This window comes from Taudactylus pleione, unplaced genomic scaffold (assembly GCF_031769625.1).
Source record: "Taudactylus pleione unplaced genomic scaffold, aTauple2 ptg000425l, whole genome shotgun sequence".
In the NCBI taxonomy this organism is placed as follows: Eukaryota; Metazoa; Chordata; class Amphibia; order Anura; family Myobatrachidae; genus Taudactylus; species Taudactylus pleione.
In genome coordinates this window covers 2,188,784-2,260,872 of record NW_028284827.1, presented here as the reverse complement: position 1 = coordinate 2,260,872, position 72,089 = coordinate 2,188,784, and the positions used below count along the sequence as shown (strand labels likewise).

General features: G+C 44.2%; 1 long non-coding RNA gene across 1 annotated transcript; it reads left to right on the top strand.

Moving 5' to 3' along the window:
- Positions 1-14,105: 14,105 nt before the first annotated feature.
- On the top strand, positions 14,106-35,293 carry LOC148506108 (uncharacterized). The gene is made up of 3 exons (XR_015869815.1): positions 14,106-14,274; positions 17,650-17,804; positions 34,837-35,293. It is a non-coding gene; the product is annotated as an uncharacterized LOC148506108 (long non-coding RNA).
- The last annotated feature ends 36,796 nt before the right edge of the window (positions 35,294-72,089 follow it).

Genomic DNA, 72,089 nt, shown 5'->3' with positions numbered 1-72,089 from the left:
AGTTACTGGCTCTGACTGATGTAATAAGTTACAGTTACTAGTGCTGACTGATGTAATATGTTACAGTTACTAGTCCTGACTGATGTAATATGTTACAGTTACTAGCGCTGACTGATGTAATATGTTACAGTTACTAGCGCTGACTGATGTAAGAATTTCAGTTACTAGCGCTGACTGATGTAAGAAGTTACAGTTACTAGCGCTGACTGATGTAAGAAGTTACAGTTACTAGCGCTGACTGATGTAATATGTTACAGTTACTAGCGCTGAATGATGTAATATGTTACAGTTACTAGCGCTGACTGATGTAATATGTTACAGTTACTAGCGCTAACTGATGTAAGATGTTAGTTGCTAGCGCTGACTGATGTAATATGTTACAGTTACTAGCACTGACTGATGTAATTAGTTACAGTTACTAGTCCTGACTGATGTAATAAGTTACAGTTACTAGCGCTGACTGAGGTAATAAGTTACAGTTACTAGCGCTGACTGATGTAAGAAGTTAGTTACTAGTGCTGACTGATGTAATATGTTACAGTTACTAGTGCTGACTGATGTAATATGTTACAGTTACTGGTGCTGACTGATGTAATATGTTACAGTTACTAGCTCTGACTGATGTAATAAGTTACAGTTACTGGCGCTGACTGATGTAAGAAGTTACAGTTGTTAGCGCTGACTGAGGTAATTAGTTACAGTTACTAGCCCTGACTGATGTAATATGTTATAGTTACTAGCGCTGACTGATGTAATATGTTACAGTTACTAGTCCTGACTGATGTAATATGTTACAGTTACTAGCGCTGACTGATGTAATAAGTTACAGTTACTAGCACTGACTGATGTAATATGTTACAGTTACTAGTCCTGACTGATGTAAGAAGTTACAGTTACTAGTCCTGACTGATGTAATTTGTTACAGTTACTAGCGCTGACTGATGTAATTAGTTACAGTTACTAGTCCTGACTGATGTAATAAGTTACAGTTACCAGCGCTGACTGAGGTAATAAGTTACAGTTACTAGCCCTGACTGATGTAAGAAGTTACAGTTACTAGTGCTGACTGATGTAATAAGTTACAGTTACTAGCGCTGACTGAGGTAATAAGTTACAGTTACTAGTCCTGACTGATGTAAGAAGTTACAGTTACTAGTGCTGACTGATGTAATTAGTTACAGTTACTAGCCCTGACTGATGTAATATGTTATAGTTACTAGCGCTGACTGATGTAATATGTTACAGTTACTAGCGCTGACTGATGTAATATGTTACAGTTACTAGCGCTGACTGATGTAATATGTTACAGTTACTAGTCCTGACTGATGTAATATGTTACAGTTACTAGCGCTGACTGATGTAATAAGTTACAGTTACTAGCGCTGACTGATGTAATATGTTACAGTTACTAGCGCTGACTGATGTAATTAGTTACAGTTACTAGTCCTGACTGAGGTAATAAGTTACAGTTACTAGCGCTGACTGATGTAATTAGTTACAGTTACTAGCCCTGACTGATGTAATATGTTACAGTTACTAGTCCTGACTGATGTAATATGTTATAGTTACTAGCGCTGACTGATGTAATATGTTACAGTTACTAGCGCTGACTGATGTAATAAGTTACAGTTACTAGCGCTGACTGATGTAATATGTTACAGTTACTAGTGCTGACTGATGTAAGAAGTTACAGTTACTAGTCCTGACTGATGTAATATGTTACAGTTACTAGCGCTGACTGATGTAATATGTTACAGTTACTAGCTCTGACTGATGTAATATGTTACAGTTACTAGCGCTGACTGATGTAATAAGTTACAGTTACTAGCGCTGACTGATGTAAGAAGTTACAGTTACTAGTCCTGACTGATGTAATATGTTACAGTTCCTAGTCCTGACCGAGGTAATATGTTACAGTTACTACAGTAGTCCTGACTGAGGTAATAAGTTACTTTAACTAGAGATGACTGATGTAAGAAGTTACAGTTACTAGCCGTGACTGATGTAAGAAGTTACAGTTACTAGCGCTGACTGATGTAATATGTTACAGTTACTAACGCTGACTGATGTAATATGTTACAGTTACTAGCGCTGACTGATGTAATAAGTTAGTTACTATCGCTGACTGATGTAATATGTTACAGTTACTAACGCTGACTGATATAATAAGTAACAGTTACTAGCGCTGACTGATGTAATATGTTACAGTTACTAACGCTAACTGATGTAAGAAGTTACAGTTACTAGCGCTGACTGATGTAATAAGTTACAGTTACTAGCGCTGACTGATGTAATATGTTACAGTTCCTAGCGCTGACTGATTTAATAAGTTACAGTTACTAGCGCTGACTGATGTAATATGTTACAGTTACTAGTCCTGACCGAGGTAATAAGATACAGTTACTAGCGCTGACTGATGTAATATGTTACAGTTCCTAGTCCTGACTGATGTAAGAAGTTACAGTTACTAGCGCTGACTGATGTAATATGTTACAGTTAGTAGCGCTGACTGATGTAAGAAGTTACAGTTAGTAGCGCTGACTGATGTAATATGTTACAGTTACTAGCGCTGACTGATGTAAGAAGTTACAGTTACTGGCTCTGACTGATGTAATAAGTTACAGTTACTAGTGCTGACTGATGTAATATGTTACAGTTACTAGTCCTGACTTATGTAATATGTTACAGTTACTAGCGCTGACTGATGTAATATGTTACAGTTACTAGCGCTGACTGATGTAAGAATTTCAGTTACTAGCGCTGACTGATGTAAGAAGTTACAGTTACTAGCGCTGACTGATGTAATATGTTACAGTTACTAGCGCTGAATGATGTAATATGTTACAGTTACTAGCGCTGACTGATGTAATATGTTACAGTTACTAGCGCTAACTGATGTAAGATGTTAGTTGCTAGCGCTGACTGATGTAATATGTTACAGTTACTAGCACTGACTGATGTAATTAGTTACAGTTACTAGTCCTGACTGATGTAATAAGTTACAGTTACTAGCGCTGACTGATGTAATTAGTTACAGTTACTAGTCCTGACTGATGTAATAAGTTACAGTTACTAGCGCTGACTGAGGTAATAAGTTACAGTTACTAGCGCTGACTGATGTAAGAAGTTAGTTACTAGTGCTGACTGATGTAATATGTTACAGTTACTAGTGCTGACTGATGTAATATGTTACAGTTACTGGTGCTGACTGATGTAATATGTTACAGTTACTAGCTCTGACTGATGTAAAAAGTTACAGTTACTGGCGCTGACTGATGTAAGAAGTTACAGTTGTTAGCGCTGACTGAGGTAATTAGTTACAGTTACTAGCCCTGACTGATGTAATATGTTATAGTTACTAGCGCTGACTGATGTAATATGTTACAGTTACTAGTCCTGACTGATGTAATATGTTACAGTTACTAGCGCTGACTGATGTAATAAGTTACAGTTACTAGCACTGACTGATGTAATATGTTACAGTTACTAGTCCTGACTGATGTAAGAAGTTACAGTTACTAGTCCTGACTGATGTAATTTGTTACAGTTACTAGCGCTGACTGATGTAATTAGTTACAGTTACTAGTCCTGACTGATGTAATAAGTTACAGTTACCAGCGCTGACTGAGGTAATAAGTTACAGTTACTAGCCCTGACTGATGTAAGAAGTTACAGTTACTAGTGCTGACTGATGTAATAAGTTACAGTTACTAGCGCTGTCTGAGGTAATAAGTTACAGTTACTAGTCCTGACTGATGTAAGAAGTTACAGTTACTAGTGCTGACTGATGTAATTAGTTACAGTTACTAGCCCTGACTGATGTAATATGTTATAGTTACTAGCGCTGACTGATGTAATATGTTACAGTTACTAGCGCTGACTGATGTAATATGTTACAGTTACTAGCGCTGACTGATGTAATATGTTACAGTTACTAGTCCTGACTGATGTAATATGTTACAGTTACTAGCGCTGACTGATGTAGTAAGTTACAGTTACTAGCGCTGACTGATGTAATATGTTACAGTTACTAGCGCTGACTGATGTAATTAGTTACAGTTACTAGTCCTGACTGAGGTAATAAGTTACAGTTACTAGCGCTGACTGATGTAATTAGTTACAGTTACTAGCCCTGACTGATGTAATATGTTACAGTTACTAGTCCTGACTGATGTAATATGTTATAGTTACTAGCGCTGACTGATGTAATATGTTACAGTTGCTAGCGCTGACTGATGTAATAAGTTACAGTTACTAGCGCTGACTGATGTAATATGTTACAGTTACTAGTGCTGACTGATGTAAGAAGTTACAGTTACTAGTCCTGACTGATGTAATATGTTACAGTTACTAGCGCTGACTGATGTAATATGTTACAGTTACTAGCTCTGACTGATGTAATATGTTACAGTTACTAGCGCTGACTGATGTAATAAGTTACAGTTACTAGCGCTGACTGATGTAAGAAGTTACAGTTACTAGTCCTGACTGATGTAATATGTTACAGTTCCTAGTCCTGACCGAGGTAATATGTTACAGTTACTACAGTAGTCCTGACTGAGGTAATAAGTTACTTTAACTAGAGATGACTGATGTAAGAAGTTACAGTTCCTAGTCCTGACTGATGTAAGAAGATGCAGTGCTTAGTCCTGACTGATGTAAGAAGATGCAGTGCCTAGTCCTGACTGATGTAAGAAGATGCAGTGCCTAGTCCTGACTGATGTAAGAAGATGCAGTGCTTAGTCCTGACTGATGTAAGAAGATGCAGTGCTTAGTCCTGACTGATGTAAGAAGATGCAGTGCTTAGTCCTCACTGATGTAAGATGTTTAGTATTGAGACAATTATTCATACATTTTTATTAGTAGACCTAGTAGACCTAAGATAATGCTTTATATATATTTTTCAATGGGTTGTTTTTGCTCTTCATAGAATTTGATGTTCAGCTGCTGTCAGAGGGATTGTTCCTGCGCTCTGGTGCTAATACTATCAGTACTTCCCAGGTTCATAAAGGGCATCAGCGCTAGTAACCCACACACTCTTCTGTCCTGTGTAGGCTGGTGGTCCATGTACAGTACACTCCGGGCCCCCAGGGGAAAAGCACACAGGGGGTCAGGCTGGCCATAGCAGTATTGAGTCTGTAGTTATACTTTATTTTAAATTTTCAGCCTGAACTTCACAAATTGATTTTCTGCTATAAGCCAATAAACAGAATTTGCTCATTGTCTTACTGTATATGCATTGGGAAAATGGATAAAAATGACTGAAAGTATAAATGCATTATTATTTAATTTTCCATGTTCTGCAATGTTGCCAATTACATACATTTTACTGGCTGTGTGCATTAATACCTGAAAAATTGATTATTATCAAGATACAAAATGCATTTTTCACATTTTACAGTACAATTGTGTGAACAGCACCATTGACTCTTCCTTGTTGCATTTGTACTGCATTTGTAGGAGTGGGCCGGTGGGAATGATCCCCCTATATATTACGTCACTCTGAAAGCTTGAGATGGAAGATGCAGATTATAATGGGGGGCCTGTTACCCCCCTCTGAGTGCAGATATATAGTCACAGCCCGCACTATTACCTCCTGTCTCTGGGAGTAACAACCTGCAGTTTTTGTGCTGTTGGGAATTTCAGCCTTTGTGCATTAATGGAACCAATTATCCGTGTTATTAAACTAATTTATACAGGAACTGGCACAGAAACAGTAACGGTGAAAGTCACTTACCCAATAATACAGTCTTTTAATAATAATTTCCTTCCAAAGTGCTTGTTCCTCACTATATTAAAGTTATTATGTATATATTTATTCACTATAAAATATTAGTTTACAAAACATTTCCTGTTATCACCTTATTGCGCTTATTTAACACAATCAGTAAAAGCACGAGGTGTACGCGGAGAATCGTAAGTCTTCCGGCACTAATGTATCCGGTAAGACTACAGGGTACCGTGCGATTACAAGCTAATGAGCCCCATCATGGGTAAAATATGGGGGAGGCATAATATACTGAAGCCATAAAGCAGATGTATGGATGCAAAATCATTATAGAAGTCAATGAAGATCTAATTGGATGACCCACATTTCATGAGCACATTGACAGCAACCTCTAATCTAAGGGGCTTATTTTTTTGCACGGATAAACACACTATCATTATTAACAGATATAATGGCTTTGAAATCTCTTTGATAATGGCATATTAATGGTTGCTAAATTAGTTTGTCCCTATTTTTCCTCTCACTTGGCAGCCTAAATGCCATTTCTCATCTTGGTCAATAAAGTATAGTGTGTTTCCCAATAGGGGGCAAACAAGCAATTTACTACCTTACAGTATATGCATTTATATATGATGGGCAAGAGAGACTGGTAAGGTGACCAACGCCCTGGTCTCTGAAGTGGTACACTTAGCTTATTGACCACACATCGTTTCCAGAGAGTTATGCTTCTTTTATGTGGAGTTAATAAGTCCCTAAAGATCCTTCCACTAATGCAGCTTTAACTCAGGGTTGTCCTGTGCTGATCAATGTCCTTTCTCACTGTTGCGCCAAATAGCCCCTCTTGGCGCCAGATCCCGTGCGACTCAGGCCAAGCCAAAAAATGTGCAATTTATTTGCATAAATAAACTACTAGGAGCAGCAAAACTACATGGCTCGCTCACGCTGATCAATTTGATGTGCGGCATTTGTACACCTGTTTTTGCGGCAAAGAGCTCGGTTCAGAGTTGTATACGCGTTTGTACAGTCTTTCGACGCAGATTCTGTGCAAAACTATGCTAATGCCTACAGGAGGCGTATGAAGGAAGAATACGCCACCTGCCGACATCTCGGATCCAATGCCTACGCCCGAAGGCGCAAAATCAGATCAACATCACGACTATCGGCCTATAAATCAGTCAGATAGTTATAGATCGGTCTTGATCAGAGCAACCTTACAAGGTCCTGCGCCTAGGTCTCTATGCTAATGCCGCGACCGCTTGCAGCGGTGCTAATCTGTCTTGGTGCGTCTTTGGACGCACTATCGCTGCACCATCTAAGCTTGCACTAACCGTATGGCAGGTGCAATTTCTGGCGTCCTGTGTCAGCGCCACTATTTCTTCTAGATGTAATCGCTGCCAGTCACACGCCTGCATCTGCCTAGTCACATCCCCGGTTACCTCACCGGAACGCTCACTGAAATCCACGGCTCTTGCGTCCAAATCCGTTCTGCGTCTCCCAGAGGTAACCATCGGGTAGCATGCGCTGTGCGAATCAGACACTTGCGCATTACTTCCAAACATCTCCCAACTGCGAGAATACCATCATTGCGTGCAGTTACTGTGCACTATTGATTCAGGCTGTATGTGTTCTCCATAAAATAATATTTTTAATATCTGTTTGTAGAGACAAATGAAAATGAAAGAGAGAATATATGTATTTATAATTTTAAAAATGAATAAGCAAGGACAATTGACATTAATTTTGTCCAGCAATAAAATCCAATTAGTTTTATTAATTATTATTATTATTTAGAACTGTATGCTGCTGGTGGAGAGCTTTTAGTGAAAGGCATGATCGCTTCTGGAATTGGTGCATAGGGCGGAATAGGACAGAGCAAAATTCAACCACGATGTTTGGAGTATGGGGTCTCTCTAAGATGTTTGTGTATTTTTTTTTCCATTTTATATGGTAAGGCTATGATGAGGTTATGTGTTTGTAGCCTATCTATACTTACCGACTTTTAGGCTATTTAAATTGAGCGCTCGCTCTTTGCAGTCTGTTGACGCCTCTATGTCTGAGCGAGCGAACGAAACATGCGCTCGCTATTTTGTCAAGACGCCCCCTGGCCGCTCGCATCCTACATCATCTCCGCTATTTATTAGATTAATCGGGTACATCGAAAGGCGTCTGAACTGCTCGCAGTGCTTGTGGTAGGTTTTACTTCCCGCAATCACTGCGAGCCATTCAGGCTAAAAGACAATCAAGTGATGTGGTCAATCACACTCCCTTACTAATTATGCACTCTCATTAAATGCCCGTTTTCACCGTTTGGCACGCCTGCGTTCGGATCACCACTCCATCGTTTTCAAGCACCTTCCCTTGTTACCACCCACAAACGCCTCATCCTGTCACTCAAATTAGCAGGTCTTCGCTGTTTTGCGAGCGCACAATGTCCGACCGCAATGACTGGTTGGCGCATGCGCATTACGACCCATACGCATGCGCAGATGTGCGAACATCGCTCGGAGCGAACGAGTGGCCGCTTACGAGCGGCTCTGAATCAGGCCCTCTGTACACAGACGCTCCGCACCTTGCTAGAATGAGTGACAGGATGTGCCGTTTGTGGGTGGTGACAGGGGGTAACAGGGGGTGGTCGATGGTAATGGGGGTGTGGTAGTGTGAACGCAGGCGTGTCTGTGCATTGGAACGCCATTTCAGAGGCGTGCATAATTAAGATGCAGCGTCAGCATACACATCACATGGCTGAATTACACACAGCAGCACTCGCAGTGCTTGCGGTAGGTTATGGTCAGCCGCAAGTGCTGCGTATGGGTCCGATGTTACTCGATGTTACCGATTGTGTAATACACTTCCTGGAGATGACGTATGTTACTAAGGGAAAGTGGGCGTCTTGTGTCAGGCTGGTGGGCGTCTAAATACATTGCGCGATCGCACAGCAAGACATAGTGGGCGTGCTAATGTCTTGCTAGCGATCGCGGGATTTGCATACTTTGGCTGCTGATGGCTGCGTGTGAACACATCTAGCGAGCAGGTCTGCATCAGGCCCTCAGTGCGAATCACGTCATCACCCCCCGGACTATCCACTTTTGCACAGTAATTGGGCAGTCAAGGTGGTGTGTGTTTGAATCATTGTTATTAGTCAATAGAGGAGATTGTATAATATATTCTGATCATTTAACTTAAATTGACAGAATAATGTGCTAGAGAGAGATTCCACAGGGTGCACAGCTTATTATTACTGCAATTACTGCCCCATGCAGCTGTCACTGGAGTGGGGACACCTATAGGAAGCTCCATTCTCAAATACCACTGTGTGGTCATGCCTAGGAACACCTCATTACTTTACATAGCAAAGCAGTGACTTTTTGTTTAACTCATACCTGCCAATAAGAAAATGAGAGGAGATGGGTGGTGACAGAAGCCAATAAGAAAAGGAGAGGGGAGGGACAAAGAGATGATCACAGGGTAGAGAGGGGAGGGAATTAAAGAGGAGAGAAGTGGATGTAATCACTCTTGCAGGTAAGGGGAGGTGACAGAAGATGATCAAGCGGAGGGAGGGCCATAGAGGAGACAATCTGAGCAGCTTGAGGGAGCCTGAAATGCTCCACTGGAACCACCCTCGCTACTCTCATGCAAGCAGTTGTTCCTGGGGGGGCTGCGATGAAGTGATCCGCGGCGAAACAGCTTCTAGCTTTCATTTTTCAAACACAGCCTGTAATGTGACAGTTAGGAGCTGATAGGTTGGTGCTTCGTCTCCATCCAGTTTATCTCTCTTCAAGACACAGGGGTCTATTTACTAAGCAGTGTTAGGAGACAGAGTGAAAGTGATAAGAAAGTGATAAGGTACCAGCCAATCAGCTCCCAACTGTCATTTTTCAAACACAGCCTGTGACATGTCAGTTGGGAGCTGATTGGCTGGCACCTTATCACTTTCTTATCACTTTTCACTCTGTCTCCTAACACTGCTTGGTAAATAGAGGCCCTGATTCACAGCTGGACACTCTGACAGAGCGCTCGCTCTGAATCAGGGTCGTCCTTGCTGATTTTTAGAGCGGCCTCATAGCCGCTCGTATAGCTGTGGGTGACCACCCACAGCTATAGCGAGCGGGCAGGAAGATGGTCATGATGGTCAAGACCATCGCGACCATCGGGCTTGTGACGAGACCCTTGTGGTAGGGTCTCGTTGCCGCAAGCCCTAGAGTGCTTTCAGCTCAAACAGAGCTGAAAGCACTCCTACTGACATCACTTGTGATGTCAGTGGAGCCGGCCCCAGACGGTAGGCGTTCCCATGGGAACGGCTCCGTCTGGGCAGCCGCGCCCCCGACACGCCCACCAAAGGGGCGTGCTGTCACTCAACATCAACAGCACGCCCCCTTTGGTACGAGACCCGGAGCGACAGTTTGCCGTCGCTATCCGGGTCTCGCGCATGCGCACGACGGAGCCCAGTGAAGCTAAGCCAAGCCATTGAGGGCCAGGGGTCTAAAGCCAGAGGAGGCAGGGAGAACCACAAACCTCTCAGACTGTGTGACATAAAAGCAGCTAAGCGGCATAAGGAAGCCAGTGGCCATACCTGCAGGAGGCAGGGAGGACCACAAGAAAAAACTTTGTTTGAAAGCCAGGCTGGAGCCTATGATAGACGTTGCAGGAAACCAGAGAGAGACTTTGGACTCTATTAACTGATTAACTGCCCAAGGGTAGTCAGGGGCGAAGGTGAGTCAGTGCCCTAAATAGGGGCTAGGATCTATTGATCTATCTGTCTATCTATCTGTCATGCCTGAGGGTTGGTTTGGGCTAGCACACGCGTGGGAGGAGACTTGGGAGGTGTGAATAAATCTGGGCGGCTTGAGCCAGGACTTCCTCATGTATTGCTGTGAGGAAGTAGAGGAGTTGCAGAGGATGATGGGCCAGAAGGCGAGGACAGAAATAGAATGTCTTTATTAAACAGCAGGTTGGAATGAAAACTGGAGATGATAATAGTAAATGATTGAGCAGAATCAGATTGGGACCGATGATGCTGGTTTGAGAGCTGAATTGGTTTCAGACCGATGTTGATCATTTGAAAATCTTGATGGATTTGAATCCAATGTTGAAGAATTGATGAACTTGATCTGTTTGAGAGCAATGTTCAAGAATTGAAGAACTTAATTGATATGAGTCCGTAATTAATGAATTGATGAACTTCATCGGTTGGGAGCGATGTTGATGAATTGAAAAACCTAATTGATATGAGTCCGATGTTCATGAATTGATGAACTTGATCGGTTAAGACAGATGTTGATGAATTGAGGAACTTGATCGGTTGGGACATATGTTGATGAATTAAAGAACTTAATTAATATGAGTTCAATGTTGGAATCATCGTATGAGAGCTATGGATGGAGGTATCGGCTGGAACCAATGGTGGCTGTAAGAAGAACTCTCAGTGGTAAAAACCAGACTGGTGAGCAAGATGGTATAGGAGACTTGTTTACCAGATCTAGAAACTGGATATAATGGACTGGGGGGCCTGATTCAGTAAGGATCGCCGTTGCTAATACGCACACAATCGGCCGATTGTTGCGTACTGTGCATGCATCGCAGTGCGCATGCGCGAATGAGCCATTGCGATCGGGACTGCGATCGGAGTGATTATGCAGACCCATCGCAGAGTGATTGACAGGAAGTGCCATTTGTGGGTGGTGACAGGAGGGTGGTCGTGGAAATGCAGGCGTGGCAGTGCGTTTGAATGCCGCTGCAGGGGCGTGCATAAATTATCCACTGCGATGCCCTACAGAGTCTGAGGCCTCATAGCGTGCGTGGAAGTTAGCAATTTCTGAGCAAGGTAATGGAGCATACACACGGTCAGATTTGTCAGACTTGTCAGATTTGTCAGATGAACGATTGAACGATTAAACGATTTGAACGATTTGAACGATTTGAACGATTGAACGAGTTTTGGCTGCATTAAAGTCAATGGAATCGTCCAAGTCTGACTGCAAACACATCAGATGTCAGATATCGTTATCTGACAAACGGGAACGCGCATCGTTGATCGTCCATCGTTCAGGCATGTCAGATATGAACGATTTTCCTTCAGATATGAACGACTGAACGATTTTTAAATCGTTATCGTTCATATCTGAAGGAAAAATCTGACCGTGTGTATGCACCATTATGGTGCATACACACGATCAGATTTTTCCTTCAGATATGAACGATAACGATTTAAAAATCGTTCAGTCGTTCATATCTGATGGAAAATCATTCATATCTGACATGCCTGAACGATGGACGATCAACGATGCGCGTTCCCGTTTGTCAGATAACGATATCTGACATCTGATGGGTTTGCAGTCAGACTTGGACGATTCCATTCATTTTAATGTAGTCAAAAATCGTTCAATCGTTCAAATCGTTCAAATCGTTCAAAACTTTGGTAAAATCGTTCAAATCGTTCAGATCGTTTAATCATTCAATCGTTCATCTGACAAATCTGACCGTGTGTACGCTCCATTAGGGTTTGTGCAAGTGTGCATGAGGCTGTAATTGTACTAGATTGTACCAATGTTTTCGCAGTCTTGCTAAGGTAAGGCTTACTTGCCGACATTCAGCTCCCTCCTTCCGGGAGGGAGCTGAATGCCTGCATTCTGTGGGGGGCGTGGCCGGGCTATGATGCCGTTTTGGAAAAAAGGCATTGTGAAGCAGGGGCGGAGCCACGATGACGCAATTCAGCGTGAATCGCGTCATCGGGCCCCCCCGCAGCGGGGTTTTTTACTAGTAGTCTGGGGGGGTAGGTGGCACCCGGGAGGCTTGCCTGCCTTTCCGGGGGGTCGGGAGCGGCACCCGATATTCGGGAGGCTCCTGACCAGATCGGGAGGGTTGGCAAGCCTGAGGTAAGGTAAAGTGGGTGTTCTTGTGTAGTGCTGCGAGGGCATTGCGATCACAATGAATTAGCATACTGTGTGTGTAATCACTATTGCATCAGAGTACCTGGGAGCTCAGCACTGAGCTGTAACGTACTGCAATGAGGGGAATGGAATTTATAGGGCTTGATCCCCAGGGATTGGATGCTGTGATCATCTGGTCTGGTAGCAGAACTCTGAGTGGAGGATGAACATCTATCTATCTATCTATCTATCTATCTATCTATCTATCTATCTAGTTCTCAAACTCGGTCCTCAGGACCCCAAACAGTGCATGTTTCCCATGTCTCCTCATAGAATCACAAGTTAAATAATTAGCTCCATCTGTGGATCTTTCATAATGTGTCGGTGAGTAATGAATACACCTGTGCATCTGCTGGGTGACCTGGAAAACGTGACCTGTGTGGGGTCCTGAGGACCGAGTTTGAGAACCTCTGATCTATCTCATATCTATCTATCTATCTATCTATCTATCTATCTATCTATCTATCTATCTCCTACCTATCTATATCCTATCTATCTCATATCTATCGATCTATCAATCTATCAATCTCTCTCAACCTCATTCAGAGTCTGTCGTTGCGGCCGCTCAGTCGTATGCAACCGATATTTGCTAAACTGCGCATGCGTAAAATTTGCAATGCGCAAACTAGCTGTTACGATCAGAAATTTCTCTCTCCTTGAACACAGCCAGGTCTTTAGTTTGACAGATTGAGCCATTTGTGTGTGGTAACAGGGGAAGGTGCTTGCGAACGGGGGAGTGGAGATCCGAACACAGGCGTGCCTGACTATGCAAACGGCATTTTATGGGAGTGCATAATTAACTAAATAGTGTCATGGCACATGTGACATGGGAGGTTTTTACACTGACTTGATCGTAGTGCTTAAGAGAGGGTATGGTCAACCTTAAGCTCTACGACCAGCTCCGATGGTTCCCGATGGTCTTGATTAATCCTTATATGCCCAGATATGACGTGTATTGTGAACGAGAAAGGGGCGTGTTCTTAATCTTACGGCCGCATCCTCCCCTCGCTCGTCAAGCTAACGATCCCATCTTAACGACGCAACTTGCGAGCGCTTCATTTGCATATCCGGACCCTTTTCCATTACGACCGAGCGGCCGCTGCGACCGACTCTGAATGAGGTCCTCTATCTTTCTGTCTATTTAGCAATCTTATAGCTATCTCTTTATATATTATCTATGTATACATTTCTTTACAGTATTTCATATTCATTAAAAAAATAAAAAATAACATTACATTTTATCGCGGCTTGCGTACTTGTCACTGTCTTATTATCAGTATTGTGCTCACAAACTGATAATCTAATATGACACAGAAACGGACTTTGGAGAGCAAAGAGTTATTCCATTTTCTTCTACACCCGAAACTTTCTCCAGCTGACCTGAGGAAGGGAACATTTTAGACTGCAAATGTCAGTGTCTGATTTGGCTTTATACTGAATGCACACAGGGTTTGTGAGCTGAACTTTGCTTTGCAGCAGAAGATGGGGTTATGCAAGATTTATATCTGTCCTCAAAGTCTGAGCCTCCGTGTCAAACGCTGTCTGTATTATTCTGCTTCCTACCACCATATAGTCCAGAGAGGATGGATTATTTACTGACCAGCGCTGCCTGCATTAAAGGTGGGAAACATTAACACAATGACATTTATGGTTATTGCCAAGTTATAGACCCCAGTCTCCCTAACCTGCATGCGTAGTTCTGGCCTATATGCATTAAACTATGAAGATATTTACAAAAACAACAAGAAGCATTTATGGAAGTAAACTTGTGTGTTATCATGTTACCATGGGGTCTTTGTATTAAGACTTGGGGCCACATGTAATAGGGTGAGAGTTTAGGAAATGTGAGAGTTTAGCAGTAAAACTCTGACACTAATACAATGATCGAGTTGTATTTTCAAAACAGGAAACACCTGGATGAGAGTTTCAGTCTTGAGAGTTCTTTGAGTCTGAAAAACATGTAAGTTTGTATGTTCTGTGACTTTATTACATTGGCTGAGTTTTTACATGTTTTCTCTCACATTTTCTAAACTCTCACCCTATTACAATTTACCCTTGGAGAGAGATAAAGTGGACGGAGATAAAGTACCAACCAATCAGCTCCTCACTTTACAGGCTGTGTTTGAAAAATTACAGTTTGGAGCTGATTGGTTGGTACTTTATCTCTGTCCACTTTCTCTCTCTAAGGCTTTTTTTTTTTTTAATACATAGACCCCCATGTTCCTTATTCCAAAACTACAGTATAGCACAGAAGACTTCTAGATTCATTGGATTGCTAAGGAATCAGACCCCTGGTTTTCACTTAGGTATCCGGTCAGAATGTCGGCATGTTAAATGCATCCACAAATGTTGACACGATCAAAATTTCGGCATGCTTGTACATTATGCATTATACATGTCGACAGTCAGAATGTTGACAGTACATTTTAGTGTTATATAGAGATGTGCGGTTCAGTTTCCACAGAAACCGGTACACATCCACACTTAGGGATTACGAGTTGAATCATGCAGAGGCTCGAGTCTTCCTGTCATGTTTGGATCTCAAAATGAGGAAAAATGTGACCTTCCCAGCACCGGATCTCGCGTGCTTTTGGATTGCATATTAAAGTCCCTCCCTCGTGATTGGGAGACTGAAAGGAGAGGGTGTGGGGACTTGGCTGCAGCAATGAATAAACGCCAACAAGAGAAGTGGACAGAATTATCTATAGAGGGACATTTATTACAGTCTAAAGGGGCACTTTGATAAAAAAATAATATATATATATATATTATACAGCTGTGCCCGTGCGCACACATTGCGCAGCTTTCACCGGGCCGCAACTAGCCGCGGCCAGCGTTCCACTAGTTGCGCCATCCATGCTGCGATGCGCTCGCATCGCAACATAGATGAGCATGACTACATCTGTGTATTTGTGTGTGTGTGTGTGTATATATAATATATATATATATATATATATATATATATATATATGTATGGACTGCAGCACTGTGTTACTAAAACAAAAAAAAGCCTGAAAAAATAAAAAAAACAATTATTAGCACTGTGTTAAAGAGGCACTGTAGAAACACTGGGCCTGATTCAGACCCGGTCGCAAGCGCTGAGCACTCGCAACCGGGTCAATGGTGGCCCAGAGCGCATGCGCATGACGGAGCCGGCTCCGTCGTGCGCATGCGCGAGACCTGGATAGCGACGGGCAAGCCGTCGCTCCGGTTCTCATTCCAAAGGGGGCGTGCTGTTGATGTTGAGTGATAGCACGCCCCCTTTGGTGGGCGGGCTGGGGGGGTGGCTGCCCAGACAGAGGTGTTCCCATGGGAGAGATTTCGGCTCTGTTAGAGCCAAAATCTCTCTGGGGCTTGCGGCAGCGAGACCCTACCACAAGGGTCTCGTCGCAAGCCCGATGGTCGCGATGGTCTTGACCATCGCGACCATCTTCCTGGCCGCTCGCTACAGCTGTGGGTGGTCACCCACAGCTAGGCGAGCGGCCAGGAGGCCGTTCTAAAAAAAAAAAAAAAAAAGACCAGCCCTGATTCATAGCGAGCGCTCTGTCAGAGCGACCAGCTCTGAATCAGGGTCTCTGTGTGCTGCTGCAGCACTGTGAGGCACAAAAAGCACCATAGGAGTGGAATGCAGCACTGTGTTACTTAAAAAGCCTACTGGGGCACTTTTTTATAAAAAAAACAAAAACAAAACGATTATTCTGTCATTAGGGTGCCACCCTTATACTAGGAGCGCTGTGAGGCAGTTTGCTTTGTGTTCAGGCATTCTTAAAAATGTTTAATCTAAAACTTGTGTGTTAAAAAACATAACATCATTATTAGGGTGCCACTTGGCTTATACTAGGGTGGCTGTGAGGCAGTTTATTGTGTGGTCAGGCACAGTTAAACATTTTACAATAAAATGTCTGTGTTAAAAAAATAAAACTTCATTATTAGGGTGCCACCCGTATACTAGGAGCACTGTGAGGAAGTTTTTTGTGTGTTCAGGAATTGTTAAAAAATTTTAATATAAAACTTGTGTGCTAAAAAATATAATGTCTCTACTAGGGTGCCTCCCGGCTTATACTAGGGGCACTGTAAGGCAGTTTGTTTTGTGTTCAGAGCCTTCAGACACAGTTAAAAAAATACAATAAAAAAATAACAGAATTAGCATACCACCAGGCTTATACTAGGGGTGCTGTTGATGGAAGAGCAGGAACAGTCATGATACATCAACATCTACTAAAAGTGGTCCTGGGGAAATAAAGTTTAAGAAATGGCACCTGAAATCTAAACAATATTTCACAATGTTAAAGAAAACATCACCTCTAATAACAAAGGGAAAATATACTGCTGAAAAGCATAAAATTGCCAACATTTCATACACCACAAGCAGTTGCAACAAAAGGCTCAGGTTATGGCCCTCCCTTGCAAGTGGTGGCCCTGCTACTGATGTTTCATACCATAGAATGCCTATTGCAGAAGCTGGGGCCAAACACAGTCAGGTTTCTTCTGAAACTTCACATGTAACACCTTCTCACTTTAAGTCTACATGTGTCACCTTTAAAACAGGCAAATCAGTTCACCAAGACAAAACTAAGACTAAAGAACAAACTCTGTATTCACAAACTTTACAAATCCCTGAGGAGAGTCTAACGGTGTCCATGACTGCTATATGTGAGTCTGATATTTCTGAGACAGTACTCCTAGAGAAGCTTCCTTCCAATATTACCACACCCAATGTAGGAATGAGCACCAGTAAAAGTAAAGAAGGTGACTCAGAAATTGAGGATGCTACTGTGGAAGTGCAACAAGATAAGGGGGAGATTTGTGCATTTGACACTAATGAGGATGTTGATGATGAGGATGGTGTTTGCATAAAAGTAAGTCAGCTACCAGTGGCAGCAGTTCTGCCATTGTCATGCTTGGGCATAAGATCAAAAAAGCTATATCTTTTTTGTAACATTTGTCAAAACATTAATCATCTATGTACCCTCCTCTCTGTTGTGTCATCTGCAGTGAGTTCATGCAAATGATTTGGGAAAATCTACAAAAACCTGTAAAATAATACGAAGCAGTCCAGCATCAGCCAGCAGCAGCATGGATAGATCCAAGCACATGCAATCTCCATGGGCAACACCTTCAATCAACAATCTCCTCAATAATGATCAGAGGTACTGTAGTCATCCTGCATCCAATTTGGAAAAGTCAACCTCCCCTATCCAGGATTCCCCAGAAGAATCTTTGCATGCTAGGGCTGCTTTTGCTGCTGCGGGGGTAAATTTTCACCCCCATAAGGGGACCAAGAAGACTAGTTCAAAAATTGACTGTGAAATAATCCTTTGCAAGAGGAAGAAAGTATGAAAGCAGTCATCCAGTTGCACAGCAGTCACTGAAGATATGATGGCTATGCTAGTATTGGTTCTACGTTCAATGGGCCTGATTCAGAGCCGTTCGCTATTTGTGGTCGCTCGTTTAAAAACAAGGGGTGGCTATTCAAATGATCCGTACGCACATTGCAGTCTGTTCACACCTCTAAGTCTGAACGAGCGAGCAAAACATACGCTCGTTTATTTGTTAAAAACGCCCCCTGGCCGCTCGCATCCTACGTCATGTCCGCTATTTATTAGATTAATCGAGTACATCGACCAGCGTATGAACTGCTCGCTATTCTTGTGGTTGGTGTTTGCTACCACAAATTTGCGAGCAGTTCTGGCTATAAAATAACCCAGTGACGTGGTCAATGACGCTGCTGTTTTAAATATGCACATCCATAAAACGCCCGTTTTGACCTTTAAGCACGCCTGCGTTCGGATCTCCACTCCCCATTTTCAAGCACCTTCCCCTGTTACCACCCACATACGCCTCATTCTGTCACTCAAAATAGCAGGCACTCGCAATATAGCGTACAAACGATTTTCGGCCGCACTGACTGGTTCGCGCATGCGTACTAAAAACCGTACGCATGCGCAGATGTGCAAACATCGCTCGGAACGAGCGTACTGCCGCTAACGAGCGGCTCTGAATGAGGGCCAATATCTGTTATCAATGCATCTGGTTTTAGAACTAGTTCTTGGTCTACAAAATGTTGGCAAGTTCTTGGTCTACAAAAAGTTGGCATGCTACCCACTATCCACTTAACAACAGATTTGTAGACAAGCGGTAATGGTCAAACAAAAGATTACATGACTGTGACAGCCCACTGGGTGGGTGTATCGCCTTCAACAGCAGTAACATCTAACACACAATGCCAGCTCATTCACAGGCAGGCTAGTCTCTGTATCACCGGCTTCACTAAGAGACATAGCATTGTCAAACTGTTAGAAAAACTCTGAGTTGTCATAGCAAAATGGCTTACCCCGTTAAGACTCCCCTCAGGATTTTTGATTTCTGATAATGCATGTAACATTGTCAAAGCATTATAACTGGTTGAATTTGAACATATCCCATGTTTTTCCCACCTAATAAACTTTGTGATTGAAAATATAAAAAAAAAATGAAACCGGTGTACAGGGGATGCTCTCTGTGGCCAGAATAATTTCTGGACATTTTTGATATTCAGCAACTGCATGTAGAAATATGCTGTGGCTGCAAGACTGATTCAGTTTGCCATGCCACCAACTGAAGCACATCAAGCCTTAACTAGGGAAAGGATGGGGAATGTACCTTAGTCCAGCACACTGAAGAATACTCTCTGTTTTATGCAAACTACTGAAACTATTAGAAGTAGTCACTAATGAAGTGAGTTGAGACACTGCCAGCTTGAGTCACATGATTCCCTTAATCAAAATACTGGAAAAGCAGCTAGAGAAACTAAAGGAGATGAAACAAAAGTGGTTCTGCTAAGTATGTTGGACTTGTAGATCAACTTCTTTATTTGCTTCTCCAGGACCAAAGGGTTATCAAGATCTTGCAATTGGACAACATTTTGACAACCATGCGTGATCCTAGGTTTCCAGCTAACACAGATCTTAATAGATGCAAAGAGCTACTTGCCAGCAAGTTGTCAGATCAAATGACACATGACACGACTGCTGCTGCCAGGAAAAAAATTGGCCACAATTATTGAAACCTCTACCGTGATTCAGTTTGATGCACTAAGCATAAATAGGATGGTAGAGGATTATTTTAATGACTATGTACAAATTTTCATGTCACACAGTCCTTTTGATTACTGGAAGGAAAAAAGGGCAATTTGGAGTCCCTTGTACAAACTAGCTTTGGTGTACTTAAGCTGCCCATCCACCAGTGTGTACTTGGAAAGAGTGTTTAGCACAGCTGGGAACCTTGTGAGCAATCGGCATAGGAGGATACTTCCTCAAAATGTGAAAAAACTGATGTTCTTAAAAATGAACTACAAATTCTATGAGATAGACCACTAATTGCAACAAAGTACATAGAATCTTCTGTAATGGTGGATTCCAATGGGGATGAGCTAATTTAGTGTGATGATGATGTTAACACTGATGAGAGTGAGAAGGGTGATAATGATATTTTCCCGGTGTAGAGCTGCTTCAAGCCCATTGGTAGCTTGTTTTGTGGGGGCACAAACAAACTAAGCACTTCAGCAACAAAGTGGCAGTCCCTGTCGCTGAACTGCTGTGCATGTCCATTTTAATATACAACATAAGGGTTGGTGGGAGGGCCAAGGACAATTCCATCTTTTGTTTTCATTATGGGCTGCATTTTTAGGGGGCATTGGTGACAGTCTTTTTTGCAAAGACAAACATATTTAGTGGTTATTGCTCTAATACATTACTAATTTGCAACACATTTTTAACCAGAAATAATATGAACATGGCAAGATAAATTGTATTCTTTTATGGGACTGGGTACAGGATACCGGTGCTCAGAATCCCGGCAGTGAGAATTCCGACGTCGGCATCCAGACTGAGTTAGAATACAGGCACCTGCTGGTAAGTACCCTATCCCTACACCTAACCCTTCTTCCCCACAGCCTAAACCTAACTTGCCCCTAGTCCAGCCCTAGCCCTCCCTCCCCAACTAACCATCCCCATAGTGCCTAACCCATAACCCTAACCCTCCCTCTAACCCCAATACTTACTGTCAGGATGACAGCAGTTGGGATGCCAGTGCCGAGATTCTGACTGGTGTCTGGAATCCGGCATCGATATTCTGACCGCCGGCATCACGACCACCGGGATGTCCACTACATCCCACTTTATGGCTTTTTTTCAGTCGCTGCACAACAAGGCCGCGTCTCAAATGAACAACATCGACCACTCAAATGAGTAAATGATAATAAAAGTATTTAATATACAATCTAAGAAATATCAATACAGTAATGATATCATACGAATAAAATGCAGTCACATAATATAGACAACATAGAGTAGATCTACTATATAAAATCTAATTTATGAATAGCTTTAAATAGGCTTGAAATGGATACAATGATGCTGGAACCAGCTCAGAATAATGTGTATCCTAATGGCAACAATGTACCTACTAATGTCTGTATAAGAGTTACAAAGTATCTAGTGGACTAGAAAGTCAAGCAATATAGGCCAGTGCTTGTAAATGGAGGAGATATAGCTGAAGTCCACTTCTGCCAATACTTAATGACGTGGATATATAGTGATTACTCACGCACTGGAACTGAGGGTATTCCAACAGATTTAGGCCATATATGTAACAAGAAAGGTCACCAACCGTTAGATGGCAGATCTATTTGCTGTAACAAAATACATGCTGTGGCAGCATAGTGGGACAGCTGCTTTTGCCAGTTGTATAATAGCTGTATACATCAGCTCCATGATCCGTCACTCTCCCGACTCTGCTCTGAGTAGCTGCACTTGTGGACCCGGCAGCTTGTTTGCATGATGCACACTATGCTGGTAATAGAGTATGATGTACCAATATCCGGCAGCGTGGTTCCTCCTTATAGCCGTTCTGGAAGCAGTCGATAAATAGCCGCTCAGCGGCTTAGTGTAGCGTGTAAGGATCTTCCAGTGGGGAGTCCAGTTGATGTTGAAAGACATTTGATACGCTTAATTGGTAAGCGTACGTGCTGCACACATATTTATTGGGCACTTATCACCTAAAAATGTTTTAGCAGAGATGCCACACTATCAGGCACTTGTCCTTTCCCCCCCTTGTGTTATCTTAGAAATCCACCATTGAACCAAGTGGCCAAAGTACAAGGACACAGCAGCCACCCATCTTAAGGAGGAGCATGGTGTGAACTGAATATGAATTTTAGACTTGAGATCTAACAAAAAATACACTTAACATATTACAAAAGGCAAAGCCATAATTACACTATCCATTGCACATATATATTGTGATAGGAGCACTGGTAAAGTGGTCAATGGCGGGTACATTTGTCCTAGGTTCCTGTGATGTGTTCTAAAACCCCAAGGAGAAGTCTGTTTGTGAAAAAACAGACTAGAAATGTTGGCTGTAGAGAAAAGCCGGTTTGGGTCCTGCGGGTGTGGATGTGAGGAGAGGGAGAACTCCATCCACAGGCCACTCCAGGTTTTGGACCTTTCAGCCTGGTAACAGGCTCATTAGGGCTTGCAGCTGGTAATGGCTAACATAAGCTGGGTTTGTTTGTGGCTGAGTGGCTCACACCTGGGAGAGCAGGCAGACTAGCCTGTTCAGAGACACTTGGTGATAATCCTTGTAAGCACTGTGCACGTGTTTTGTTGATGGTGAGGGTAATATGCCCTACCATTATTATAGAGGGGGAATCTGCTGTTTAGCTAGTGCCCAGCCGGGCTAGGACTTATGTTTATGTTTTGTTTATGTTCATTTGGCACAATAAAGACTGGCGCTGACCAGTTTGTACGAGAACCCCTGACTTGTATACTGTTTCTATAGCTGCTGTGTGTGTAAAGAGGGAGTCCATCTACCCCAGGAGAGGGACCCCTATCCTGACTGTGTCACTATATATATATATATATATATATATATGACATACAGTATACTGTGTGTGTATATGTGTGTGTGTATATATATATATATATATATATATATAAAAATATTACATTACACACACATACACATATAGCCTGCACCCCTCTCTGCCCAGTGAGTGCTCCAGCCCTCTTCCAGTTTGAGCTAATTTACCCTGAGACTCACTTGTGTCTGGTTGTCTCTGGTCTCAGGTCAGCCAGGCTGGAGTGGGAGTCTCCTGGACCGTCTTGACTCCTGGGCTGTGCTGCAGGGCCAGTGGACTTGTGTCTGTCTTCTAATGCCTGGACTCTGTACTCGATGGCGGCTATATGGAGGCAGAGCCATGAGTTGGCACTTACAGCCCTGCTCTGCAAAGTACTATGGGAGGAGTGACCGCTGCACTGGCCGATCGGAGCTGAGGTCCAATCGCGGCAGCATTGGTGGGTGGGGGGGGGCGGGGGTGGTGGTAGCTGCAGAGCCGTGGAATGTCCCTAGGAATTCCAGAAGCCCTAGACATTTGCTTAGAATCCCTGTGCCTAGGGCCAGCTCTGATATTGAGTCAGGGTTAGGTTTAGGATTAGTCTTAAATATATAAAAATGGTATGCCGACATCTTGCATGTAGACATAGGGGGAAATTCAAATAGCCCCGATAACTTAATGGGGGTGAAAAATGGAGGCAGCCTCGGGCTTTATTACCCAAAACTCAATGAGGCTTCCTTTTAGCACGCGATTCCTTTGTAAACACTCATTAAATTGACGTTTTAATGGGCATTAACAGTAGTTAACGGGTGTTAATTCGCAGAATCAGTGAAATGTTTAGGGATTTGTGGGTTAACATGGTCGCGGCACCCGTTAACCGCTTAGTTATCTGGGAGTTTATTTCACTACCTGTGTAGTGGTGAAAGAGTATCCCTGATAAGTGCTGCTGGCAGCCTCCCTTCCGGGCTAGTTGATTATCCCTGGAGAATCAATTACAGTAGCTCACAGTACAGCGGCTATTAATTCCCCCCATAATGTCCATATCAAAATTCTGACAGTTGACATTCACAACAGGAGCAGCCTCCAACTCCAAATCAGCCCAAGGGGAAATGTATCAAGCCTTGTGCCCGCATTCAATTTGGAGAGCGAAAAGCCGAGATAGGCGAAAAAGTTTCACCGATGACGTCATTTCACCAGGTGGAAAAGTATCACCGTATTCATTTTCAAAGACTTTCCACCTAGGCGGAAAGTCTATGCAATGGACCCAGCGAAAAAATTTTGTCTATGAATAGCAGGCAGAAAAAAGTGCAGAAGTGGGGTTTTGGGGTGCAACGTTGCGGGAACACCCACGTGCAGCCTTAAGACAATCCCACTAAGGTGAACTGCATAATTAAAAAAAAAAAAAAAAACACTTAAGAACACCCCAAAAAAGTACTTTCGTTTTGGGGGTGAAAAAAAAAACAAAGTTGGGGGACAAAGTTAAAAACTAGCAAAATAGACACCAGGGGGGTCCCCAAGTATGCCTCAGGTGTTTTTCTGATTGCAGGTGTTTGCGGCAAGTGGATTTTTCACGATTTTTTAAACTTTACTTTAGCAACTTTTAAATATGCTATCCCCCATTTTCAGGTACCCCAAATTTACTGGGACTAGTTAATTTCACCACAAAAAACTGCTATTCTTCACCACTTATGCAGAGACGCTAATTAGAACCTACTGAGAACATTTAAGTACCTCAAATACCTTCAGCGGGCCTATCCGGGGGTATCCAAACATGTGATATAGGCAAAAAGTCCGGCAGGCGAAAAAGTATTGCAGGTGCGAAACATATTGAATACGGACCTTGGAGAGAGATAAGGTGGAGAAGTTTCCCAAAGCAACCAATCAGCTTCTAACTGTCATTTCAAAGACTGCGCTAGATAGATGACAGTTAGAAGTCGGTCACTGCTTCGGCCGAGCAGGGCCGAAACTAGGATTTTTGTCACCAGGGGCAAGACAGTAATTTGGCGCCCCCCATGTAATTCCCCCTGCAGTAGTGCCCATATTGTAATGCCCCCATAGTAATGCCCATATGTTAATACTCCCATAGTAATGCCCCTGTAGTGCCCAAAATACAGTAATGCCCCTGTAGTGCCCATGCTCCCATATTAATGCCCCTGTAGTGCCCATGCTTTCATAGTAATGCCCCTGTAGTGCCCATGCTCTCATAGTAATGCCCCTGTATTGCCCATGCCCCATAGTAATATCCCTGTAGTGCCCTTACAGTAATGCCCCTGTAGTGCTCATGCCCCCACAGTAATGCCCCTGTGGTAATGCCCCTGTAGTGCCCATGCCCCAATAGTAATGCCCCTGTAGTGCTCATGCCCCATTAGTAATGCCCCTTATTGCCTATGCCCCCATAGTAATGCCCCTGTGGTAATGCCCCTGCCCCCATAATAATGCCCCTGTAGTGCAGCTTATTAAAAAAAAAAATACTTACCTTGAACCCCGCTCCTGCATCCAGTGTCGCGTCCGGTCCACCAGCTGCTCCTTGGAACTATGGGGGAGATGTCATGACGTCTCCCCCATAGTGCCCGTGGGGAGAGCCGGAAGCTGGAGATCGGGAGAGAACTCCAGCCTCCGGCTCCGGCTACACCGCGTCGCTGCAGAGAAGGAGCCGGGCACCCGCTGGTAATAAATATTACCAGCGGACGTCCGGCTTGGAGCCTCTCTGCAGCGCCGGGCTGGAGGTCACTGGCACAAGGTAAAGCGGCTCACCCGGTGCACGTGCACCTCCAGCCCCCCCCTAGTTGCGGCCCTGGGCCGAGCCTGTGTCTTTTGCTGTTGTTGCATCTGCAACTTTATGTCAATGTTAGTATCAGCCCTTCGTGTTGTGTACACGCGTACGTCTGAATGCAGAAGGGCTGGGACACCCACTGTGAGCGGCTGCCGCTGGAACCAGCATCTCTAACTTACTGTACTGTATGTGAACATCAGCATTACGTCCAACTTAGTTTTAGACATAATGGGGTTTATTCTAACAGGCTAATGCAACCTCAGATACATTTGGTGATTTTCTCTTTCCTCTCTGCTCAAATCCTTTCCCCTAGTAATGATGCACTTCTCTGTACTTTGAACCTAGATTGGTGGAAATATTAGATAAAGCCTCGTTTGATCCTATTCCTGCAGAATACATACATAAACAATCGGATCTCTGAGAAATGAGAAACAATTTGAATTTGAATCAGTTGCATTAGAATTCTCAAATCCCAGCGACTTGAAACTTCTGCACGAGATATAATTGGTTCAGACAAACTCCAAAGACAATGTTAAATACGGAATGTCGGCTGTTTTACAATATCCTCGTGCCGTGTGCTTTAACTCTGTGATTTTATGAATCAGAAATGATTGATGTTATCTCGCGGAAAAGAATAACTTTACTTTTCACGTGCCGCAGAAATCGCTTACAGAGTAACTGCGGAAAGAAAAAGAAGAGAATTGGGGAGAAATTAAGTCACCAGCCAAATCCTTAATGTATTTGAGAAAGGGGATTTATAGATAATCTTCTGCCTTTGTAGTCTCTGGGTTCTGCCACCATGTTTGTTGCTATTTTCCCTGTTCTACATACAATGCCTTGCAAAAGTATTCACACCCCTTGGCTTTTTACCTTTTTTTGTTACATTACAAACTGTAATTTTTTATTTTATCTGAATTTTATGTGATGGATCTGCACAAAATAGTCGAATTTGGTGAAGTGAAATGAGAAATACATATATATAAAAAAGAATCTTTATAAATAAAATTCAGAAAATTGGCACGTGCATATGTAATCACCCCCTTTGCTATGAAGCCCCTCAAAAGTTCTGGTGCAACCAATTACCTTCAGAAGTCACATAATTAGTGAAATGAAGTCCACCTGTGTGATATCTAAGTGTCGCATGATCTGTCAGTATAAACTAGAGATGAGTGGGTTCGGTTCCCAGAGAACCAAACCCACCTGAATTTAGCATATCCGAGTCGGATCCAAGCAGGCTCGGAGGTTCTACTCTGTTCTCGAAACCGAGGCAAAACAATTAGAGACGAAAATCTCGCGGTTCGCGAGCTTTCGTCTCTATGATTAATGTAGTATATAAGAGACAACGCGACGGACGCCATTTCACTCCGGCTGTGGAGACTGAACAGGGAGGGTGGGTAGTGTAGGGCTGGGAGAGGTGCTGGTGCTGATCCATTCTGGTCTCTGGTCACTGTGCTGTCACTGTCACTGTGCTGTCTCCTGAGACCTTATCCATTCCGGTCTCTGGGCCTGATTCAGAGCCGCTCGTAAGCGGCCGCTCATTCGTTCCGAGCGATGTTTGCACAACTGCGCATGCGTACGGATCGTAATACGCATGCGCGAACCAGTCAGTGCGGCTGAAAATCGTTAGTTCGCTAAATAGCGAATGCCTGCTATTTTGAGTGACAGGAGGAGGCGTTTGTGGGTGGTAACAGGGGAAGGTGCTTGAAAACGGGGAGTGGAGATCCGAACGCAGGCGTGCTTAAAGGTCAAAACGGGCGTTTTATGGGTGTGCATAATTAATACACCAGCGTCATTGACCACGTCACTGGGTTATTTTATAGCCAGAACTGCTCGCAAGATTGTGGTAGCAAAAACCAACCCCAAGAATAGCGAGCAGTTCATACGCTGGTCGATGTACTCGATTAATCTAATAAATACTGGACATGATGTAGGATGCGAGCGGCCAGGGGGCGTAGTTTTCCAAAAAGCGACCGCATGTTTTGTTCGCTCGTTCAGACCTAGAGGCGTGAACAGACCGCAAAGAGCGAACTGTTCATTTGAATAGCCACCCCTTTTTTCTGAACGAGCGAGCGCAAATAGCGTCCGGCTCTGAATGAGGTCCTCTGGTCACGGTGCTGTCACTCACTATCACTGTGCTGTCTGCTGATCCATTCTGGTCACGGTGCTGTCTGCTGATACATCAGGGCTGTCTGCTGTGTCTTGGGCTTGTGCTGTGTTCATCTCTGGGCCCAAGTTCTGGACTCCAAAAACAAAAAAGTAAAAAAAAAAAAAAAAATCAAAGTGTCTTTATTATATTTTTATGTGTGTGCTCGTGGGTGTTAGGCTGAACCACATTAGTGCACAAGATCCAGCGACTCCAGTCGTGTTCAATCAAAAAACATACCAATACAAGTGTATTATATATTTTTTTTTTCTGTGTGCTCGTGGGTGTTAGGCTGAACCACAGTAGCACACAAGAGCCAGCCAGCAACGCAAGTTGCAACCTTGTGCTGCCCGACTACATTCGTGCTCCAAAAAACACTCTGGGGCCAAGTTCTCCTGGAGCTGACAAAAAATAAAAATCATCATTTGTCGTTTTTTCTAATATTTTTGTGTGCGCGCACGACTGCACGTGTGTGAGTTTTGTAACCGCACCTTGGCTAAACTATTGATGATTGTGACACTGCTTCTAGACTGCAGAAAAAATATGGAGAGCTGTCACATGACAGGAGAGCAAGGCCAAGAACCACATGTTGTAGCTGCCGCCAGCAGCGCAAGGCCATCAACTTCCTCAACCTCTAGGAAGGCCCATGCCCCAGGGCTTAAGTCATGCCATCGATATGGTAAAGCAGGTTTTACTGAAATTAAGAAAAAAAAATTGAAAGGATATTTGCCTTTAGATAAACAAAAAATTGGCAATATGCCATTCACTACACGAAGTGGCAAGGAAAGGATAAGGCCTTGGCCTTTCTTTATGAAGACTGCTGATAGCCCTTCTGCTTGTACTAGTAGTGGTGGTGGTCCAATTAAAAATGTGAAAGTTGTTAAGACAGCTCCGGAAAAACCAACTGTGTGCCCTGAGAAATCGAAATCGAGTGCAAGTGTGTCCGTGGTTGCCATGTGTGAGCCCGAACTAAATACTAGTGTACTGGAGGATCCTCCAAGTTCCAACATTTGTGTGCCCTCTGTAAATGTGGGGAAGGGCAGTCAACATCTTGCACACATAGTCATTGAGGATGCTTCTGTGGAATTGCACATGGAGGAGGAGGATATTTTGGTGGATTACGGCGCTAAGGATGATGAGGATATTGATGATGAGGATGTCCGTTGTGTAAGTAAGGCAACAGCTGTTGCCCATGGTTTGAAAAAGCCAAAGCCCATTGTTGTCATGCCGGCACAAAAGACAAAAAAATCTACTTCTCATGTGTGGAATTATTTCCATCCCGATCCAGACAACAGTTGTCAAGCCATATGTGCCCGTTGCCATGCAAGAGTGAATAGAGGGAGGGACCTAAACCACCTAGGAACCTCCTCCCAGTTACGTCACTTGGAGCGCATTCATCAAAGATCAAAGTGTAAGTCGCCATGTTCCAAAACTCAAAATGTAACAAGTCCAGTGTCACCTACCTGCTCCCTCTCTGTGAGATCGAAGTGCCTTCGATCTCCAACACCAACACCTGCATCATCATCTACATCCTCATTCGTGATCGGAAGTAATTTAAAAAAAACAATTGACTATTAAGCAGTCCTTTGATAGAGGAAGTAAGTATAACAGCAGTCACCCAGTTTCACAGCGGATCACTGACGCCATGACGGCTGTGCTAGTATTAGATGGTGAAATAATAAAAAAATGAGGCTGATAGTGTGGAGGAAGTGCAAAAGGAGGATGAGGGGGAAATTTGTGTCCTATCTGACGCTAATGTGGATGTTACTGATAAGGATGTCATTTGCGTAAATCAGCCACCAGTGGCAGCAATTCTTGCTAATGATAAAAAGAAAGTCAGAAAAGCAATGTCTTGGGTGTGGAATTATTTTTACCTAAATTCTGTTGTGAAGGCGTCTGTTCCATTTGTAAAGCCAAAGTTAGCAGAGGAAGGGACGTTAACCATCTAGGCACCTCCTCCCTGTTACATCATTTGCAGCAAGTTCATGCAATTTGTTTAACAAAATTATAATTTGTAAATTAATAACAAGCAGTCCAGTATCAGCTACCAGCAGATTGGACCAACACATGCAATATCCACCACCAACACCCTCAACATCAACCTCCTCCTTAATAATTGAAGGTAGTCTTTCCACAAAAAGTTCAACCACAAAAGTGTCAGTCCTAGTGGCTAAAGTGCTTCGTTTGTTAAACTGTCCCACATAAGAGTGGGTGGGAGGGACAATTCCATCTTGCACCTCTTTCCTTTACATTTGGCACAATTTGAGGCATTGCCGACTGACATTATTATAGTTTATTAAACTGCCATCCTGTCTGCCACTGCTGTGTGGCAATGTTTCATAGATGTCTGATATTTTTATAAACTGCCGTGCGTTTGTGCCGCTGCTCTATTGCTTACTTTAGCCAGCCAGCTTGCTGCAGCCATTGGCCTATATTGGTGAAAAATTGCGAAATCAATATTGTGAGCTGTGAGGTGGTTAAACATGCCTAGAAATGTCTGAAAATCATTGTTATTAAGGTTAATAATACTGTAGAAAAAAAAATAGGCCCAAATAATGTGGTTTTAGCTGTTTCTATGATTTTTTAAGAAAAAAATCCAGATCCAAAACCTGAAAACAAAACACGGAGGAAAAAATCCAAAACCAGATTCAGATCCAAAACGAGATTCAGATCCAAAACCAAAACACTGGGGTCGGCGCACATCTCTAGTATAAACACACCTTTCTGAAAGGCCCCAGAGGCTGCAACACCACTAAGCAAGAGGCATCACACCATGAAGACCAAGGAGCTCTCCAAACAAGTCAGGGACAAAGTTGTTGAGAAGTACAATTCTGGGTTGGGTTACAAAAAATACCCAAATTTTTGATGATCCCCCGGAGAACATGGTACCACAACAAACCTGCCAAGAGAGGGCCGCCCACCAAATCTCACAGACCGGGCAAGGAGGGCATTAATCAGAGAGGCAGCACAGAGACCAAAGGTAACCCTGAAAGAGCTGCAGAGATCCACAGCAGAGACTGGTGTATCTGTGCATGTGACCACAATAAGCCGTACACTACATAGAGCTGGACTTTATGGAAGAGTGGCCAGAAAAAAAGCCATTACTTAGTGATAAAAATAAGAAGATGCCAAAAGGCATGTGGGCGACTCCCCAAATGTATGGAGGAAGGTGCTCTGGTCAGGTGGGACTAAAATTGAACTTTTTGGCCACCAAGGAAAATGCTATATCTGGCGTAAACCCAACACATCCCATCACCCCAAGAACACCATCCCCACAGTGACACATGGTGGTGGCAGCATCATGCTGTGGGGATGTTTTTCAGCAGCAGGGACTGGGAAACTGATTCAAGTCGAGGGAAAGATGGATGGTGCTAAATACAGGGATATTCTTGAGCAAAACCTGTTCCAGTCTGCCTGTGATATGAGACTGGGACGGAGGTTCACCTTCCAGCAGGACAATGACCCGAAGCATACTGCTAAAGCAAAACTCGAGTGGTTTAAGGGGAAACATTTAAATGTGTTGGAGTGGCCTAGTCAAAACCCAGATTAGGAATCATTGCTGGTCAATGGCCATCCCTACCACATGGTGCATTTTTGTAATGCAAGTCTGTCAAGCTGTCAGTCATTATGTGCCTATTGGCAGTATCCCCTCCACTTTAGTAAAGTATAAACCAGGGGCGTATCTATAATGGGTGCAGGGTGTGCGGGGAACACGGGCCCCTGGGTCCAGGGGGCCCCCGCACCGCACACCCTGCACCCATAATATTACTTACCTCTCCAAAGTCCCACATCTGTGCGGGGGTCCGGCGCTGTAAAACGACTGGAAAATGGCCGCGGCGGCCATTTTCCCATCATTTGCGCTTGCGCAGTCCAGGGAATATGGCCGCCGCGGCCATTTTCCCGGTGACCTGTGCATACATTATCGACTCTGGGCACACTCTAGTGCCCAGAGTCTCTAACTCCGGCGCTGGCCATGCACAGCTCAGTACGCTTTCGGGCGGAAAGGAGGGGGGCCGTGTCGGAGACTGCACACGGGCCCCCTCCTCTGTAGAAACGCCCCTGATATAAACATTACAGTCAAATACATTAGTAATTATAATTCGTAGCTTTACTTCATTTTTAATTGAGGGTTTCAATCAGAAGCAGATTTCCGTTCCTGTATGCCCTGTTCCACTCTCGCCCTAGAACGTCTGATCTCTCTCAGCAGACCTATTGCTATTTCCATACAATTTCGCCGCTCAAGAGCTTATAGCCGTCATGTGGCATTTTTATTGCTTTACACCTACAGATTCATTAATTGCATTATTAAAGCATTTATATTGTATGTATTAGGATGGAAGGACAGTCCCATAATACATCCATTTTTTATAAGGATGTATTTAGATGCTAAAATGTAACACACAATAATTAAAGTGCTACAGCTTTACTTTGTACATCTCTCATGTAAATAACACATACACAATCTATTTTCTGTCATAGAGATAGATGTATGAACGACTTAATTTTTACATAACATCAGGTTATCTTATACACACACATTCCACAGCACATATCCTAACCCACTGCTCCATGCTCCTTCCTCACTATCTACCCCTCTGTGTCGCCCCTGTCTGTCTGCCCTTCCCCTTTAGAATGTAAGCTCTCACGAGCAGGGCCCTCGTCCCTCATGTGCTTCTCCTCCCCCTACTTATAGTATCATTTACTCCTAACTCCCCACAATGGCACCTAACACCTGGTTGCTCATGTCCTGCTGCTTGTGTATGCAGCAATGTGTATAACCATGTCCTTGTCCTGTATTGTTTTATATTACTATTAACTGTTTTTCTTGTGTGCTCATTTATGTACTGTGTAAGGCGCTGCGGAACCTTTGTCGCGTCATATAAATAAAGTATAATAATAATAATAATAATATGCTTGCTTTAAATGTGAATGGAAAAACGCCAGCGTAACAACACAATCAGTAGCGGCTCTAGGCCCGGGCAAGCCGGGTCGTCACCCGGAGCGCCATTGTATCCGGCGGGCGCTGGAAATGCCCACCCTCCCTCCCAGCGCTATAGTGATTATGTAACTTCAGGGGGAGAGAGTGGAGGAGGGAAGGGGCGGCAACACAGGACGGCGCTGAGCGCAGCAAAGCCTAGCGCCGGCCCTGAACACGATGAAAAAAAATATTTTTACAACTTTAATGTGTGCGTTACTTTTCCATCGTAGGGAATATACTTCTCCCCATCAGAGACGCGCAGTACAGTGAATCTGTTGTTTATTTCTAAAATCGAGTCTTAATATGTTTGTTTTGCCACCGTTTCATCAGTGTAATTAGAGGATCACTAATGTTTAGCGCCGCATATTTGTCTGAGTAAAATACAGCACAGATGGAGCTTATACCTTCTCAGAGAACGCACTTCATATCTGGAGCATTTGCACAGAGTGGATAATGCAAATATATACGGCCTCGTAAATCTTTCCCAGCAAACATCTGCGCACTTAACTCCATCTTCAGTCTCGATGTTTGGAGTTGCGAGGGCAATTTACAAACAACGTATTGTCTCTAAGAGAAGAGTCTGCTTAGCGTTTCTCTGCTTTGGTTGATTACTATTGTAAATGATGTTCATCTCTACGGCAGCGAATGAAACGTCACCGTGCAGCTGCGGTTTCTCAGCCCTTCCATAGACATTGTTCTGCACATTCCTTGTGTGTCCGTCAGGGCGATGCATCAGCCGAAAACAAGTACTGCTGCGGAACAGCTGTAGAATTAGTCATCTGCCGCTGGGGACAAAAAAAAAAAACTTCTGTGTTTTTGTTCTATTTTTTTTTTTTTTTCTTTTTTGGCGCTTGCGCCGCTGGAGACATGGAAGCAAAAACTATAATATGTTTGTTACACAACAAATGTACTTTCATGGTTTAACTTCTGGATAAGGACATTGTGGTGAGCGCAACAAATTGCAGGCTATTTTCCAAAAACTCTGAAATCAGGGTGGTGCAGAGCCCCTTTTCTCTAGGGTAAAGGAATACAGGTAAAAAAAAAATTCTCTGAGATATCTGTTTTTTATTGTTTTTAAAGAAAATATGTTTTGAAAAGTCGCCTTTCTTAGTTTCAGCTATCAGGAGCGCTGTATAATGGGGGCCTTGGAATGAGTAGCTGTGCCAATCAATGTTTTTGACCTAACAAGCAAATCTCAGTTGACTTTTCACCGGTTCAGTATGGAGGCATCAAGTTTGTGGGATGCATCATTGCGCAGCGTGCGAATAGGCTGAGTAGACCTGGGACCCAAATTATAGTCATGCAATATTTGATTTAGTGAAATGAAAAGAATCTTATCGTATTATGGTCAGCTGACAAGATGGATGATTACCTTACAGCTTTGCCTTAATCAGCTGCAACTATCTGGCAGTAATATAGGTTGTTGTCTTCGGGTTGAAAAATGTACAGTAATTGACACCAACTGGATCAGTAACAATAATAACTCACCATTAAAATACCTGTATAATTAAAAAAATTTAAAATATGCAAATATATTTTATTTTAAAGCATATTTAAATATTTGTAGTATTGAGGGTAGTATTATAAACAGAGTTGTATAAAGGCCTATCTGTATTATTATTATTAATAATAATAATAATAATAATAATAATACAGATAGGTCATAATAATAATAATAATAATAATAATAATAATAATAATAATAAGGCCTATCTGTATTATTATTATTATTATTATTATTGATACTATTATTATTATTATTATTATTATTATTATTATTATTATTATTAATAAGGCCTTTCTGTATTACTAGGCCTTATTAATAATAATATCTGTATTATTAATAATAGTAATAATAAGAAGAATAACAATAATAATAATAGCTATCTGTATTATTATTATTATTATTATTAATAAGGCCTTTCTGTATTACTAGGCCTTATTAATAATAATATCTGTATTATTAATAATAGTAATAATAAGAAGAATAACAATAATAATAATAGCTATCTGTATTATTATTATTATTATTATTATTAATAATAAGAATATTGTGGCCTATCTGCATCTCTATTTACTAAACATTATTTGCAGTTTATTATCATTATTATTATTATTATTATTATTATTACTACTATTATCATTATCTATATAGAACCCCCATTTTAGGCAGCACTGTAGAGAGATTATTTGTCAGGCACATGAGTCCATGCCCAACAGCTCCACACTGTATGAGTAGGAATTACTGTATATTTTAAATGCAATTCCCCTTTAAATGTTTTGAAAGAATTTGAATGTACCAGGGATGCGCCAACATCACAAACAATGTCATCTTGTCTTTTTTTCCCCCCATAAAATGTAACCTAATTGCTAACTCTCATTTTATTTTCATCATGTTGTATTGTTTTTCACAGAATGTCTTCGGGAACATTAAACAAATGCTTGCGATGGATACAAGATTTGGAAATAGCAAATAATTCTAATAAGCGTCAGTGCAAGCATGACAGAAGCAACCAAGTGACTTTGAACTGATGGCTGACAGACGTTGAATAGCATTTTATTTTAATAAGTTTGTCACAGCTGACAAATAATTCCCCTTCATCTTGCAGTAATATGTTGTAGCTTTGTCTCTCCAATGCTGGTTACAGTAGTCTCTGCGGGAGGCTGCGGAAAGTTAGCATTTATGTACATGATGATACATTTCACTCATGTAAACAAAATCCTTCAGGGCTTCCACTGCTGTCTGCAGCATGTTTGTCAGTTTCCTGCACAATTAGCCAGAGAAAAGCCTCGGAAATGTGTTATTAATAATAGAGACTCTCGTATTTAAGAAGTGGCAGAAGTTGTCAAAATGTCCCATTCTGTTGCTAAATTGGGGTTGTTACAATAAAAATCTATCCTTATCTTACTCGTTGTACCTTCACAGAGGATCAGAAGCTTTGTCAGAATGTTGAGGAGAGAATTATTACTTAGAACTGGTTTTGCATGGAAATGTTACATTGAAACTTTAAATATAAAACCACAACTCAATAGAAATTTAGCATCAAACAGGTGCTGCGAGCATTATGATTATAATGAAATGACAGCAATTGCCATCATCATACAGGGCACTTTTACACATGTAATACATAATGGGGCCCATTTATCAAAATGTATTTGAGGTAAAATCCCCGAAAACAACCGTTTTTGGGGGTTTACCACAAATACTAAGTATCCTGCGTATGTATTAAGGGGATCCCTCCATTACCGCTGGCAGCCACCTCCCCCATAGGTTTCTAAGGGGGAAGCGATGCTCCCAAATGTACCAATATCTGGAATGCAATGCATTCCAGATATTGGCCCCGGCAACTAACGCCATCTAAAGATGGCATTAACCGCTGAAGCCTATGGGCTACACCACGCAAAATTAGCCATCAGAGGGATCCGCCGGAACCCTCCCCGGCTATGGTGGATGTGCATGTGCAGTCCGTGGGACTGCACATGTGCACCACCCCCTGTAGTGGCTGGCCGGTCTCCAGAGACATTGCAGGGACTGGTTCCTTTTGTAGCCTGTGTCCCTGCATGTCCCAGATAATACAGAGATTGCTTTTTGCAGTGCGGTCAGGAGCGTTACTGGCATGCCCTGATTGCATTGCAAAAGCGATCATTGATAAATGGGCCCCTAATGCTTCATTCATTACCAACCCTTATTGCCGGAGGCATATTTTATTTACTATCACAGGGATACTAACGAATCTGCCGGTAGCATTTAACATTACTTACCCCTCCAGCAAGGTTCCATAGTGTCCCCATTGTGTTGCTGGCAGCCTACCGCTATCAAGAAGGGGCTAATGAGCAGAGAGCATTCACGACATACATCTGGACATGCTCATTGTGCTTCTACCTGGCGGTGACTCTGCAAAGCCTGGAAGCCGGAAAGGTTTGTGCTGGGTTCCTAATGCCGGGAATGGGGACTATACCACGAACATCATCAATAGATGTCATAAGCAGTACAGTCAGAGACAGTGGTGAGCTAAGCTTACCACTATGGGGCATATTCAATTGTGTGCGAGAATAGCAAAAATCCTGCCCATGTGGGGTTTTGCCTGCAAGTGCGGGATTTTTGCTGTTCTATCAGGAGCGGGGTTTTTTTACTTTTTGCGCGCCGGGAGGTTTCTTTTTGCGCACCTCCAGAGCACGATCAATTTTTCCTAAAATCCCCAATTTTGGGAAAAAACGTCGGGAAATGCTCTGGGACCCTGGCGGCACCCCTACTTATGACTAACTAAGCAATTGGAAGTTTACATCTCCCAGCAGCCCTTGCCCCTCATAAACATCCCCTGCAGCCTCCCAGCAGCCCCCGGGACTCCTAGCAACCCCCTCTCCAGTGAGAGGATAGAGAGGAGGCTTCTGGGAGCCGCGCAGACCACCGGAGACCCCCGGGCAGGTAAATGCAGAATTATTTATTTATTTTTTATGCGGCACAGGTTTTTCAGAGCTGAAAACCCTGCAACTACTTTTTTTTAAATTGGATACCGCAGTTATCGGGAGTGCGCGTACCCTCGGTAATCCAAAATTGGGTGCAAGGGGCGCAAGGTTTTTTCCTCGCTAAACCTCATGCCCAATTGAATATGCCCCTATGTGTGTGAAATACGGAATGGAGGACATAACCCTATTAACAAGTGTTATTCTTATTAATAATAAATATAATAACAGTAATAATTTTAATCATAACATATATTTATATATTGCCAACATATTATGCAGCGTGATAAAGAGAGGGCTTAAATCCTTTCATCAGTCCCTGACATGGAGGAGTTTGCTATCTAGATTCTCCACATAAACACAAACTAACATTAATAGCATACTGCTGGGCTTCTGGTAGCAATTGGTGGAAACCTACAGAAATGAGTGGAGAACATGTAAACACCACACAGACAATGCTAACCACTGGGCTAGCAGTAATTGAATCTACTTTCAAGACTTTGAGACATCATATTAGTCCATGTGATTGTCGTACGTACACATGTACCAGGGCATGAGACTGTGGGGGTCATTCAGACCCGGTCGTTAGCACCAATGTGCTCGGACCGGGTCGATGGCCCCCCACAGAGCATGCGCACGACGGCGCCGGCGCCGTCTTGCGCATGCGTGAGACCCGCTACGACCGACAGCGCCGGTCGTAGCGGGTCTCGATCCAAAGGGGGCGAGCTGTCGATGTTGATTGACAGCTCGCCCCATTTGGCAGGCAGGCCGGGGGGGTGGCAGCCCAAACGGAGGCGTTCCCATGGGAACGCCTACCGTTTGGGGGCGGCCCCACTGACATCACTAGTGATGTCAGTGGAGAGCTTCCAGCTCAGACAGAGCCAGAAGCTCTCCGGGGCTTACGACAAGGGAGACCCTACCCTAGGGTCTCGTCGTAAGCCCCGATGGTCGCGATGGTCTCTGACCATCGCGACCATCACCGGAGCGGTCGTTAGAGCTGTGGGTGTTAACCCACAGCCTAACGACCGCAACAGAGGCGGGCGGTCAGGATGCCAGTGGCCACCCAGTTTCTGAGCGACCGCTTACATCCTCCGTCCGCCTCTGAATGAGGCCCTGTGTCACAGGTACATCCGTCCCTCTCTCTCTGTGAGAATGATTGTAATATCTCACTTCTTCCTCCGGATGGGTACCAGCTAAATATACCTGTATCAGTCTGAATAAAATTCTAACCAGCAAAAAATATAGGACACAAAATGTATTAACATATTAAAAACACAATAAATAATTGAAAGTAAACAAATTGCAATGTGTACTCATATATTAAATTTCCATACATGTTTATATGGGTATTGGTGATATATCTCTTTTAATCATACAAAAACAAGCTACATTTATCCCACATACAGTTTAGCATTAACTGGAACAGCTGGGACAGCAATATCGGTGCTTTCAACTTGTCTGCTACTAATAAATCAGTCTTGCAACACTTACAGTAACTCACTTGGCTCACCAAATAGCACCACTTAGATAGTTGTCACAATGTTTCCATTGATACAAATAGGGATTATCATCTGCATCTTAGGGAACAAAGGACCTGATTCAGACCCATTCGCTAGGCTGCGTTCGCACGTAGCCAGCCGATGTCCGCAATGTGCGCATGCGTATAAGATGCGTTGCCCGTGTGCGAACTAGGCCATTTGATCGGGAAGCGTTCACTCACAGCGCATAGCCACCTTGCTAGAGTGAGTGACAGGACGAGCCATTTGTGGGTGGTGACAGGGGTTGGCCATTAAAGACGGGGGAGTGGTGGTGCGAACGCAGGCGTGTCTGAGCATCTTAATGCCGTTTCAGAGGCATGCATAATTAATACGCAGCGTCATAGTACACGTCACATGGCTGAATTACACACTGAAGCACTCGCAGTGCTTGCGGTAGGGTATAGTCAGCCACAAGTGCTGCGTATGAATCCGATGTTACTCGATTTTACCGATTGTTGCATACCCTTCCTGGAGATGACGTGGGAAAGTGGGCATCTTAGGACAGGCTGGTGGGCATCTAGATACACACCGTAATCGCACGCCAAGACATAGTGGCCATGCTAATGCCTTGCTGTGCGATCGCGGGATTTGCATACATCTAGCGAGCGGGTCTGAATCAAACCCAAAGTGCATCGCATATAATTGGGCTGGACGGCTGTTTTCTGACAGTTTGGCCCGAGAACCTGAGAGTGTGTACGCAGCACCCCGGGCCGACGATTGTTTGGATTGGCTTATCTGATGTTGGCTGCATGCAAGCCATGTCACAAAATGGTGAGCCGATTTCCACAGCAGTAAAACTGGTGTATTCCTAGGATCGTTCCAGTCAGAATAATCATTCTCTTGTGTGTACACTGGTTTCCAAACTGACGATCATTTCATGGTCAGACAGATTGTTGGTGCACTGCAACATTCAATTATGCATTGTCCCCCCCCAAAAAAAACAAAACAAAACCGTTCTGATCATTTGTTTAATGTTTTACAGATATTTTTTTCATTGCTGCGGGAAAAGAGAAAATACTGTAAGTGAACATCAAGCCCCCCCACCATCCCCCCCCCCAATTTTTTTTATCTTGACAGCTATGATGTAGAAGTTTTCTCGAATGTTGTCTTATCACTGAATTCTGCAACTCATGGCAAAAAGCAAAGGTGTGATCACCTGAGAGGCCCTTATAGTCCGTCCACCTGACGGAATGACCCATGCATGCCAGTATCCTATTGTACTATGTAAATGTCTGCTCCCTCCTGCTGCTGTATTTGTGTAATTGTAACCAGAATATGCAGCCAGTTATCCCCCTGCCATCCGCCCCCCCTACCCCCTAAAAAAAAAATACGGAAATCTGACTAATATATCCGAATTAATAATGGGTAACATTAAATTCCCAACCTCACAACAGCAACAAGCGCACTATGCCAAACCTGAATAGGTGCATTCGCAAAGAACAAAGAAATATTCTGTAATAAGCAAGAACTAGGTTAAATAAGATTTAACGCTGCAGTGCTTCCGGCTCCGCCCACTATGCAGTGAGCTGTGTGTGGCTAGGGCTCCGCTGCAGACCCGGTGAACTACATACCACAGGGCTGTTTGACAGCCTCCAATCTGCCCCCTGAAGCTGCCTCAGGCACTCGAGACCCCAATTACCTGTATGGAAAATTATTTCCCCTCCTTAATGCCGGGGAAATCACAGAGGATCCGCGCCCCTCCGAATCCAAGATGGCGGCCGCGACTCCGCAGCAAGGAGAACTGATTCCTACTACTACACAGCAAACAGCTCAGACATCCTCAGAGCCTGCTGCAGGTACCGCTGATTCTTTTATAACTTATGGGGAAGTGGTCCAAGCAGTTAAAGAAGCCATGGGACCTATGCTTCAGGAACAGGCAGATCTATTTCAGAAGACAATGGGCCTGATTCAGACCCACTCGCGAGCGGCTGTCCGCTCGCAAGTGGGTCGATGTTATGGACTGAGCATGCGCACGACGGAGGGAGCTCCGTCGTGCGCATGCGCCAGACGCGACGAGCGAAGGAAAGTCCTTCGCTCGTTGTGTCCGATCAAAGGGGCGTGCTGTCAATGTTGATTGACAGCACGCCCCCTTTGGTGGGCGTGCCGGGGGCGTGCCTCCCTGACGGGGGCGTTCCTAAGGGAATGCCTCCCGTCAGAAGCCGGCCCACTGACATCACTAGTGATGTCAGTGGGAGTGATTTTGGCTCTGATAGAGCCAAAATCACTCCGGAGCTTGTGGTTGAAAACCTCAACCGTAGGCTCCAGCTCGCAAATTCGATGGTCGCGATGATCTCGACCATCGCGACCATCACAATGCACGCTCGTATAGCCTGTGGGTGGTGACCCACAGCTATACCAGCGTCCAGGAGGACGCTCCATGAAAATGGAGCCCGGCCCTCATTCAGAGCGTGCGCTCTGCTCAGAGCGTACGGCTCTGAATGAGGGCCAATGTCTGCCTTAAAGGGCCAGATGCAGCAGATCTCTCAAAGAGTCTCTGAAACTGAAAATGTGTCTGGATCTAATTTCCACGAACGTAACACTTTGAAAGCTGAATTTAGTACATTACATAAATCTCACCAGCAACTACTTTCCAAAGTCGACGACCTTGAGAACAGGTCACGTCGGAACAATTTAAGAGTCGTAGGTCTCCCGGAGACCATTAAAGGGACAGACCTTGTTAAATTTTTATCTACACAACTCCCGGCACTCTTAGACGTTGCTGAGATCTGTCAGGATATTATTGTGGAGAGGGCGCATCGTCTGGGCCCGCAAAGAAATACTCCAGACAGGCGACCCCGAGTCGTCATATTCCGTTGCCTGAATTATGTCCATAAAGATATTATATGGTCAGCATCCCGCAAATGTCGTAACCTCACATGGGAAGGTCCCCACCTATTTATATTCCAAGACTTTTCTACAGAAGTCACCAAGGCTAGGAAGGAATTTTCTCCTATCTGCCAAAATGTATTCCAACATGGTCGCCGCTTTGCTTTATTATTCCCAGCACGTCTGAGATTATACGACGGCGACACATATAAAGATTTCACCACCGCAGCAGATGCTGAAGCTTATACTCGGGAGTTACTTGAATCCGAAAAAGACTCCGCACTGTCTTCTCCTACTTCTCCCATGAAGGCCTGAGCATAATGTGTTCTACTGACATTGTTTTTTAAATTCACTACCTTGTGTCACCCCCTTTGGTTGATAATGGCTAATACATTCAGTTATGGTACACGTTGTTTTACAAAAGTGAAAATATTCTCTGCTGAAGGTTATATCACTATTGTTGTGCTGGGTCTGGTTAGGAGTTCACTGGCCAGGACTCTTTATTATTGGCGCCTAGCCAACCGGAAGTCTCAATCTTGATAACGGAACAGCCTGTTTGTAATTACAAGTATTCATCAGCGCTCTTTATAACGGCTGTGTTACTATTGCCCTATTGTATGTCTTTTCCCCACTGTGTCCACCCCACCTCCCCCTGTCCAGGTATGTATTTCTTTTCCTCTTCACCATGTCCTTATGATAGGTTTGATATTTTGGCTCATTGGAATTATAGCACATATCCTCTTAGCTTCGTTTTAAATTAACGTTATGTCACAAATAAGATCTGGCACTTGGAATGTGGGAGGATTCTACTCCCCAATTAAGCGTAAATTTTTTTTACTATATTTAAAGAAATTACATCTAGATTTGGTGTGTTTACAGGTAGGGATATGCGCCGGACCATTTTTGCCGGATTTGGATTTGGTTCTAATTCGTCGTCCGGCTTTGGATTTGGATTTGGATTTTTTTACAAAAATTGACAAAAAAAGCTAAAATCACATAAATTGGTCTCTTTTTTCTTCCTAGAGTATTATTAACCTCAATAACATTAATTTCCAGTCAATTTAGACCATATCACAGCTTATAATATTGTTTTCACCATTATTGGCCAAAGGTTGCAGTGAGCTGACTGGTTACTAAGCGACAAAGCAGCGGCACAACGACACAGACACCACAGTATAAAGCACATCTATGACACATTGCCACACAGCAGTGGCAGAAATGAAAAGTAGTGCACCCACCCAGTGGGGTACGGCCAGCAGAGTCACAGTACTTGTTTACATAGTGGGCTACGGCCCAAGGAGTCACAGTGCACAATCTTATTCACATTACACCGCACATAGGGCCTGATTCACATTACACCATAAAGTAGTGTCTCTTATTTATGTTACGACACACAGTAGTGCCCCTTTTACACAATGCCCACAGTAGTGACCCTTTTAAACAATGCCCACAGTAGTGCCCCTTTTACACAATACCCACAGTAGCGGTGTCCCTTACACAATGCCCCCAGCAGTGGTGCCCCCTATGCAGTCCCCTTAGTAGTATGGTCCCCTATGCAGTGCCCCCAGTAGAATGCCCCCAGTAGTATGCCCCCCAATAGCAGGCCCCCCCAGTAGTATGCCCCCCATTAGCATGCCACCCAGTAGTATGCTCCCCATTAGCAGGCCCCCCCAGTAGTATGCCCCCCATTAGCAGCCCCCCCAGTAGTATGCCCCCCATTAGCAGCCCCCCCAGTAGTATGGCCCCCCAGTAGTATGGCCCCCCAGTAGTAGGCTACCCCAGTAGCAGGCCCCCCCAGTAGTAGGCTGCCCATGTAGTATGCCCCCCCCTGTAGTATGGCCCCCCAGTAGTAGTAAGCCAACCCCCAGTAGTATGGCCCCCCCAGTAGTATGGCCCCTCAGTAGTATGGCCCCCCAGTAGCAGACCCCCCCAGTAGTATGGCCCCCCCAGTAGTATAGCCCCTCAGTAGTATGGCCCCCCAGTAGCAGACCCCCCCCAGTAGCAGACTCCCCCCAGTAGTATAGCCCCCCCAGTAGCAGGCCCCTCAGCAGTATGGACGCCCAGTAGCAGACCCCCCCAGTAGCAGACCCCCCCCAGTAGTATAGCCCCCCCCAGTAGCAGGCCCCTCAGTAGTATGGACCCCCAGTAGCAGACCCCCCCAGTAGTATAGCCCCCCCAGTAGCAGACCCCCCCAGTAGTATAGCCCCCCCCAGTAGCAGGCCCCCCTGCATCCCCAGTAGCAGACCCCCCCAGTAGCAGACCCCCCCCAGTAGCGCCCCCGGCCCTTGGCTGCTGTAACAAACACACAGCTGCCGCTGGCGGCTGTGTGTTTGTGTCTGTGTAGGGCAGAGCGCTATCACAGCGCTCTGCCCTACACAATAGGAGCCCTGATGTCGGATTCTCTAGTGAGAATCCGACATTAGGCGGCCGCTGTTCAGCCCCGAACGGGGATCCGAGTCAGGCGGTGAACACCCAAACAGGGTTCGGGTGGACTCGGATCCCCAATGTTCGGAGCGGTTCGGATTCCACAGAATCCGAACCGCTCATCTCTATTTACAGGAGACACATCTAATTGCGACAGAGATTGCTAAACTTAATATGATGGGATGGAGAGTATTGGCGTCATCCCCATACAACTCCAAATCTAGAAGTGTGGTGGTGATGGTCAGACATGATCTACCTGTTACAGTCCTTGGCACTAAGACAGATCCTAAGGGTCGATATGCCATCCTGGAAACTTCCATTTATGATGTTCCTTATGTGATTTGTACTATTTATGCACCTAACCGGTATGACAAGAGATTTTTACCATCTGTTCTTTCAAAACTATACCCTGTATGTAATGAGAACGTAATTTTATGTGGAGATTTTAATTTAATAGTATCAAAGGAGATGGATTGTCAACACCCATCCCGTCGATCTGCACATATGCCCAGATACGGTATATCATATGTCATGCAACAACTGCAGCCACTGAAAAAGATTACTCCTGCTTGTCGGCTGCCCATGGCTCATTATCCCGGCTGGACTATATTTTGATGTCCGACTCCATATTTTTTAAATCACTTGATAGTTGTATTGAACCAATATGTCTCTCAGATCAGGCGTTGGTCTGGGTTGATCTTGCAGTCAATGTAGATAAGGGCCTATTTCGCCAATGGCGCTTTCCATCCAGCCTAATGTCCTCACTGAAATTTCGTAAAAAAATTTAGTCCTCATGGGAAAACTACAAGCAGGATAATCAAACACATGAGCAAGAAGACCCTCTGTTGTTCTGGCAGACCTCAAAGACAGTAATCAGAGGGGAATTGATTTCATATGTCAGTTATAATTGAAAAACATTTTTGAAAACTTTTAAATCTGCACAACAAGCACTTACAGATTCCTTTTTTCGAAATTTAAAACTTCTCCTACTCCCGCACATAAATAATTGTATTTGGGCTGTAAAACCCATTTTGATGCTATCCTAACTGACATGGGAGATCGGCATACATTCCAAAGAGGGTTTCAATTTTACAAACACGGCAATAGGATCGGTCGTCTCTTATCCAATCTTTTAAAGGGCCCTCGGCCATCCACTCTGGTTAAAAGACTCCGCACATCCACCGGCTCTTACATTTCCTCTAGTAAACAAATAGTGAAAGAATTTTGCTCTTTTTTATACCAAACTATATGCTGCGTCCCCCCCTGACGAATCAAACAGAGATTTGTTCCGGTCTTCTATTACCCCTCCTCAACTGCCTTCTGCCTGCTTCCTTAACCACCCCGATCTCTACATGAGAGGTACAAAAAAATTATACAAGGTATGAGTTCGGGTAAAGCCCCTGGCCCTGACGGGCTTACCGGGGAATTTTATAAATTTCTTTCCCCCAAAATTATAGATACATTAACATCTGTATATAATCACATTTTAACTACTAAGACCTTACCATCTTACTTCAACTCCGCAATCCTAAAAGTCCTACCCAAACCAGGCAAAGACCTGGAAGGCTCTGGGTCATATAGGCCTATTTCTCTTCTTAATAATGACTACAAAATATTATCAAAAATATTGGCCGTGCAAATGAAAGTAGTACTTCCCCGGCTGGTTCATGAAGATCAGACTGGGTTTATATGGCGACGTCACTCGATGGCCAATATACGTAGAGTACTGGCAGCGTCCAATTGGGTACAATCATTAAGAACCAGGGATTTACATACTATTTTATTGTTTGATGCCGAAAAGGCCTTCGACCTGGTATCTTGGGACCATTTGTTTTTCACACTCCATAAATTTGGATTCCAGTCAGATTTTATCATGCTCCTTACCTCACTATATACTCACTCATCCTCACAGATAGTCTGTAATGGCTATGCCTCAGATCACTTCCCTATATACAAGGGTACCAGACAGGGCTGCCCCCTGTCACCACTCCTGTTTGCACTCGCTTTGGAACCACTTGCTATGGCACTCCGCGCTTCCACGGTGTTTCGGGGAATCCGGGTTGGCGCAGTAGAACTAAAAGTAGCATTATTTGCTGATGATATGCTTTTATTTATGTCCGACCCGGCTTCCTCGATGCCGTAGGTGATGGATTTATTTGGATCTTTTGCGGGTTACAGGGTGAATATAGCCAAGTCGGAATACTTACCACTTTCTGGTGCCCCAGAGGACTTTCACTCAATCCCCATATTTTCCAATTTTCGTTTAGCACGCCCAACCTTGAAATATTTGGGGATACATATTCCTTTTGATCCTGGGAAACTATACTCAGTGAATTACACCCCATTACTCCGATCAATATCAAAATTACTAACAGATTGGTTATCCTTAACTTTGTCCTTACTGGGACGCATTGCCGTTTTGAAGAGTGTTATATTCCCCAAAATTTCATACAATATGCAGATGCTGCCGATTTCCCTCACCAAAACAGATCTATATGCACTCCAAAAAATTTTCACTACATTTATTTGGAACCGCGGAAAATCAAGGATTACCTTGACTAGACTTAGTTTACCCCGAAAAGAGGGGGGATTGGGGATCCCTGATCTAAAGATTTTTTCTTTATCAGTTGCCTTCAGATATATTTCAGACTGGTTACTGAATCGTTCTGTTTATACCTCCCTGGATGTGGAGAGAGAGTTATTTAAACCATACTCCCTGAGTGCTCTTCTCCACACCCCCAGAAAATCCATTCCCCAACAAATTATAGCAAGCCCCTTGATTAATAGCATCTATCTAGTTTGGATAGCGATTAACCGCAGACTGAAAAGGGATTGGCATTTCACTCCATTTATCCCTATCTGTGGTAATCCACTATTTCTCCCTGCTATGACCAATAGGAGTTTTGCAGAATGGAAGAGGAAGGGGATTCTAATAATCAATGATGTATTCGACCCGGGGGGTAACATACTTCCATTTATCAATATCAGAAATACCTTTAACATCTCGAACAACTGTTTTTATATGTATCTCCAATTGCGACACTATATTTGTGGTCTACCTAAAGCCTATTTAACTTCAGATGGATCTGACCCACTAGTTTCACTTTTATCTCTAATAAAATTCCGTACTTATCATACTAAACTATTAACTGACATGCTGAATAAGTCTGATTCCCACCATGCCTGGAACTCCTTACATAGTAGTTGGTCCAAGGATATTCCATCTTTCCCGGAACCTAACAGCTTTCTCTTACATTTTGACTCTACAATGAAGCACTTGCGCACGGCAATGCTTCAAGAAGTACATTATAAAGTACTGAACAGAGCATATATTTCACAACATCAGAGGAAATATATGGTCCCTAATGAAACAGGTCGATGTCTTAAATGTCATCATGACACAGCCTCCTTTTATCACAATTTCTGGGAGTGTAGGAAGATTCGCCGTTTTTGGAACAAAACAATTGTATTTATTAATACATTTTTTTCCTTACATTTACGCCCAGACCCTTCAGCGGTTTTATGTCTTCTTTATACCAATTGGGAACTGGGCCCATATAAAAGATCCATTATTCCTTTACTTTCTATTATTTTAACTACGGCCAAAGAATTTATTTTAAAATAATGGACCAGTAAGACCCCGCCCTTTATCTCCGAGGTACAACAGTTACTACTTAAAAATGTATATTTTGATAGGAGGGCTTCATTTCCGGATGTTGAGAAGGGAGTAGTGCAATTTTACAGGAGATGGGGTCCTTACATTGATTATTTGCCACCACAGACCCAAACCCAAATATTACAGGTATTTGAAAATACAAATTGGTATTTGCTGAGACAGTTGTTTTAAGTATAGAGGGTATGATTGTGTCATATTACACTATAAATAAATAATATATATACTATTAGTATATTTGTGATGTTATGCGGGTATGACTGACACAAACAGAAAAATAGGAGCCTAATTATATACGGATAGAGAAATTGAGAGGTTCGACATACTACTTTTTGAGAATCTTTCCTATGTCCCTCCCACCCTACCTATCGTGTTCACCCCACATGTATGTTTGTCATGTGTGTCCTCCCCCCCTTTTTATAAATAACTGAACTTATTGAAATGGTGTACAAAAGAGAAAAGATGGAAATGTCTGTTAATCTGGTTTAATTCATGTAGGTAGCGATTCCTTATCTTTCTCTCTTTTTTTTTTTTCTTCTTTTGATTTTTTTTTTTTTTTATCAAATTGCACAAATGGGGAAAAATTCAGAGCAGGCCTCTGAGTACAGATATTCATATTTTTTCAAACTAGTATTAAGACCCCTATGTGCATCATCACTTCAGATATCGTTACTGCTGTATAGTAAGTTAATTGTCTGACTCTATATATTTTATATTCTGGTCATAATTTCCATATATGTTGAGTTGTTACCATAATATCTATTTGTACTTAACACAAATCATCTAAGTCTTTTGTATGTAACTATTATAAAATTTCGATAAAAAGATTTAACAAAAAACAAAAAGATTTAACGCTGCAATTGTTTTTGCAGCAGAACCCCCCTTAGGTATGTCTCAAAACCTTGTTATAACAATTCCCTTGAAGACGTCCACACAACACATAATATGTGAAACGCGTTGGTCTCTACAGACATTTGCCAGACTTGGACCTGTGTAGGTAAGAAACTCGCCTGCCTTTCAGGGTGGACCTCACAGCACAGATGGAGCATCCAGGGCACTTTTCACATGTTACTTTATATTCTATATATTCTGTATTTTTTGGATGACCCCCTACTGGGACAGAGTAAGTGTAATGCATTCAGTTGCTTACATTTTCAAAAGCTTGTGACTGACTTTATAAATGGCACTGGGGGAATTTCTTTTGCTAACATGTCTTTGATGTAAACTGATTTATTGTTTAATAAATTATAATCCAACGTTATTCTTAAACTTATACATATCTGCTGGTCATTTCATGTGAATGTCAAAAAAGCGTTGTGTTATATGCGTAACATATACTGTATGTGCAATATGCAGAACATTGTGCAGTTTGTTATTGTAACATGTTAAAGAAATTTAGCATTTTAATATTTATATGTCATATTTTATTTTAAAGGTCATTACTGGTTTAATGCTCTCGGACGACTAATAGGGTACAAGCTGAATGAATATTAACAAGATGCACGACGAACAGTGACAAGATGGTTTATTTTTTGAAGTGTTGACAGGGCCATAGCTAGGGTAGTGCGGCCGGTGCCATCGCACAGGGCACCACAGGTGAGGGGGCGCTACATGCAAGATGTCCTCTATGAAATATGACTTAGATCACGCTGTAAAATATAAATTTCTTACATACAGTATGTCATGACTTTATATATATATATATATATATATATATATATATAAACAGTTTCTATAGATAAAAGGAGAGCAGGTTGCTATACTAGTGTATGCCCGTTGATGCAGTGGCTGTACGCACTGTACATTAATCCGTCTTGTTTAATAGAAGTAAAGAAATCGCTCATCAACTCAGATTTAGGGTTATCCAATTAGCCCTGATAAGTTATAACTCGTTTTTCTCAGAAAAGTTTGTTTTCACCGGTGAAAACTTTTCTCCAAAAATGGTTATCAGCGTTATACTATTAGCCACAGTTTTCGCATGTGCGCAAAGTGGTGTAGGAATTATTGCGAATTTCTTTTGACCACCTCTGAGCAGATTATAAATTATACAAAACCCCTATTTTTGGCCAAAAATGTCAGGACTTGCTGCAGAACCACTGGGACACCCACCTTAATGACTAACGAGGCAAAATGATTTTTTAATTAATTTCATTTGGCCAATAATGACGTTATTTTTTAGGGGAAAAGGTAAAAGTGTTGGAAAATGGGTTTGAGACAGGTACAGTATACGGAGGTGCTGTATGGGTGAGACAAGTATATGGAGGTGCTGTATGGGTGAGACAAGTATATGGAGGTGCTGTATGGGTGAGACAAGTATATGGAGGTGCTGTATGGGTGAGACAAGTATATGGAGGTGCTGTATGGGTGAGACAAGTATATGGAGGTGCTGTATGGGTGAGACAGGTATATGGAGGTGCTGTATAGGTGAGACAAGTATATGGAGGTGCTGTATGGGTGAGACAGGTATATGGAGGTGCTGTATGGGTGAGACAAGTATATGGAGGTGCTGTATGGGTGAGACAAGTATATGGAGGTGCTGTATGGGTGAGACAATTATATGGAGGTGCTGTATGGGTGGGACAAGTATATGGAGGTGCTGTATGGGTGGGACAAGTATATGGAGGTGCTGTATGGGTGAGACAAGTATATGGAGGTGCTGTATGGGTGAGAATAGTATATGGAGGTGCTGTATGGGTGAGACAAGTATATGGAGGTGCTGTATGGGTGAGACAAGTATATGGAGGTACTGTATGGGTGTGACAAGTATATGGAGGTGCTGTATGGGTGAGACAAGTACATGGGGGTGCTGTATGGGTGAGACAAGTATACGGAGGTGCTGTATGGGTGAGACAGGTATACGGAGGTGCTGTATGGGTGAGACAGGTATATGGAGGTGCTGTATGGGTGAGACAAGTATATGGAGGTGCTGTATGGGTGAGACAAGTATATGGAGGTGCTGTATTGGTGAGACAAGTATATGGAGGTGCTGTATGGGTGGGACAAGTATATGGAGGAGCTGTATGGGTGGGACAAGTATATGGAGGTGCTGTATGGGTGAGACAAGTATATGGAGGTGCTGTATGGGTGAGAATAGTATATGGAGGTGATGTATGGGTGAGACAAGTATATGGAGGTGCTGTATGGGTGAGACAAGTATATGGAGGTGCTGTATGGGTGAGACAAGTATATGGAGGTGCTGTATGGGTGAGACAGGTATATGGAGGTGCTGTATGGGTGAGACAAGTATATGGAGGTGCTGTATGGGTGAGACAGGTATATGGAGGTGCTGTATGGGTGAGACAAGTATATGGAGGTGCTGTATGGGTGAGAAAAGTATATGGAGGTGCTGTATGGGTGAGATAAGTATATGGGGGTGCTGTATGGGTGGGACAAGTATATGGAGGTGCTGTACGGGTGGGACAAGTTTATGGAGGTGCTGTATGGGTGAGACAAGTATATGGAGGTGCTGTGTGGGTGAGAATAGTATATGGAGGTGCTGTATGGGTGAGACAAGTATATGGAGGTGCTGTATGGGTGAGAATAGTATATGGAGATGCTGTATGGGTGAGACAAGTATATGGAGGTGCTGTATGGGTGAGACAAGTATACGGAGGTGCTGTATGGGTGAGACAAGTATACGGAGGTGCTGTATGGGTGAGACAGGTATATGGAGGTGCTGTATGGGTGAGACAAGTATATGGAGGTGCTGTATGGGTGAGACAAGTATATGGAGGTGCTGTATGGGTGAGACAAGTATATGGAGGTGCTGTATGGGTGGGACAAGTATATGGAGGTGCTGTATGGGTGACACAAGTATATAGAGGTGCTGTATGGGTGGGACAAGTATATGGAGGTGCTGTATGTGTGACACAAGTATATGGAGGTGCTGTAAGGGTGAGACAGGTACAGTATATGGAGGTGCTGTATGGGTGAGACAAGTATATGGAGGTGCTGTATGGGTGAGACAAGTATATGGAGGTGCTGTACGGGTGACACAAGTATATAGAGGTGCTGTACGGGTGAGACAAGTATATGGAGGTGCTGTATGGGTGAGACAAGTATATGGAGGTGCTGTATGGGTGAGACAAGTATATGGAGGTGCTGTATGGGTGAGACAAGTATATGGAGGTGCTGTATGGGTGAGACAAGTATATGGAGGTGCTGTATGGGTGACACAAGTATATGGAGGTGCTGTATGGGTGAGACAAGTATATGGAGGTGCTGTATGGGTGACACAAGTATATGGAGGTACTGTATGGGTGAGACAAGTATATGGAGGTGCTGTATGGGTGAGACAAGTATATGGAGGTGCTGTATGGGTGAGACAAGTATATGGAGGTGCTGTATGGGTGACACAAGTATATGGAGGTGCTGTATGGGTGAGACAAGTATATGGAGGTGCTGTATGGGTGAGACAAGTATATGGAGGTGCTGTATGGGTGAGACAGGTATATGGAGGTGCTGTATGGGTGACACAAGTATATGGAGGTGTTGTATGGGTGGGACAAGTATATGGAGGTGCTGTATTGGTGAGACAAGTATATGGAGGTGCTGTATGGGTGAGAATAGTATATGGAGGTGCTGTATGGGTGAGACAAGTATATGGAGGTGCTGTATGGGTGAGAATAGTATATGGAGGTGCTGTATGGGTGAGACAAGTATATGGAGGTGCTGTATGGGTGACACAAGTATATAGAGGTGCTGTATGGGTGGGACAAGTATATGGAGGTGCTGTATGGGTGAGACAAGTATATGGAGGTGCTGTATGTGTGACACAAGTATATGGAGGTGCTGTATGGGTGAGACAGGTACAGTATATGGAGGTGCTGTATGAGTGAGACAAGTATATGGAGGTGCTGTACGTGTGAGACAAGTATATGGAGTTGCTGTACGGGTGACACAAGTATATGGAGGTGCTGTACGGGTGAGACAAGTATATGGAGGTGCTCTATGGTTGAGACAAGTATATGGAGGTGCTGTATGGGTGACACAAGTATATGGATGTGCTGTATGGGTGAGACAAGTATATGGAGGTGCTGTATGGGTGAGACAAGTATATGGAGGTGCTGTATGGGTGAGACAAGTATATGGAGGTGCTGTATGGGTGACACAAGTATATGGAGGTGCTGTATGGGTGAGACAAGTATATGGAGGTGCTGTATGGGTGAGACAAGAATATGGAGGTGCTGTATGGGTGAGACAAGTATATGGAGGTGCTGTATGGGTGACACAAGTATATGGAGGTGCTGTATGGGTGAGACAAGTATATGGAGGTGCTGTGTGGGTGAGACAAGTATATGGAGGTGCTGTATGGGTGAGACAGGTATATGGAGGTGCTGTATGGGTGACACAAGTATATGGAGGTGCTGTATGGGTGGGACAAGTATATGGAGGTGCTGTATGGGTGAGACAAGTATATGGAGGTGCTGTATGGGTGAGAATAGTATATGGAGGTGCTGTATGGGTGAGACAAGTATATGGAGGTGCTGTATGGGTGAGAATAGAATATGGAGGTGCTGTATGGGTGAGACAAGTATATGGAGGTGCTGTATGGGTGAGACAAGTATTTGGAGGTGCTGTATGGGTGAGACAAGTATATGGAGGTGCTGTATGGGTGGGACAAGTATATGGAGGAGCTGTATGGGTGGGACAAGTATATGGAGGTGCTGTATGAGCGAGAAAAGTATATGGAGGTGCTGTATGGGCGAGAATAGTATATGGAGGTGCTGTATGGGTGAGACAAGTATATGGAGGTGCTGTATGGGTGAGACAAGTACATGGAGGTGCTGTATGGGTGAGACAAGTATATGGAGGTGCTGTATGGGTGAGACAGGTATATGGAGGTGCTGTATGGGTGAGACTGGTATATTTAGGTGCTGTATGGGTGAGACAGGTATATGGAGGTGCTGTATGGGTGAGACAAGTATATGGAGGTGCTGTATGGGTGGGACAAGTATATGGAGGTGCTGTATGGGAGAGACAAGTATATGGAGGTGCTGTATGGGTGAGCCAAGTATATGGAGGTGCTGTATGGGTGGGACAAGTATATGGAGGTGCTGTATGGGTGAGACAAGTATATGGAGGTGCTGTATGGGTGAGAATAGTATATGGAGGTGCTGTATGGGTGAGACAAGTATATGGAGGTGCTGTATGGGTGAGAATAGTATATGGAGATGCTGTATGGGTGAGACAAGTATATGGAGGTGCTGTATGGGTGAGACAAGTATATGGAGGTGCTGTATGGGTGAGACAAGTACATGGAGGTGCTGTATGGGTGAGCCAAGTATACGGAGGTGCTGTATGGGTGAGACAAGTATACGGAGGTGCTGTATGGGTGAGACAGGTATATGGAGGTGCTGTATGGGTGAGACAAGTATATGGAGGTGCTGTATGGGTGAGACAAGTATATGGAGGTGCTGTATGGGTGAGACAAGTATATGGAGGTGCTGTATGGGTGAGACAAGTATATGGAGGTGCTGTATGGGTGGGACAAGTATATGGAGGTGCTGTATGGGTGACACAAGTATATAGAGGTGCTGTATGGGTGGGACAAGTATATGGAGGTGCTGTATGGGTGAGACAAGTATATGGAGGTGCTCTATGTGTGACACAAGTATATGGAGGTGTTGTAAGGGTGAGACAGGTACAGTATATGGATGTGCTGTATGGGTGAGACAAGTATATGGAGGTTCTGTATGGGTGAGACAAGTATATGGAGGTGCTGTACGGGTGACACAAGTATAAAGAGGTGCTGTACGGGTGAGACAAGTATATGGAGGTGCTGTATGGGTGAGACAAGTATATGGAGGTGCTGTATGGGTGACACAAGTATATGGAGGTGCTGTATGGGTGAGACAAGTATATGGAGGTGCTGTATGGGTGAGACAAGTATATGGAGGTGCTGTATGGGTGACACAAGTATATGGAGGTGTTGTATGGGTGGGACAAGTATATAGAGGTGCTGTATTGGTGAGACAAGTATATGGAGGTGCTGTATGGGTGAGAATAGTATATGGAGGTGCTGTATGGGTGAGACAAGTATATGGAGGTGCTGTATGGGTGAGAATAGTATATGGAGGTGCTGTATGGGTGAGACAAGTATATGGAGGTGCTGTATGGGTGACACAAGTATATGGAGGTGCTGTATGGGTGGGACAAGTATATGGAGGTGCTGTATGGGTGAGACAAGTATATGGAGGTGCTGTATGTGTGACACAAGTATATGGAGGTGCTGTATGGGTGAGACAGGTACAATATATGGAGGTGCTGTATGGGTGAGACAAGTATATGGAGGTGCTGTACTGGTGAGACAAGTATATGGAGGTGCTGTACGGGTGACACAAGTATATGGAGGTGCTGTACGTGTGAGACAAGTATATGGAGGTGCTCTATGGGTGAGACAAGTATATGGAGGTGCTGTATGGGTGACACAAGTATATGGAGGTGCTGTATGGGTGAGACAAGTATATGGAGGTGCTGTATGGGTGAGACAAGTATATGGAGGTGCTGTATGGGTGAGACAAGTATATGGAGGAGCTGTATGGGTGACACAAGTATATGGAGGTGCTGTATGGGTGACACAAGTATATGGAGGTGCTGTATGGGTGACACAAGTATATGGAGGTGCTGTATGGGTGGGACAAGTATATGGAGGTGCTGTATGGGTGAGACAAGTATATGGAGGTGCTGTATGGGTGAGACAGGTATATGGAGGTGCTGTATGGGTGACACAAGTATATGGAGGTGGTGTATGGGTGGGACAAGTATATGGAGGTGCTGTATGGGTGAGACAAGTATATGGAGGTGCTGTATGGGTGAGAATAGTATATGGAGGTGCTGTATGGGTGAGACAAGTATATGGAGGTGCTGTATGGGTGAGAATAGTATATGGAGGTGCTGTATGGGTGAGACAAGTATATGGAGGTGCTGTATGGGTGAGAATAGTATATGGAGATGCTGTATGGGTGGGACAAGTATATGGAGGTGCTGTATGGGTGAGACAAGTATATGGAGGTGCTGTATGGGTGAGACAAGTACATGGAGGTGCTGTATGGGTGAGACAAGTATACGGAGGTGCTGTATGGGTGAGACAAGTATACGGAGGTGCTGTATGGGTGAGACAAGTATATGGAGGTGCTGTATGGGTGAGACAAGTATATGGAGGTGCTGTATGGGTGAGACAAGTATATGGAGGTGCTGTATGGGTGAGACAAGTATATGGAGGAGCTGTATGGGTGACACAAGTATATGGAGGTGCTGTATGGGTGACACAAGTATATGGAGGTGCTGTATGGGTGACACAAGTATATGGAGGTGCTGTATGGGTGGGACAAGTATATGGAGGTGCTGTATGGGTGAGACAGGTATATGGAGGTGCTGTATGGGTGAGACAGGTATATGGAGGTGCTGTATGGGTGACACAAGTATATGGAGGTGGTGTATGGGTGGGACAAGTATATGGAGGTGATGTATGGGTGAGACAAGTATATGGAGGTGCTGTATGGGTGAGAATAGTATATGGAGGTGCTGTATGGGTGATACAAGTATATGGAGGTGCTGTATGGGTGAGAATAGTATATGGAGGTGCTGTATGGGTGAGACAAGTATATGGAGGTGCTGTATGGGTGAGAATAGTATATGGAGATGCTGTATGGGTGGGACAAGTATATGGAGGTGCTGTATGGGTGAGACAAGTATATGGAGGTGCTGTATGGGTGAGACAAGTACATGGAGGTGCTGTATTGATGAGACAAGTATACGGAGGTGCTGTATGGGTGAGACAAGTATACGGAGGTGCTGTATGGGTGAGACAGGTATATGGAGGTGCTGTATGGGTGAGACAAGTATATGGAGGTGCTGTATGGGTGAGACAAGTATATAGAGGTGCTGTACGGGTGAGACAAGTATATGGAGGTGCTGTATGGGTGAGACAAGTATATGGAGGTGCTGTATGGGTGACACAAGTATATGGAGGTGCTGTATGGGTGAGACAAGTATATGGAGGTGCTGTATGGGTGAGACAAGTATATGGAGGTGCTGTATGGGTGACACAAGTATATGGAGGTGTTGTATGGGTGGGACAAGTATATAGAGGTGCTGTATTGGTGAGACAAGTATATGGAGGTGCTGTATGGGTGAGAATAGTATATGGAGGTGCTGTATGGGTGAGACAAGTATATGGAGGTGCTGTATGGGTGAGAATAGAATATGGAGGTGCTGTATGGGTGAGACAAGTATATGGAGGTGCTGTATGGGTGAGACAAGTATATGGAGGTGCTGTATGGGTGAGACAAGTATATGGAGGTGCTGTATGGGTGAGACAAGTATATGGAGGTGCTGTATGTGTGACACAAGTATATGGAGGTGCTGTATGGGTGAGACAGGTACAATATATGGAGGTGCTGTATGGGTGAGACAAGTATATGGAGGTGCTGTACGGGTGAGACAAGTATATGGAGGTGCTGTATGGGTGACACAAGTATATGGAGGTGCTGTACGGGTGAGACAAGTATATGGAGGTGCTCTATGGGTGAGACAAGTATATGGAGGTGCTGTATGGGTGACACAAGTATATGGAGGTGCTGTGTGGGTGAGACAAGTATATGGAGGTGCTGTATGGGTGAGACAAGTATATGGAGGTGCTGTATGGGTGAGACAAGTATATGGAGGTGCTGTACAGGTGAGGCAAGTATATGGAGGTGCTGTATGGGTGACACAAGTATATGGAGGTGCTGTACGGGTGAGACAAGTATATGGAGGTGCTGTATGGGTGAGACAAGTATATGGAGGTGCTGTATGGGTGACACAAGTATATGGAGGTGCTGTATGGGTGAGACAAGTATATGGAGGTGCTGTATGGGTGAGACAAGTATATGGAGGTGCTGTATGGGTGAGACAAGTATATGGAGGAGCTGTATGGGAGACACAAGTATATGGAGGTGCTGTATGGGTGACACAAGTATATGGAGGTGCTGTATGGGTGAGACAAGTATATGGAGGTGCTGTATGGGTGAGACAAGTATATGGAGGTGCTGTATGGGTGACACAAGTATATGGAGGTGCTGTATGGGTGAGACAAGTATATAGATGTGCTGTATGGGTGAGACAAGAATATAGAGGTGGTGTATGGGTGAGTCAAGTATATGGAGGTGCTATATGGGTGACACAATTATATGGAGGTGCTGTATGGGTGAGACAAGTAAATGGAGGTGCTGTATGGGTGAGACAAGTATATGGAGGTGCTGTATGGGTGAGACAGGTATATGGAGGTGCTGTATGGGTGACACAAGTATATGGAGGTGCTGTATGGGAGGGACAAGTATATGGAGGTGCTGTATGGGTGAGACAAGTATATGGAGGTGCTGTATGGGTGAGAATAGTATATGGAGGTGCTGTATGGGTGAGAAAAGTATATGGAGGTGCTGTATGGGTGAGAATAGTATATGGAGGTGCTGTAAGGGTGAGATAAGTATATGGAGGTGCTGTATGGGTGAGACAAGTATATGGAGGTGCTGAATGGGTGAGACAAGTATATGGAGGTGCTGTATGGGTGGGACAAGTATATGGAGGTGCTGTATGGGTGGGACAAGTATATGGAGGTGCTGTATGGGTGGGACAAGTATATGGAGGTGCTGTATGGGTGATAATAGTATATGGAGGTGCTGTATGGGTGGGACAAGTATATGGAGGTGCTGTATGGGTGAGACAAGTATATGGATGTGCTGTATGGGTGAGACAAGTATATGGAGGTGCTGTATGGGTGAGACAGGTATATGGAGGTGCTGTATGGGTGAGACAGGTATATGGAGGTGCTGTATGGGTGAGACAAGTATATGGAGGTGCTGTATGGGTGAGACAAGTATATGGAGGTGCTGTATGGGTGAGACAAGTATATGGAGGTGCTGTATGGGTGAGACAAGTATATGGAGGTGCTGTATGGGTGGGACAAGTATATGGAGGTGCTGTAGGGGTGGGACAAGTATATGGAGGTGCTGTATGGGAGAGACAAGTATATGGAGGTGCTGTATGGGAGAGACAAGTATATGGAGGTGCTGTATGGGTGAGAATAGTATATGGAGGTGCTGTATGGGTGAGACAAGTATATGGAGGTGCTGTATGGGTGAGAATAGTATATGGAGGTGCTGTATGGGTGAGACAAGTATATGGAGGTGCTGTATGGGTGGGACAAGTATATGGAGGTGCTGTAGGGGTGGGACAAGTATATGGAGGTGCTGTATGGGAGAGACAAGTATGAGGAGGTGCTGTATGGGTGAGAATAGTATATGGAGGTGCTGTATGGGTGAGACAAGTATATGGAGGTGCTGTATGGGTGGGACAAGTATATGGAGGTGCTGTACGGGTGGGACAAGTTTATGGAGGTGCTGTATGGGTGAGACAAGTATATGGAGGTGCTGTGTGGGTGAGAATAGTATATGGAGGTGCTGTATGGGTGAGACAAGTATATGGAGGTGCTGTATGGGTGAGAATAGTATATGGAGATGCTGTATGGGTGAGACAAGTATATGGAGGTGCTGTATGGGTGAGACAAGTATACGGAGGTGCTGTATGGGTGAGACAAGTATACGGAGGTGCTGTATGGGTGAGACAGGTATATGGAGGTGCTGTATGGGTGAGACAAGTATATGGAGGTGCTGTATGGGTGAGACAAGTATATGGAGGTGCTGTATGGGTGAGACAAGTATATGGAGGTGCTGTATGGGTGGGACAAGTATATGGAGGTGCTGTATGGGTGGGACAAGTATATGGAGGTGCTGTATGGGTGACACAAGTATATAGAGGTGCTGTATGGGTGGGACAAGTATATGGAGGTGCTGTATGTGTGACACAAGTATATGGAGGTGCTGTAAGGGTGAGACAGGTACAGTATATGGAGGTGCTGTATGGGTGAGACAAGTATATGGAGGTGCTGTATGGGAGAGACAAGTATATGGAGGTGCTGTACGGGTGACACAAGTATATGGAGGTGCTGTACGGGTGAGACAAGTATATGGAGGTGCTGTATGGGTGAGACAAGTATATAGAGGTGCTGTATGGGTGACACAAGTATATAGAGGTGCTGTATGGGTGACACAAGTATATGGAGGTGCTGTATGGGTGAGACAAGTATATGGAGGTGCTGTATGGGTGAGACAAGTATATGGAGGTGCTGTATGGGTGAGACAAGTATATGGAGGTGCTGTATGGGTGAGACAAGTATATGGAGGTGCTGTATGGGTGACACAAGTATATGGAGGTGCTGTATGGGTGAGACAAGTATATGGAGGTGCTGTATGGGTGACACAAGTATATGGAGGTACTGTATGGGTGAGACAAGTATATGGAGGTGCTGTATGGGTGAGACAAGTATATGGAGGTGCTGTATGGGTGAGACAAGTATATGGAGGTGCTGTATGGGTGACACAAGTATATGGAGGTGCTGTATGGGTGAGACAAGTATATGGAGGTGCTGTATGGGTGAGACAAGTATATGGAGGTGCTGTATGGGTGAGACAGGTATATGGAGGTGCTGTATGGGTGACACAAGTATATGGAGGTGTTGTATGGGTGGGACAAGTATATGGAGGTGCTGTATTGGTGAGACAAGTATATGGAGGTGCTGTATGGGTGAGAATAGTATATGGAGGTGCTGTATGGGTGAGACAAGTATATGGAGGTGCTGTATGGGTGAGAATAGTATATGGAGGTGCTGTATGGGTGAGACAAGTATATGGAGGTGCTGTATGGGTGACACAAGTATATAGAGGTGCTGTATGGGTGGGACAAGTATATGGAGGTGCTGTATGGGTGAGACAAGTATATGGAGGTGCTGTATGTGTGACACAAGTATATGGAGGTGCTGTATGGGTGAGACAGGTACAGTATATGGAGGTGCTGTATGAGTGAGACAAGTATATGGAGGTGCTGTACGTGTGAGACAAGTATATGGAGTTGCTGTACGGGTGACACAAGTATATGGAGGTGCTGTACGGGTGAGACAAGTATATGGAGGTGCTCTATGGTTGAGACAAGTATATGGAGGTGCTGTATGGGTGACACAAGTATATGGATGTGCTGTATGGGTGAGACAAGTATATGGAGGTGCTGTATGGGTGAGACAAGTATATGGAGGTGCTGTATGGGTGAGACAAGTATATGGAGGTGCTGTATGGGTGACACAAGTATATGGAGGTGCTGTATGGGTGAGACAAGTATATGGAGGTGCTGTATGGGTGAGACAAGAATATGGAGGTGCTGTATGGGTGAGACAAGTATATGGAGGTGCTGTATGGGTGACACAAGTATATGGAGGTGCTGTATGGGTGAGACAAGTATATGGAGGTGCTGTATGGGTGAGACAAGTATATGGAGGTGCTGTATGGGTGAGACAGGTATATGGAGGTGCTGTATGGGTGACACAAGTATATGGAGGTGCTGTATGGGTGGGACAAGTATATGGAGGTGCTGTATGGGTGAGACAAGTATATGGAGGTGCTGTATGGGTGAGAATAGTATATGGAGGTGCTGTATGGGTGAGACAAGTATATGGAGGTGCTGTATGGGTGAGAATAGAATATGGAGGTGCTGTATGGGTGAGACAAGTATATGGAGGTGCTGTATGGGTGAGACAAGTATTTGGAGGTGCTGTATGGGTGAGACAAGTATATGGAGGTGCTGTATGGGTGGGACAAGTATATGGAGGAGCTGTATGGGTGGGACAAGTATATGGAGGTGCTGTATGGGTGTGACAAGTATATGGAGGTGCTGTATGAGCGAGAAAAGTATATGGAGGTGCTGTATGGGCGAGAATAGTATATGGAGGTGCTGTATGGGTGAGACAAGTATATGGAGGTGCTGTATGGGTGAGACAAGTACATGGAGGTGCTGTATGGGTGAGACAAGTATATGGAGGTGCTGTATGGGTGAGTCAGGTATATGGAGGTGCTGTATGGGTGAGACAGGTATATGGAGGTGCTGTATGGGTGAGACAGGTATATGGAGGTGCTGTATGGGTGAGACAAGTATATGGAGGTGCTGTATGGGTGGGACAAGTATATGGAGGTGCTGTATGGGAGAGACAAGTATATGGAGGTGCTGTATGGGTGAGCCAAGTATATGGAGGTGCTGTATGGGTGGGACAAGTATATGGAGGTGCTGTATGGGTGAGACAAGTATATGGAGGTGCTGTATGGGTGAGAATAGTATATGGAGGTGCTGTATGGGTGAGACAAGTATATGGAGGTGCTGTATGGGTGAGAATAGTATATGGAGATGCTGTATGGGTGAGACAAGTATATGGAGGTGCTGTATGGGTGAGACAAGTATATGGAGGTGCTGTATGGGTGAGACAAGTACATGGAGGTGCTGTATGGGTGAGCCAAGTATACGGAGGTGCTGTATGGGTGAGACAAGTATACGGAGGTGCTGTATGGGTGAGACAGGTATATGGAGGTGCTGTATGGGTGAGACAAGTATATGGAGGTGCTGTATGGGTGAGACAAGTATATGGAGGTGCTGTATGGGTGAGACAAGTATATGGAGGTGCTGTATGGGTGAGACAAGTATATGGAGGTGCTGTATGGGTGGGACAAGTATATGGAGGTGCTGTATGGGTGACACAAGTATATAGAGGTGCTGTATGGGTGGGACAAGTATATGGAGGTGCTGTATGGGTGAGACAAGTATATGGAGGTGCTCTATGTGTGACACAAGTATATGGAGGTGTTGTAAGGGTAAGACAGGTACAGTATATGGATGTGCTGTATGGGTGAGACAAGTATATGGAGGTTCTGTATGGGTGAGACAAGTATATGGAGGTGCTGTACGGGTGACACAAGTATAAAGAGGTGCTGTACGGGTGAGACAAGTATATGGAGGTGCTGTATGGGTGAGACAAGTATATGGAGGTGCTGTATGGGTGACACAAGTATATGGAGGTGCTGTATGGGTGAGACAAGTATATGGAGGTGCTGTATGGGTGAGACAAGTATATGGAGGTGCTGTATGGGTGACACAAGTATATGGAGGTGTTGTATGGGTGGGACAAGTATATAGAGGTGCTGTATTGGTGAGACAAGTATATGGAGGTGCTGTATGGGTGAGAATAGTATATGGAGGTGCTGTATGGGTGAGACAAGTATATGGAGGTGCTGTATGGGTGAGAATAGTATATGGAGGTGCTGTATGGGTGAGACAAGTATATGGAGGTGCTGTATGGGTGACACAAGTATATGGAGGTGCTGTATGGGTGGGACAAGTATATGGAGGTGCTGTATGGGTGAGACAAGTATATGGAGGTGCTGTATGTGTGACACAAGTATATGGAGGTGCTGTATGGGTGAGACAGGTACAATATATGGAGGTGCTGTATGGGTGAGACAAGTATATGGAGGTGCTGTACTGGTGAGACAAGTATATGGAGGTGCTGTACGGGTGACACAAGTATATGGAGGTGCTGTACGTGTGAGACAAGTATATGGAGGTGCTCTATGGGTGAGACAAGTATATGGAGGTGCTGTATGGGTGACACAAGTATATGGAGGTGCTGTATGGGTGAGACAAGTATATGGAGGTGCTGTATGGGTGAGACAAGTATATGGAGGTGCTGTATGGGTGAGACAAGTATATGGAGGAGCTGTATGGGTGACACAAGTATATGGAGGTGCTGTATGGGTGACACAAGTATATGGAGGTGCTGTATGGGTGACACAAGTATATGGAGGTGCTGTATGGGTGGGACAAGTATATGGAGGTGCTGTATGGGTGAGACAAGTATATGGAGGTGCTGTATGGGTGAGACAGGTATATGGAGGTGCTGTATGGGTGACACAAGTATATGGAGGTGGTGTATGGGTGGGACAAGTATATGGAGGTGCTGTATGGGTGAGACAAGTATATGGAGGTGCTGTATGGGTGAGAATAGTATATGGAGGTGCTGTATGGGTGAGACAAGTATATGGAGGTGCTGTATGGGTGAGAATAGTATATGGAGGTGCTGTATGGGTGAGACAAGTATATGGAGGTGCTGTATGGGTGAGAATAGTATATGGAGATGCTGTATGGGTGGGACAAGTATATGGAGGTGCTGTATGGGTGAGACAAGTATATGGAGGTGCTGTATGGGTGAGACAAGTACATGGAGGTGCTGTATGGGTGAGACAAGTATACGGAGGTGCTGTATGGGTGAGACAAGTATACGGAGGTGCTGTATGGGTGAGACAAGTATATGGAGGTGCTGTATGGGTGAGACAAGTATATGGAGGTGCTGTATGGGTGAGACAAGTATATGGAGGAGCTGTATGGGTGACACAAGTATATGGAGGTGCTGTATGGGTGACACAAGTATATGGAGGTGCTGTATGGGTGACACAAGTATATGGAGGTGCTGTATGGGTGGGACAAGTATATGGAGGTGCTGTATGGGTGAGATAGGTATATGGAGGTGCTGTATGGGTGAGACAGGTATATGGAGGTGCTGTATGGGTGACACAAGTATATGGAGGTGGTGTATGGGTGGGACAAGTATATGGAGGTGATGTATGGGTGAGACAAGTATATGGAGGTGCTGTATGGGTGAGAATAGTATATGGAGGTGCTGTATGGGTGATACAAGTATATGGAGGTGCTGTATGGGTGAGAATAGTATATGGAGGTGCTGTATGGGTGAGACAAGTATATGGAGGTGCTGTATGGGTGAGAATAGTATATGGAGATGCTGTATGGGTGGGACAAGTATATGGAGGTGCTGTATGGGTGAGACAAGTATATGGAGGTGCTGTATGGGTGAGACAAGTACATGGAGGTGCTGTATTGGTGAGACAAGTATACGGAGGTGCTGTATGGGTGAGACAAGTATACGGAGGTGCTGTATGGGTGAGACAGGTATATGGAGGTGCTGTATGGGTGAGACAAGTATATGGAGGTGCTGTATGGGTGAGACAAGTATATAGAGGTGCTGTACGGGTGAGACAAGTATATGGAGGTGCTGTATGGGTGAGACAAGTATATGGAGGTGCTGTATGGGTGACACAAGTATATGGAGGTGCTGTATGGGTGAGACAAGTATATGGAGGTGCTGTATGGGTGAGACAAGTATATGGAGGTGCTGTATGGGTGACACAAGTATATGGAGGTGTTGTATGGGTGGGACAAGTATATAGAGGTGCTGTATTGGTGAGACAAGTATATGGAGGTGCTGTATGGGTGAGAATAGTATATGGAGGTGCTGTATGGGTGAGACAAGTATATGGAGGTGCTGTATGGGTGAGAATAGAATATGGAGGTGCTGTATGGGTGAGACAAGTATATGGAGGTGCTGTATGGGTGAGACAAGTATATGGAGGTGCTGTATGGGTGAGACAAGTATATGGAGGTGCTGTATGGGTGAGACAAGTATATGGAGGTGCTGTATGTGTGACACAAGTATATGGAGGTGCTGTATGGGTGAGACAAGTATATGGAGGTGCTGTATGTGTGACACAAGTATATGGAGGTGCTGTATGGGTGAGACAGGTACAATATATGGAGGTGCTGTATGGGTGAGACAAGTATATGGAGGTGCTGTACGGGTGAGACAAGTATATGGAGGTGCTGTACGGGTGACACAAGTATATGGAGGTGCTGTACGGGTGAGACAAGTATATGGAGGTGCTCTATGGGTGAGACAAGTATATGGAGGTGCTGTATGGGTGACACAAGTATATGGAGGTGCTGTATGGGTGAGACAAGTATATGGAGGTGCTGTATGGGTGAGACAAGTATATGGAGGTGCTGTACGGGTGAGACAAGTATATGGAGGTGCTGTACAGGTGAGACAAGTATATGGAGGTGCTGTATGGGTGACAAGTATATGGAGGTGCTGTACGGGTGAGACAAGTATATGGAGGTGCTGTATGGGTGAGACAAGTATATGGAGGTGCTGTATGGGTGACACAAGTATATGGAGGTGCTGTATGGGTGAGACAAGTATATGGAGGTGCTGTATGGGTGAGACAAGTATATGGAGGTGCTGTATGGGTGAGACAAGTATATGGAGGAGCTGTATGGGAGACACAAGTATATGGAGGTGCTGTATGGGTGACACAAGTATATGGAGGTGCTGTATGGGTGAGACAAGTATATGGAGGTGCTGTATGGGTGAGACAAGTATATGGAGGTGCTGTATGGGTGACACAAGTATATGGAGGTGCTGTATGGGTGAGACAAGTATATAGAGGTGCTGTATGGGTGAGACAAGAATATAGAGGTGGTGTATGGGTGAGTCAAGTATATGGAGGTGCTATATGGGTGACACAATTATATGGAGGTGCTGTATGGGTGAGACAAGTATATGGAGGTGCTGTATGGGTGAGACAAGTATATGGAGGTGCTGTATGGGTGAGACAGGTATATGGAGGTGCTGTATGGGTGACACAAGTATATGGAGGTGCTGTATGGGAGGGACAAGTATATGGAGGTGCTGTATGGGTGAGACAAGTATATGGAGGTGCTGTATGGGTGAGAATAGTATATGGAGGTGCTGTATGGGTGAGAAAAGTATATGGAGGTGCTGTATGGGTGAGAATAGTATATGGAGGTGCTGTAAGGGTGAGATAAGTATATGGAGGTGCTGTATGGGTGAGACAAGTATATGGAGGTGCTGAATGGGTGAGACAAGTATATGGAGGTGCTGTATGGGTGGGACAAGTATATGGAGGTGCTGTATGGGTGGGACAAGTATATGGAGGTGCTGTATGGGTGGGACAAGTATATGGAGGTGCTGTATGGGTGATAATAGTATATGGAGGTGCTGTATGGGTGGGACAAGTATATGGAGGTGCTGTATGGGTGAGACAAGTATATGGATGTGCTGTATGGGTGAGACAAGTATATGGAGGTGCTGTATGGGTGAGACAGGTATATGGAGGTGCTGTATGGGTGAGACAGGTATATGGAGGTGCTGTATGGGTGAGACAAGTATATGGAGGTGCTGTATGGGTGAGACAAGTATATGGAGGTGCTGTATGGGTGAGACAAGTATATGGAGGTGCTGTATGGGTGAGACAAGTATATGGAGGTGCTGTATGGGTGGGACAAGTATATGGAGGTGCTGTAGGGGTGGGACAAGTATATGGAGGTGCTGTATGGGAGAGACAAGTATATGGAGGTGCTGTATGGGAGAGACAAGTATATGGAGGTGCTGTATGGGTGAGAATAGTATATGGAGGTGCTGTATGGGTGAGACAAGTATATGGAGGTGCTGTATGGGTGAGAATAGTATATGGAGGTGCTGTATGGGTGAGACAAGTATATGGAGGTGCTGTATGGGTGGGACAAGTATATGGAGGTGCTGTAGGGGTGGGACAAGTATATGGAGGTGCTGTATGGGAGAGACAAGTATATGGAGGTGCTGTATGGGTGAGAATAGTATATGGAGGTGCTGTATGGGTGAGACAAGTATATGGAGGTGCTGTATGGGTGAGACAAGTACATGGAGGTGCTGTATGGGTGAGACAAGTACATGGAGGTGCTGTATGGGTGAGACAAGTATACGGAGGTGCTGTATGGGTGAGACAAGTATACGGAGGTGCTGTATGGGTGAGACAGGTATATGGAGATGCTGTATGGGTGAGACAGGTATATGGAGGTGCTGTATGGGTGAGACAAGTATATGGAGGTGCTGTATGGGTGAGACAAGTATATGGAGGTGCTGTATGGGTGGGACAAGTATATGGAGGTGCTGTAGGGGTGACACAAGTATATGGAGGTGCTGTATGGGTGACACAAGTATATGGAGGTGCTGTATGGGTGACACAAGTATATGGAGGTGCTGTATGGGTGACACAAGTATATGGAGGTGCTGTATGGGTGACACAAGTATATGGAGGTGTTGTATGGGTGAGACAAGTATATGGAGGTGCTGTATGGGCGAGACAAGTATATGGAGGTGCTGTATGGGTGAGACATGTATATGGAGGGGCTGTATGGGTGACACAAGTATATGGAGGTGCTGTATGGGTGAGACAAGTATATGGAGGTGCTGTATGGGTGAGACAGTATATGGAGGTGCTGTATGGGTGAGACAGGTATATGGAGGTGCTGTATGGGTGACACAAGTATATGGAGGTGCTGTATGGGTGAGACAGGTACAGTATATGGAGGTGCTGTATGGGTGAGACAAGTATATGGAGGTACTGTATGGGTGAGACAAGTATATGGAGGTACTGTATGGGTGGGACAAGTATATGGAGGTGCTGTATGGGTGGGACAAGTATATGGAGGTGCTGTATGGGTGAGACAAGTATATGGAGGTGCTGTATGGGTGAGACAAGTATATGGAGGTGCTGTATGGGTGAGACAAGTATATGGAGGTGCTGTATGGGTGAGACAAGTATATGGAGGTACTGTATGGGTGGGACAAGTATATGGAGGTGCTGTATGGGTGGGACAAGTATATGGAGGTGCTGTATGGGTGAGACAAGTATATGGAGGTGCTGTATGGGTGAGACAAGTATATGGAGGTGCTGTATGGGTGAGACAAATATATGGAGGTGCTGTATGGGTGGGACAAGTATATGGAGGTGCTGTATGGGTGGGACAAGTTTATGGAGGTGCTGTAAGGGTGGGACAAGTATATGGAGGTGCTGTATGGGTGAGAATAGTATATGGAGGTGCTGTATGGGTGAGACAAGTATATGGAGGTGCTGTATGGGTGAGACAAGTATATGGAGGTGCTGTATGGCTGAGACAAGTATATGGAGGTGCTGTATGGGTGAGACAGGTATATGGAGGTGCTGTATGGGTGAGACAGGTATATGGAGGTGCTGTATGGGTGAGACAACTATATGGAGGTGCTGTATGGGTGAGACAGGTATATGGAGGTGCTGTATGGGTGGGACAAGTATATGGAGGTGCTGTATGGGTGAGACAAGTATATGGAGGTGCTGTATTGGTGAGACAGGTACAGTATATGGAGGTGCTGTATGGGTGAGACAAGTATATGGAGGTACTGTATGGGTGAGACAAGTATATGGAGGTACTGTATGGGTGAGACAGGTACAGTATATGGAGGTGCTGTATGGGTGGGACAAGTATATGGAAGTGCTGTATGGGTGATACAAGTATATGGAGGTGCTGTATGCGTGAGACAAGTATATAGAGGTGCTGTATGGGTGAGACAGGTATATGGAGGTGCTGTATGGGTGAGACAAGTATATGGAGGTGCTGTATGGGTGAGACAAGTATATGGAGGTGCTGTATGGGTGGGACAAGTATATGGAGGTGCTGTATGTGTGACACAAGTATATGGAGGTGCTGTATGGGTGAGACAGGTACAGTATATGGAGGTGCTGTATGGGTGAGACAAGTATATGGAGGTACTGTATGGGTGACACAAGTATATGGAGGTACTGTATGGGTGAGATAGGTACAGTATATGGAGCTGCTGTATGGGTGAGACAGGTACAGTATATGGAGGTACTGTATGGGTGAGACAAGTATATGGAGGTGCTCTATGGGTGAGACAAGTATATGGAGGTGCTGTATGGGTGAGACAGGTACAGTATATGGAGGTGCTGTATGGGTGAGACAGGTCCAGTATATGGAGGTGCTGTATGGGTGAGACAGGTACAGTATAAAGAGGTGCTGTATGGGTGAGACAGGTATATGGATGTGCTGTATGGGTGAGACAAGTATATGGAGGTGCTGTATGGGAGAGACAAGTATATGGAGGTGCTGTATGGGTGACACAAGTATATGGAGGTGCTGTATGGGTGACACAAGTATATGGAGGTGCTGTATGGGTGACACAAGTATATGGAGGTGCTGTATGGGTGAGACTAGTATATGGAGGTGCTGTATGGGTGACACAAGTATATGGAGGTGCTGTATTGGTGACACAAGTATATGGAGGTGCTGTATGGGTGAGACAAGTATATGGAGGTGCTGTATGGGTGAGACAGGTACAGTATATGGAGGTGCTGTATGGGTGAGATAAGTATATGGAGTTGGTGCTGTATGGGTGGGACAAGTATTTGGAGGTGCTGTATGGGAGAGACAAGTATATGGAGGTGCTGTATGGGTGAGCATAGTATATGGAGGTGCTGTATGGGTGAGACAAGTATATGGAGGTGCTGTATGGGTGAGACAAGTATATGGAGGTGCTGTATGGGTGAGACAAGTATATGGAGGTGCTGTATGGGTGAGACAAGTATATGGAGGTGCTGTATGGGTGAGACAAGTATATGGAGGTGGTGCTGTATGGGTGGGACAAGTATATGGAGGTGCTGTATGGGTGACACAAGTATATGGAGGTGCTGTATGGGTGAGAATAGTATATGGAGGTGCTGTATGGGTGGGACATGTGTTTTAAGCATTGCAGGTGCAAGTGACAGTTGTATTTTTAACATTTTTTAAAACTGCCCTATAATGACACAAAAATATACTTACACCCATTTTAATTTACTCCTAATTTAACTACAGCATTTGTTTTGACCAAAAAAATAGCTTTCTATAATTTTTTTCACTGTAAAAATGCATATTCAGTATCCGCTATTTGACACAATTAAAGAACCCCAAACCCTTGGATTATGGGCACTAAAACACTTCTATACCATTACCCTACCTTAGTTTACCTTTTTTTGGAGTACAGGCTGATTTTCACATTTTCACCTGTACAGTACTTATCGCCTGTCATCCATGCAAGAATTATCTCTGGAGAAAACTTATCGTTATAGCGGCTAATTGGATACCCCCCTTAAAGTCCTTCCATGTGGTATTTATGTACATGATGGTATTTTATACTAAAATCAAATATATCACATCCTTCTGAAGAAATTCTCACGGAGATAGAAACGCGTTAAGGGTGTCCCTGCTTCTAGCTCCTGAATTTAGATTTCCACCTGTTTGCCCTGCTGTTACCCTCCTCCCGGATACCCTCTGGAGTCTGGGACTGTGGAACGATCAGTCAATAACACGCTGCTGGCCGCATCTCATTGGACGAGAGGTCGGCCTCACAAGCGGCACTAGTCATCTCCATGTGGTGAGCTGGTGACCGGTGGACTTTCAGTCACAGGAGTTGACCGACCGAAGGGGTAAAAATGGAGCCCGACATCTACTATAAACATATACATCAGATGAGCGGACATATACATATGTAATAGCTCTCTTGGCCACGCACATTTGTAGCCAGCTTTCACAGTAATTATGAAGTCCGGCCTTTTGGACCATCATTTGTGTTAGTTTACAACTAGTGGATTGCGGATATCCCTACAGCTTTTTTACCATACAATATGGAAATTTGCATTGGAGCGGCTACCCGCTAAGGGCCAAGAGAATAACATTATAACTTCCCAGAAGAGTAATAGGGATTACCCCTGATTGGATACTTTGTGTGATTGGTGTTCTACATCTCTGCTACTTGGTATCTCTTACTACTCATAGAGAACAAGGAAGATTATAGAGATAATGAGAGATTTTTACTCTCACTATTTTGTGGATTATACAACTAATATTGCACATACATCAAACCTGTGGATTTTTATCATTTATTTTTTATTATTATTTTTAATTCTATTTTTATTTGTATCTTTTTATTTTTTTATTTTTTGATGGTCTCATTGTTTTGTATATTTAATTATTTTATTGAATGTATCTGTTCATTATTCTACATACAGAATTAGGTGACTGCAGTTATCTACAATACATTATTGGAACCATTGAATGATAATAGTACTTGAAAGTTGTTTTTTTTATAAATAATGTTATTGCACTGTATATAATATAAGTACAGGATTACTATAGTCTTTTTGAGACATTTGTCTTCTTTTTTAATACAAATAAATGTATTATTGTATTAGATTTGGACTGTCTGTCTCTTTGGTCCGGGATAGGCTATTGGCGATATCAGTTCTCTAAAATCAAATATAATTTTTATCAGGGCCATAACTAGGGGTGTGCTAACATTGTCACTGCACATAGCACATAGGGGGTTACTCAGACCCGGTCGCAAGCACTGATGTGCTCGCAAACCGGGTCGATTGGTAGCCCTGCGCATGCGCAGCGGCCGCAATGCGCGTGCGCAAGGCCCGGAGCGGGAGAGAAACTCCGGAGCTCACTACAAAAGGGGTGGCTGTCGATGTTGATCGACAGCTCTCCCCGTTTTGTAGGTGGGCCGGGGGGGTGGTTTCCAAAACGGAACGCCTACCATTTTGTGGGCGGCCGAACTGACATCATCAGTGATGTCAGTGGGGAGCTTCCTGCTCGATCAGACCAGGAAGCTCCCTGGCGCTTGCGAGTGCCCAGACCCATCCTTAGGGTCTCTTCGCAAGCCCCGATGGCCACGATGGTCTTGACCATCGCGACCATCACCCTGGTTGATCGCTAGAGCTGTGGGTGGTAACCAACAGCTTAGCAATCGACCGAGAGGTGGCACTACAAGATGCAAGCGGCCGCCCTCATTCAGAGCGATCACTTGCATCTAACGACCGCCTCTGAATGAGGTCCATAGTCCTGTGGGTGGCATTGCCTCTCACCCACCACCCCTGCATCTGGAATGGCACCCTGCAGTCAAAATCGCTGCTGCAGTGCCGCCTGCAGAGCTTACCGAGGATACTTGCGACTAATGTTTTACTTGCGTCCAGGTCTGAATCAAGTCCACTGCCACTCTCCCCCTTTTCTTCTACATGATAGGCCAGCTAAGGTAACAGCTACAGGGCCTGATTCAGACCCGCTCGGGAGCGCTGAGCGCTCGCAAGCGGGTCGATGTTGC